The sequence below is a fragment of the Dipodomys spectabilis genome, unplaced genomic scaffold (assembly GCF_019054845.1).
Source record: "Dipodomys spectabilis isolate Male_0828 unplaced genomic scaffold, ASM1905484v1 ptg000067l, whole genome shotgun sequence".
In the NCBI taxonomy this organism is placed as follows: Eukaryota; Metazoa; Chordata; class Mammalia; order Rodentia; family Heteromyidae; genus Dipodomys; species Dipodomys spectabilis.
The window spans coordinates 3,443,674-3,511,465 of NW_024870744.1; the positions used below are offsets into that span (position 1 = coordinate 3,443,674).

The 67,792-nt window shown below is 50.7% G+C and overlaps 4 protein-coding genes across 10 annotated transcripts in view; 2 read left to right on the forward strand and 2 right to left on the reverse strand.

Moving 5' to 3' along the window:
• The first annotated feature begins 12,727 nt into the window (after window positions 1–12,727).
• Tor1b (torsin family 1 member B) lies at window positions 12,728–24,381 on the forward strand. Of its 2 annotated transcripts, XR_006147656.1 has the most exons (6): window positions 12,728–12,948; window positions 13,974–14,239; window positions 16,435–16,610; window positions 19,162–19,289; window positions 20,304–20,898; window positions 24,051–24,381. XR_006147656.1 is itself a non-coding variant. In XM_042681249.1 (5 exons), the coding sequence occupies exons 1-5, from the start codon at window positions 12,729–12,731 to the stop codon at window positions 20,543–20,545; spliced, it is 1,032 nt and encodes a 343-aa protein (XP_042537183.1). In that variant the 5' UTR covers window position 12,728; the 3' UTR covers window positions 20,546–21,791. The 2 variants fall into 2 exon arrangements, 1 of the variants encoding a protein (XP_042537183.1); XM_042681249.1 differs by lacking the exon at window positions 24,051–24,381 and having other exon boundaries at window positions 20,304–21,791.
• A 754-nt stretch (window positions 24,382–25,135) lies between these two features.
• On the reverse strand, window positions 25,136–32,325 carry Tor1a (torsin family 1 member A). The gene is made up of 5 exons (XM_042681225.1): window positions 32,109–32,325; window positions 31,340–31,605; window positions 28,721–28,896; window positions 28,487–28,614; window positions 25,136–25,725 (listed from the first exon to the last, which is right to left on the reverse strand). The coding sequence occupies exons 1-5, from the start codon at window positions 32,287–32,289 to the stop codon at window positions 25,475–25,477; spliced, it is 1,002 nt and encodes a 333-aa protein (XP_042537159.1). The 5' UTR covers window positions 32,290–32,325; the 3' UTR covers window positions 25,136–25,474.
• A 2,034-nt stretch (window positions 32,326–34,359) lies between these two features.
• On the reverse strand, window positions 34,360–43,086 carry CUNH9orf78 (chromosome unknown C9orf78 homolog). The gene is made up of 9 exons (XM_042681032.1): window positions 42,948–43,086; window positions 42,606–42,665; window positions 41,115–41,166; window positions 40,940–41,010; window positions 38,796–38,873; window positions 37,307–37,504; window positions 35,525–35,661; window positions 35,301–35,399; window positions 34,360–34,947 (listed from the first exon to the last, which is right to left on the reverse strand). The coding sequence occupies exons 1-9, from the start codon at window positions 43,028–43,030 to the stop codon at window positions 34,856–34,858; spliced, it is 870 nt and encodes a 289-aa protein (XP_042536966.1). The 5' UTR covers window positions 43,031–43,086; the 3' UTR covers window positions 34,360–34,855.
• A 157-nt stretch (window positions 43,087–43,243) lies between these two features.
• Usp20 (ubiquitin specific peptidase 20) overlaps window positions 43,244–67,792 on the forward strand; it is a 40,837-nt gene continuing 16,288 nt past the window's right edge. For 2 of the 6 annotated variants that reach the window (XM_042681026.1, XM_042681027.1), the window contains exons 1-7: window positions 43,249–43,303; window positions 60,756–60,889; window positions 62,780–62,833; window positions 65,445–65,507; window positions 65,800–65,946; window positions 67,112–67,208; window positions 67,597–67,666. In XM_042681026.1, coding sequence (XP_042536960.1) covers window positions 60,809–60,889; window positions 62,780–62,833; window positions 65,445–65,507; window positions 65,800–65,946; window positions 67,112–67,208; window positions 67,597–67,666 — 512 coding nt within the window. In that variant the 5' untranslated portion in view covers window positions 43,249–43,303; window positions 60,756–60,808. Of the gene's footprint in view, window positions 43,304–54,983; window positions 55,106–58,533; window positions 58,639–60,754; window positions 60,890–62,779; window positions 62,834–65,444; window positions 65,508–65,799; window positions 65,947–67,111; window positions 67,209–67,596; window positions 67,667–67,792 lie in introns of those variants that run through there. The other 4 variants (XM_042681028.1, XM_042681029.1, XM_042681030.1 and 1 more) reach the window with 4 other exon arrangements.

Here is a 67,792-nt window from a genome sequence, read left to right on the forward strand (position 1 = left end):
GGGGGCAGAGGAGGAGGGGGGAGGGATGGGAGAAACATCTGTCCCAGCACACAGCTGTCAAGACATTCGCAGGAAAGCTGCTGTCTTCTAAGTGTGGCCCCAGGCTAAGAGTCAGGGCAGCCTTCCTGTCCTGACTGGCTTCCAGCATGGATCCTCAGATCTCAGCCTCCTGAGTCCCTGGGATCCCAGGCCCGAGCCTCGGGGCAGGCTGTGTTTATTCCTGATGGGGTTGATCCACCTTCTGGGCCACCAAAGGGATCCATTCCCCAGGAAGGCCTGCGGGGCACAGGAGGCTTCGATTTCCTCAGACACCCTTTGATCAAGCCATGGCTTCTGGGACAGCTTGGCCTAGATGTCATGCCCCAGAGATTCCTTGCATTTCCAATGCCACAATCCAAAACATCCTTGATTGGTTCCAAAGAAGCACCACCCTCTTTTTCCCTCAGAGCATTTTATGACAAATGATCCGAGGACACCGGATGCCATGCTTGCTGCGGGGATACGTGTGGGCTTCCGTGCCGCTGGCTGCCAGAGCTCAGGCTCAGCCTGGCCTGGCACAGGGAGCTCACTACCTGACACCAGACAGCCTCAGAGAGGGCAGGAAGGCCATCCATGTGGCTCAGCCCATGAGCGGAACCTCCTCTGGGTGGTCTGTGGGTTCGCACACAGCCTGCTTCTCCTGGATCAGCCTTGTCCTGAATCCCAGGTTGTTCTCTTACCTGGTGTGTGGATGGAGAAGCAGGCCTGGGCTCCGGATGACCTTCCTGAAGGTCATAGATCCCAACTCAGATCTGATCTGTCTCAAGCCAGAGCAGGTATGCCTGGCCTCCGGGAAGAGCTGATGCTGGAATGCAAGCCTGCCTTTCTTTCTGGCACAACTCCTCCCATTCCAAATTCCTCCCTTGTGCTGAACAGATCTGCCTATCAGGATGGTGAACATACCACCTTCCTGTCCCCCAGGCTCTTCAGAATGGGGGGACCCCACCATGGCCACCCTCATTTTCTCTAGAAAGCCAAATTACAGCTAATCTGTTGCCATCTTCCCAACAGGTTCATCCAGCTTGTACAAAGTCTGTCTTAGAGGAAGGGCAGTGCTCTATGTACTGCTGATCCAGCCCAGGCCAGCGGGCACTCCCGTCCCTCCCCAGGGATCGCTCACAGCTGTGGGCCCAGGAAGAGAGGTAGCTCCAAGCAGCACTGACCATGTCTTCCAGTGCAAGATCCAGGAGCAAAGTCCCACATGGGCAGCAATGGCTCACACCTGTAATCCCAGCTATTCAGGAGATTGAGATCTGAGGATCGTGGTTCAAGGGCCCCCTAGGCAGGAAAGTCCATGAGACTCTTATCTTCAATAAATCACCAGAAAACCAGAAGTGGCGCTGTGGCTCAAGTGTAGAGGGCTCATCTTGAGATGAAGAGCTGAGGGACAGTACCCAGGCCCAGAGTTCAAGCCCAACCACATACACACACACACACACACAAGCCAGACTAAGCAAGAAAGTCCATGAAACTTTTAGCTCTAATTAACCACCAAAAAGTGGAAGTAGAGCTGTGACTCAAATCTAGAGCACTAGCCTTGAGCAAGAAAGCTCAGGGACAGCATCCAGGTCCTGAGTTCAAGTCCCAGGACCAGCACACACATATTTAAAAAATAAAAAAAAAAGATTGTCCTTCAAAATGACATGCTCACATCCTAACCCTAGCACAGGCGAATGAGGAATTCTTCACAAAGAGAACAAGATTCCCCAAAGAAAAGATCATACATATGAGATATGTATCATATTAATGAATCATATTATCGAATATGTGTCATTACGCACAGCTAAGTAGATTTACGATGAAGTCTAATTGGCTTGCATGTCCATGTGGGCGGAGATGAGCCATGCTCCTGGAAAGCAAATCTACAGGACTTGAAATCAGGACTGGTACTCTGCCACTGAGCCACGCCTCCAGCTCAGCTCCTTTATTGTGTTTGGGCCCTGGATGGATTGGTTAGGACCTGCAGCATGGATTGAAAAGCTGGTCTTATCTGGGAACATCCCTGCCCTTCCCATACATAAACACACTCAGAAGTGTTCAATCTGGGCATGCTGTGACCAGTCAATTGACGTACAAAACTAGCTATCAGCAATCTACCGCTTATCAACTTGGAAGCCAGAAGCAGCTCCTCTGTCATACTTCATCTGCACTTGAAGCCAGTGAGAGAGTCCTAATACAGCCTTCCATTATAGCCAAAGGTACAGCGACCCCTTTCCCAGAAGAGGAAATTGAGTCTTGAGCCGCATTGACTTTCCTAATTTTCCTCTGCTTAGCCAAGGGTGGTGGAGCACACCCGTAACCCCGCACTCGGCTGAAGCAGGAGGACCTCAAGTTCCAGGCCAGTCTGGACTTTATACCAAGACCCTACACCCTCCCCGGAGACAGCACCCCCCCAGAGTTTAAACCCTTTCATATGAAATCAAAATATCTTTTGTCACATGACATGGAAATAAAGCTCCATGCTATGGGGAATGGCCATCCTCTCCACCTGAGCCTCACACTTGGTCTAGAAGACCGGCATACCCCATTGTAGCCAGCTATGGTTGAGAAAAGGCCAGAGGAACTTTTCTGCCCTAACAGGTCTCAAACCATAATCCTCTTGGTCTCAGCCTCCCACATAGCTGGGATTACAGGGGAGAGCTGCTGTGCCCAGCTGTGAGCTTCTGAGTCTGAATGGACGCTAGGTGTGGTATGGAGAGGGTGGGTGGTAGTTTTGTCAGAAGCGTTGCATGCAGGGAAGGCAAGTCCAGCCAGGACAGAGCACTTGGCCTCCGTGATGGAAGGGGTAACCCGTGGCTGTCCCAGCTGATCATCTGGACCTTTCCTTGGGAACTTAGTCCCCAAATTGATTCGTGTATAGTACGTGTACGCAGAGACCAAGGTAGCCAGTTCACCCTGTCTCACCACGCAACACCTTCTGCAGAGACCCCCACCAGCAAGAAAGCCTCACTAACACTGGGGCTGGTGGCACACACCGGTCATCCCAGCTACTCAGGAGGCTGAGATCTGAGGATCATGGTTTGAAGCCAGCCTGGACAGGAAAGACCATGAGACTCATCTCCAATTAACCACCAAAAAGCTGGAAGTGCTCAAATGATAGAGCACCGGCCTTGAGGGGAAAAGCCTAGAGACAGTCCCCAGGCCCAGAGTTCAAACCCCAGAGCTAGCATTTCACCAGTGCAGTCTAAGGGGCAGGGGGTGAAGTCACCTGCATTCACTCAGGCGAACACACACCTGAGCCAATATATACACAAGGAAGTTAGCTCTTGTGTGACACTCCCTAAATCTAAGATGGAGATGGTCCCTAACTCTAAGGTCAAGATAGCAGGAGGAAGAAAAAGAAGAGGAGGAAGAGGAAAAGGTGAAAGAGGAAGAGGAGGAGGAGGAAGAAGAGAAGGAGGAAGAGGCAGCTTTCTGTAGGAATCACCCTGGGGAGGTGAGTGCTGTAACTGCTGATCCAACACCCACTTAGGCCCAGGGACCAGGAATGCCAGGTACAGAACCGGTCACCACCCTCCACGCCCCGCAGGCCGCCTGTGTGTGGACACATGTGTGATGGACACGTGTGTGTGCCGGGCAAGTCCAGAGGAGAAAGAAGGGCCTCCAGGTTAGCTGGAGGGCAGCCAAAGTGTGCCCCAGAATCCAGCCAGTCCAGAATGCACACCAAAACGCCAGTGGAGATCACCAGCCGTAAGCCAGGCACCGGTGGCTCACGCCTGTCATCCAAGCTACTCAGGAAGCTGAGATCTGAGGATCAGGGTTCAAAGCCAGCCCAGGCAGGAAAGTCTGTGAGACCCTTATCTCCAATAAACCACCAGAAAACTGGAAGTGGCACTGTGGCTCAAGCGGTAGAGAGTAGCCTTGAGCTGAAGAGCTGAGGGACAGCACTCAGGCCCAGAGTTCAAGCCCCACGACCGACAGAAAAGAAAGAAAGAAGGAAAGAAACAAAGAAACAAAGAAAGAAAGAAAGAAGGAAAGAAAGAAAGAAAGAAGGAAAGAAGGAAAGAAAGAAGATCAGCAGCCATGGAGGTGCAGGTGTGAGTGGAAGCTTGGAGAGGAGGCAGAGCTGGAGCCAGGGGCCAAGGATCGAGAAAAATGTCCCTCTGGGATCAGCTCTGGTCCTGACTGTTGCCTTGTCTTAGGTTTGGGGTGGGGGGGGCATGAGAGCTATGACAACCCCACTTTATTTCATTTGTTTATTATTTCGTGCCAGTACTGGAATGTGAACTGAGGGGCTCACACTTGCACTTCACTTTTTCTCTCATGGCTGGTGCTCTACCATTTGAGCCACCCTTCCACTTCTGGTTTTTGCTGATTCGTTGGAAATCCTCCAGATCTCAGCCTCCTGAGTAGCTGGGATGACAGACATGAGCCACCAGTGCTGAGGGTCTACCCTCCCTTTAGAGATGAAGAGATGGAGATTCACAGAATAAGCTGTAGAGGTGCGGTGAGCTACCATAGCTAGCTGGCCGGATTCACGTGACTTCTCACACAGCTCAGTGGGAGGGGCTGATGGCCAGCGTGGGGTGTGGGGCGTGGGATGTGGGGGCCCCTGGATGTTCTCCCATGCTGGGTCCAGCTAGAAGCTCCACCCCCACCCAGGGCCTGGAACTCTTAGTAAAAGGCAGCAGTGTGGCCAGGAACCAATGGCTCATGCCTGTAATCCTAGCTATTCAGGAGGCTGAGATCTGGGGATCATGGTTCAAAGCCAGCCTGGGAAGAAAAGTCCGGGAGACTCTGATTCTCTGATAAACTACTCAGAAAAAGCTGGAAATGGTGCTGTGGTTCAAATGGTCGAGTGTTATCCTTGAGCACAAAGAAGCCCAGGGACAGTGCTCAAGCCCTGAGTTCAAGTCCTAGGACTGGCAAAAAAAATAAATAAATAAAAAAGACAGGAGTGTGTTGCACTCTGTGGATGGAGCATGGGTACTCCCAAACGTGGGGAACAGAAATAGTTCCTTTCAATTCAAAAACATCAATTTCACTGGAAAGCTGGGACATAACAGAGAAACTAAACCAGGCACTGGTTACTCATGCTTATAATCCTAGCTACTCAGGAGGCTGAGAGCTGAGGATAGAGGTTTGAAGCCAGCTTGAGCAGAAAAATCCTTGAGACTCTTGTCTCCAACTAGCCACGAAAAAATAAAAACAAATAAAAAACCAGAAGTGGAGCTGTGGCTCAAGTGTAGAATGCCAGACTATAGCAAAAGAGCTCAGGGACAACACCCGGACCCTGAGTTCAAAACTTAGAACTGGCACACCAAAAAAGAAAAGAGTAACTAGCCTGAATTGAAAGGAGAGAGTATAGGAATCTTCTCCGGCAAAGCAGAAGTTGCATTAAGGAAAACCCTCCATTTCCTGGCCTCAACCTACCCTGGGGAGCAGCACAGCTCGGCCTGAATTGTGCTCTGCACATCTGAGCAGCACAGAAACAGCCAGAAACCCCGGGCCAGCCCTGGGGTGAGCCAGAGGATGGTGAACCCAGAAGAATGAACATACCAGCAGACAGGGACTCTGGGGTGCCCTGGGGCCTCTCTCCAGCCTAGGCCTGGAGTCCTCCAGCCAGCCTCTGCCATCCAGCTTCGCCTCTTACCCAGTCCCTGGGCACCTCTGCCTGTGCTCACGGGGTGATGGCACCCACCACTGCCAGCCTGGACTGAGAGGGCTTCGTCTCTCGCTGCTCGCTCCACTGTGGAGCAAGACTGGGCCTAGGCTGTGGTGAGCCTCCCCTGTGTTTATACAACCCGTCCTCATCCTAACCCTCAAACCACAAACCCCTCCGCGACAAGCAGCCCTCTGAAAGTCAGGTTCGGACACCGGTGCAGGGACCCATCCTCCGCTGGAGAAACGCAGCAGCTGGGCGCCAGTGGCTGATGCCTTCACCCTAGCTATGCAGGAGGCCAAGATCTAGAGGATCGTGGTGCAGTCCATGAGATTCTTATTTCCAATGAACCTGGAAAAAAGTGGAGGCGCTGAAACTGAGGTTTTTTTGTTTTTGTTTTATTTTATTTATTTTTTTTGTGAACACACTGTACAGAGGGGTGAAACTGAGGTTTTTAAAGCCCAGGCCCCAAGTCCAGGAGTCCATGTGAAGTCTGGCCACTCGCCCCCTATGCCACATAAAGAGCCAAGAAAGGCTAAAGGCCTTCGGAAGATGGCACTTCAGTACATCTTGGAGCCATCTTTGGGGGTACAGACACATAGGGCAAGTTGGGGGTTGGGGATGCGAAAGGTCTGCATAGTTCGTCCCCGGTCACAGGTGTGGCCTGGCAGACTTTGGCTCAGTGTTTGTCTCCGAGGCCTGGCAGGGAGTCTGTAGCTTCTGGCAGTATTGGTCTGAGGGATGCCTATCAGTGAACCTCATCTTTCCCGACGCCCAAAGTGACTTTATAGTGACTTTCGGAGAAAAGGGCTCAGATCCAAGGATGTAGAGGTGAAGTTGGGGGGGGTGGGCGGGGTAGGGGATGAGGTGCTGGAGGCCAGTGTTTAGTTAATTTACAGACCCAGCAAAAGCAGCTTTTCAGTGGCTTCTGACAAACGCAGGGCGTGGGGCTGCGTGTGGGCAGCTGCCAATGCCAGCCGCCATCCTCCACGCTAGTAGGCCCCAAGGACACGGCTGAGGAGGCACAGCGCCCCCCCGAGGCTGATGGGGGGAACTTCAGCACGTGGTTTTGTTTGGTTTTCCCTCCCAGATTGCTGATGCAAGAAGCTCAGAAGCCGTTCTTCATGTTCTCCACAGTGTGTGTGTGTGTGTGTGTGTGTGTGTGTGTGTTGTGTGTGTGTGACATGTGTGCAGAGCAGAATCCCACCACACTCACACCACGGAGCCAGTGCCACAGAGCAACAGTGACCCTAGCCAAAGACCCCACAACTGGACCAGATTCCTCCTTGACTCACTTTGGGCTTGAATGAAGCCCTTAGGTGGGTAGACACACACACACACACACACACACACACACACACACACACACACACACACACATGTGACATTCCATGATTTTGGTGAGCCATCTGGGCTGGTGAAAGTTTAATTATATCCTTCTCACTCATGTGATATCTCCTGTCCCTCCCTGCTTTTTGGTGCCTGTCCTAGGGCTTGAACTTGGCCTGTGCTCTGTCCCCGAACTTTTTTGCTCAAGGCTAGAGCTCTACCACTTGAGCCACAGCTCCACTTGTAGATTTTATTTATTTGTTTTGCCAGCTACTTGGAGATTAGAGTCTCATAGACTTTGCTGCCCAAGTTCGCTTCAAAGCCAAGTCCTCAGATCTCAGCCTCCTGGGCAGCTAGGATTACAGGCGTGAACCACGGGTGCCCTGCTCTTAGGTGATTTCTTGAACGGACAAGAAAATTGGTTCTCTATTAATGTCCATAAATGATATTTCTATTTCAACTAGAGGGTTGTTTTTATTTTGTGAACTCTAGTTTTATTCTTTTCCTCTGCTTCTCCGTTGCAGAAATTAGCCCTTCCTGAGGTCAAAATCCTGGGGGATCCATCCTGGAGGCTCTAGGAGCTGGGCCTCCTTCCCAGATGTCGCCTTGCTTTTCCAACCCTGTGGCCTGGCTCCATCTAGGGGTTATACCTGGGAAGTACACCACCTTCCTCTGGCAAGCACGCCTCACAAATGGATGCTTTGCTAGCTTTTCTCCCAAAGACAAAGACAGCAACACTTTTCAGGTTTCCGGAACCAAAATCTCCAGATGTCTTTAAGAGACTCTGTGAAGGGGCTGGGAAGGTGGCTCAGTGGTACAGTGCTTGCCTCCCATGCATGAGGCCCTGGGTTCAATTCCTCTGCACCACATAAAGAGAAAAAGCCTTAAGTGGTGCAGTGGCTCAAGTGATAGAGTGCTAGTCTTGAGCTGAAGAGCTAAGGGACAGCGCCCAGGCCCACAACCGATGAGAGAGAGAGAGAGAGAGAGAGAGAGAGACTCGCTGGAGTCCCAGCCAGTTGTTTAATTATCAACTACTTCATTAAAGACAGAGGAAATAAAACCTGCCACCTTTAACATTTACTTTGACATTTTGTTGTATTTGATTAGATTTCTACATGTTTAATGAAAAAAAGAATCAAAAGCTTCTGGCCACCATTTTAACCTTCCTTCCCAATGGTCTAAGCATCTCAGTTCTCCCTCATGGATGTAATTCCACTGTGTAGCACTGTGTCACTGTAGTACACGTTTTGTTTTGTTCTTCCTGTCCTTGTCTTCGTGAATGTTGGGATTTCAGGTGTGCACTGCCATACCCTGCACTCTGTGTGTGTGTGTGTGTGTGTGGTGTGTGTGTTACTTTTTGTTTGGCAGTACTGGGGTTTGAACTCAGAGCCTCATATCTGCTGGCACCCTTTCTACACTGGCTAGCTATTTATGCATTCATTCATTTGTTCTTTGTGTGCCAGCCCTGGGGCTTGAAATCAAGGCCTGGCACTGCCCCTGAGCTCTTTTATTTTTTTGGAGGGGGGGTCCGGCTATGGGGCCTGTACTCTGGGCCTGGGCTCTGTCCCTCAGCTCTTCAGCTCAAGGCTAGCGCTCTACCACTTGAGCCACAGTGCCACTTCCAGCTTTTTTCTTTTTTCTTATGTGGTGCTGAGGAATCGAGCCCAGGGCCTCAGGCATGCAAGGCAAGTGCTCTACCACTGAGCCACCTTCCCAGCCACCCCCCTCCCCCCCAGCTTTTTTATTCAAAGCTAGCACTCCACCACTCGAGCCATAACTGCACTTCTAATATTTTGGCAGCTAATTGGAGATAGAATTTCCATAGACATTTCTGCCCAGGCTGGCTTTGGACTGTGATCCTTGGGTCTCAGCTTTCTGGGTAGCTTGGATTACAGGTGTGAGCCATTGGTTCCTGATTGCACTGGGTATTTTTTTATATAGTTCTTGCCTCCTGCCAAAGAGAAGCAGAAGGAAGGAGCGTGAGGAGGAGGAGGAGGAGGAAAAGGAGGAAGAGGAGGAGGAGGAGGAGGAGGAGGAGGAGGAGGAGGAGGAGGAAGAGGTAGAGAGGGAAGAGAGAGAGAAAAGAAGAGAGAAGGAGGAAGAGGAAGAGAAGAAGGAAGAGAAAAGGAGAAGGAAGAAGAGAAGGAAGGTAGGGTCAGAGGTCTCGCTGAGGGTGTCTGGCAGATTCAAGCAGTTTTTCTTACTCAATTTCCTGGCTGAAACAGATGTCGTTAGGGGATAATGGAGAAGAAAGAGAGATGCCCTTTGGTCCTGCTGCTTCTTTCCTTCCCATCCCCCACCTCACTGGCACCCCGGGTACCTGAGAAAACCCTCACTCCCCACCCCACTCTGAAATGTCAGCCCAGCAGGGCTTAGGCGGCTCACACCTGTAATCCTAACTACTCAGGAAGCTGAGATCTGAGGATCGAGGTTCAAAGCCAGCCCAGGAAAGTCCATGACGCTCTTATCTTCAATAAACTACCAAAAAGCTGGAAGTCAAGCTGCAACTCAAGTGATAGAGCACTGATCTTGAGTTAAAGACGCTTAAGGACAGCAGTTTGAGACTCAGGGAAAGCAGTTCAAGCCCCAGGACCAGCACAAAGAAAAGGAAGGAAGGAAGGGAGGAAGAGAGGGAGAGAAGGAAGGAAAGAAGGAGGGTAATAAAAATGGGGTGAACGCTGGGCGCTGGTGGCTCACGCCTGTCATCCTAGCTACTTGGGAGGCTGAGATCTGAGGATCATGGTTCCAAGCCAGCCTGGGCAGGAAAGTCTGTAAGACTCTTATCTCCAATAAACCACCAGAAAATCAGAAGTGGTGCTGTGGCTCAAGTAGCCTGAGCTGAAGAGCTGAGGGACAGTGCCCAGAATCAGAGTTCAAGCCCTGCAGCTGACAAAAGGAAAGGAGGGGGGGATTTTTTTTTGGGGGGGGGTCCGGTCTTGCGGCCTGAACTCTGGGCCTGGGCACTGTCCCTCAGCTCTTCAGCTCAAGGCTAGTGCATTACCACTTGAATCATAGCACCACTTCTGGCTTTTTTTTTCCTGCTTGTGTGGTGCTGAGGAATCGAACCCAGGGCCTCATGCATGCAAGGCAAGCACTCTACCTCTGAGCCATCTTCCCAGCTGGGGGTGGGGGGGATGATTTTAAACTAAGTACATTAGATGTGTTTTTAAATACCAAATTTGCAATATCATAAAAAATTGTAGTAAAAAAGAAAGCACATGGAATATTCTGTAGCCATGAGGATTTTCTAGGGAGGAACTGTATTGCTGGTACATCAGGTGGCAACAGGAAGTAGGAAACCATGTACCCTCTGTACATGATAGCCACTAAGAGTTGTTGGGGATCCGAGATTAATGGGAACAGTTTGTACTTTTAAAAATTGGGGGTGGGTGGGCTGGGAATGTGGCTTAGTGGTACAGTGCTAGTCTGGAGCAAAAAGAAGCTCAGGGACAGTGTCCATGTCCTGAGTTCAAGCCCCAGGACTGGCACACACAAAACACGTAGGGGCTTTTTTTTTTTTTTTTTTCCAGCGCTCAGGATTGAATCCATGGCTTTACAAGTGCTCTATCACCTGGCCCACACTCCCAAACCCTTTTGTTTCTATTTTGTTTCTGAGATAGGATGCCACTAAATTTGCCCATTAGCCCTTCAACTAGAATTCCTCCTACTTCAACACTTCAAGGGTGGGGATTATAGGTGTGCACCACTGCACTCAGATAAAGGAAGTCCAGGTTTTTAAATATCTTCTGTATCTTCTGCTATGTCATTAGTGTGTGTGTGTGTGTGTGTGTGTGTGTGAGATCAGCCAAAGGCTGTGGATAGTAAGTAACCGCGAGGTATTTGAACTCAGGTTGGTGTCCTCCAGCTGGTAGCTGACCAGCTCTTCCAGGGCTCTTGTGGTAGTAGTAGGTAAGTCCTTGCAATGAATTAGTCCTGAGGGAAATGAGTTCCCAAGGGGACGCTGTCTCTGGTCCTGAAAACCCCAGCCAGCCTGGAAGCTGAAGGACAGACCCCTCCCCACAGCAGAGAGGTCTTTCCAGTCCCTTTCATCCCAGATGGGCTGGGCCACCCATGGCTCATGTCTGTGAATCTAGCTACTCAAGAGGCTGAGGTCTGAGGATGGTAGCTTGAAGCCAACCTGGGCAGGAAAAGTCTGTGAGGCTCTTATGTTAAGTGAATCACAAAAATAGTCAAAAGTGGAACTGTAGTTCAAGTGGTAGAGCACCAGCCTTGAAGGAAAAGCTGAAGGACAGTGCCCAGGCCTGATTTCCAGGAAAACAAAACGAAGTGCTTTCCTGCTTGGGCTGGCTTCCACCTTCAGTCCTCAGATCTCAGGCTTTTGGGTTGCCAGGATTACAGGTGTGTGCTTCTAGCAGCACCTGGCACGAAGTGGAAATTTAGCAAAAACAAGGAGCACCATCATGCTGTGGAGAAGGGAGAAGACAAGATTCAAAATATTGGCTTGGGAAGGTGGCTCAGTAGTAGAGTGCTTGCCTAGCATACATGAATTCCATTCCTCAGTACCACAGACACAGAAAACTATGGTGTGTGAGGCCCTGGGTCCCATCCTCAGCACAGCAGAGAAAAAAAGGAAAAGAGATGGAAAGAAAGAGAAGTGAGGCAGAGAAGGAGATGGGAAGGGTGGGAAGGAGATGGGAAGGGAGGGGAGAAGAGAAGAGAGGAAAAAAGGAGAGAAAAAGAAAAGAAGAAAGAAAAGGAAGAAAGGAAGGAAAAAGGAAGGAAGGAAGGAAGGAAGGGAGGAAGGAAGGAAGGAAAGAAGGAAGGAAGGAAGGAGGAAGGAAGGAAGGAGGAAGGAGGAAGGAAGGAGGAAGGAAGGAAGGAAGGAAGGAGGAAGGAAGGAAGGAAGGAAGGAAGGAGGAAGGAAGGAAGGAAGGAAGGAAGGAAGGAGGAAGGAAGGAAGCAGGAAGGAGGAAGGAAGGAAGGAAGGAGGAAGGAAGGAGGAAGGAAGGAAGGAGGAAGGAGGAAGGAAGGAAGGAAGGAGGAAGGAGGAAGGAAGGAAGGAGGAAGGAAGGAAGGAGGAAGGAAGGAAGGAGGAAGGAAGGAGGAAGGAAGGAAGGAAGGAGGAAGGAAGGAGGAAGGAAGGAAGGAAGGAAGGAGGAAGGAAGGAGGAAGGAAGGAAGGAAGGAAGGAGGAAGGAAGGAAGGAGGAAGGAGGAAGGAAGGAGGAAGGAAGGAAGGAAGGAAGGAAGGAGGAAGGAAGGAAGGAAGGAAGGAAGGAAGGAAGGAGGAAGGAAGGAAGGAAGGAAGGAAGGAAGGAAGGAGGAAGGAAGGAAGGAAGGAAGGAAGGAGGAAGGAAGGAAGGAAGGAGGAAGGAAGGAAGGAAGGAAGGAAGGAAGGAGGAAGGAAGGAAGCAGGAAGGAGGAAGAAAGGAAGGAAGGAGGAAGGAAGGAGGAAGGAAGGAACGAAGGAAGGAAGGAAAAAGGAAGGAAGGCAGGAGGGAAGGAGGAAGGAAGGAGGAAGGAGGAAGGAAGGAAGGAAGGAAGGAAGGAAGGAAGGAAGGAAGGAAGGAAGGAAGGAAGGAAGGAAGGAAGGAAGGAAGTCACGTATAGGGTTCCTTTGATTATGAAGAACTTGGATGACTTCGTGCCACTTACAAAGATGGCGGCGCGCAGACCTCTCCGCCCGTCACCAACATGGCCGCCCCAGGGATTGGGGGGGGGGGGTGTCCGATACCGGAAATGACGCCACGCGCCGGAAGCCCGGCTTTCCCGTGCACGGGTCCGGGTTCCTTGGCGCGAATGCGGGCCGGTCGGTGGATGCGGGGCTCCGGGCCGCTCGGAGGCCCCGCGGCCCTGTGGCCGCTGCTGGCCGTCCACGTGGCGACGGCGCTGGAGCCCGTGAGCATGGGCGTCGCCGCCGTCGGGGCCGCGTCGGCGCTCACCGGCCTCTTTTCCTACACCAAGCTGTACTGCCGCTTCGCCGAGTGCTGCGTGGAGGAGCGGCCGCTCGACGCCGCGGGTGCGTCCCGAGCCGCGACAGCGGCGCTGGAGGGCGGGCACGGGCGGCCGGGGCGGCCGGGACGGCGCCGGGGGACCCGGTGGCCGGGGCCGGCTCGGGGACTCCGGCCCTGGACGCCGGGCCTTCGGAAGCAGCCTCCGCTCGGTCCGCGGGCCGTGAGATCCCGAGCAGAAGACGCCACGGCAGCCCTCCCCGGGAGCCGGCAGGCCGCAGGCCCGTCCGGGGGCCCCACCGTTGGCCCTTGGTTTTCTTGCAAAAGCCAGCAGGGTTGGCAGGAGAGACAGCCTGCAGCGAAGCAAGAGAAAGTTCCTCCTGGAAGGCCTGAATCTCTTTCATGGCGTTCTTAAGTGCTCAGGAACCTCACATCCGCCCGCCAAACTGTGCTTCAGCCTCAATGTTGGCGCTGGGATTTGCCCGAGACCCTGCCGGACGCCCGCCACGCTGAGCCTCCCACTGTCTAACTGGGCACGCGCTGCTTTTCTGGTCCCCCCCCCCCCTCCACCCACCCAACCCCACACCCCATTTTTGTGCTCATCCTGGGGCTTGAACTCAGGGCCTGGCCAATGCCCTTTAGCTTTTTCACTCAAGGCTGGAGCTCTACCACTTGAGCCACGCTTCTCCTGCCGGCCTTTTGCTGGTAAGTTGGTGATACTAAGTCTCTCCGGTAATTGTCCTCGGAAAAACTTTGAACCACGATCCTTAAGTCTCAGCCTCCTGAGTAGCTAGGATTACAGGCCTGAGCTACTGGCCTCCAGCTTCTGTTGTCTTTTTTTTAACTTGGTCGGTCGTGGGGCTTGAACTGTGGGCTTGGGCACTGGCCCTTAGCTCTTCAGCTCAAGGCTAGCACTCTTCCAATTGAGCCACAAGCGCCACTTCCAGCTTTTTCTGCTTATGTGGTGCTGAGGAATGGAACCCTGGGCCTCATGCATGCAAGGCAAGCGCTCTACCATGAGCCACCTTCCCAGTCCCTTCTGTTGTCTTTTTAACATGTGTTTTTCTCTCTGTTCCTGGGGCTGGCCGTGCAGCCCTCAAGCGGGACTTGGAGGAGAAACTGTTTGGACAGCACCTGGCCACAGAAGTGATCCTCAAGGCCCTCACCGGCTTCCGGAACAACAAGCACACCAAGAAACCACTGACGCTGTCCCTGCATGGCTGGGCAGGGACAGGCAAGAATTTTGTCAGCCAAATTGTGGCTGAAAACCTTCATCCTAAAGGTCTGAAGAGTAAATTTGTCCACCTGTTTGTATCAACTTTGCACTTTCCTCATGAGGAGAAGATGAAAGTGTACCAGGCAAGAGAACTCCCGGAGGCTCCCTGTCTGCCTGGGGAACCACCTGCTGACCAGCTTCTGCTGCTTTGCATTGCAGTAATCCACCTGCATGGCCTCAGCTTCTCTTTCTGCATTAGGGGAGCCCGGGCTCTACTGAGTATTTATGAACAAGAGTCTCACTATGTGTCCAAGGCTGCCCTTGAGCTCCTGGGTCCTCCTGCCTCAGCCTCCTGAGGGCTGACAGCACAGTTGTGCACAGCCATACCCAGTTTAAGGCACTTTGAGATCCCAGTTGGTGGTTTATGGGGTTGCCCTATTTTTTTTTTTTTGCCAGTCCTGTGACTCATACTCTGGGCCTGGGTGCTGTCTCTGTACTCCTTTTGCTCAGGGTGAGTGCTCTACCACTTGAGCCATAGCACCATTTCCGGCTTTTCTGAGTAGTTTATTTGACATAAGAGTTTGGTGGATTTTCCTGCCAGGGCTGGCCTTGAACCACGGTCCTCAGATCTCAGCCTCCTGAATAGCTAGGATTACAGGCGAGAGCCACCAGCGCCCAGCTGTCCTGAGCTCTTTTGATCACTCTGTCACTTTGACCACAGCTCTACTTCTGGTTTTCTAATGGTTCATTGGAGATAAGAGTCTCAGACTTTCCTGCCCAGGCGATCCTCAGGTCTCAGCCTCATCCTGAGTAGCGAGGATTATAGGTGTGAGCCACCAGTGCGTGGCTCAGGTGGGGCGTCTTTAAATGCTTTATTTGGACGTGGCGGTATTTGCTGCTCTCTACCTGTGCTGCAGCCTCAGCTTTGCACTTGCCTTTTGCAGGAAGACTGGAGACATTTTTTTCCTGAATAGCTTTTAGTCCCTTTATTCCTCCTGTCCTTCAAGTCCTTGCTATTGCTTTCTTCAAAGAAAGCCTCAAAGAACTGGATCTCCACACACACTCCCTCTAACGTGCTCAGGCCACAGCTAATGGGCTCATTCCCCTTTCACTCGATGTCTTGTCATTCATGTTTTTCCTGTTAAGTGGAGGCTGAAATAAGAAATAGAAACTTACATGGACAGGGAAGTGAAAGTGGCTTTCAAAACTGTAAGATGAGGAGTGCTAAGAGGAAGAAGCCTTATAGGCGTGGGTGTGGGTAGCGTGTGAACATGTTGCTACTGGGGCTTGAACTCCAGGCCTAGGTGCTGTCCCTTAGCTTTTTCACTTAAGGCTGGCACTCTACCACTTGAGCCACAGATCCACTTCCAGCTTTTTGCTGATTAATTGGAGATAAGAGTCTCAAGGACATTTCCTGCCAGTTGGCTTAAACAGTGATCTCAGATCTCAGCCTCCTGGGTAGCTAGGATTACGGGATGAATCACTGGTGCCTGGCCGAAATAATCTTGTTTTCTAAGTTTTGTCATAAGTCTCTCGAGATAAGTACAGCAGACGGAGTGTTTCTGGCTTTTTGTGTTTTAGAGTTGAGGGCTTGTTTTTTGGGTGTCTTTGTTCGAGAGAGCACTGGGAGTTGGGCACTTGGTGGCTCAGCCTATAATCCTAGCTATTCAGGAGGCTGAGATGTGAGAATCATGGTTCAAAACTGAGACTCCCATCTCCCATGAACCAGCAAAAAGCCAGTCTAGCAGCGTGGCTCAAGTGACAGATTGCCCACTAGCCATGAGCAAGCCAGGGTGAGGCCCTGAGTTCAAGCCCCACTACTGGGGCTAGAGATGGATGTTAGTGGCTGAATGCTTGCTCTAGCCCCTCAGAGAAAAGGCAACTGCAGGAAGTACAGGAATGGATGCTTTTCATGAAATTTCTTTGCTCATTGCAGCAGCCAAGGCCTTGTCTGACACTGCACATCCTTTGTCCACAGTTGTCCAGGCTGTATTGTGTCTTCACTGTATCGTAGATTTAAAAAAAAAAAATGTTAATAGTGTTTGCAGACTTTTGCCTATGGTGGAGCTGAGGAATTTCGGTCCACACTGAAATGAAAATTAGGATGTGATTAATAAGAATGATAACTATTCGTGTATCCCTGCACCTTTCAGTAGAAGGACAGGATTCGTGTTGATTTGAATTAGGAAGGATTGCATTTCTGCCCTCCCTTCCCTCCCTTCTGGCAGTTTCCGCCTTTGATGAAGCTAAGATGGAGCGAGGGAGGGAGGGAGCGCCTGCTCTGTCTCCAGCGTGCATGTCCTGAGCCAGGGTGCCTCTTCTTTTATGGTTCATGCAGGACCAGCTACAGAAGTGGATTAGGGGAAACGTGAGCGCGTGCTCCAGCTCTGTGTTCATTTTTGACGAGATGGACAAATTGCATCCCGGGATCATTGACGCCATCAAGCCCTTTCTAGACTACTACGAGCAGATTGATGGGATCTCCTACCGCAGAGCCATCTTCATCTTCCTCAGGTGAGCTACCAGCCTTCCTTTCCCCTCATAACAACATGGGTTTTTCAGTGTGTGTGTGCGTGTGAGAGAGAATCCAAGGCCTGTGTACTGTCTTTCAGCCTTTGCTCAAAGCTACTGCTCTACCACTTTGAGCTATGCAGACACTTTTTTTTCTTCTGGTGGTTAATTGGAGTTAAGAGTCTCACAGACTTTCCTTTCCTCAGATTATCAGCCTCCTGAGTAGCTAGGATTACAGGTATGAGCCACCAGCTCATACACTGCATGCATGCTGTTTACCAGGCCTTCAGTTATTTGTTTACATCTTTTACTTGCTGGTTGTCAGGTGTGGACAGGGTGAATGAGATGAAGTCATCAATGGACAGCTGTAACTGTACAGTGCTTCTGAAGTTTGTAGAAAGCCAAAGCACCTTCTTAGCAAGTTCTAAGAGACGCACAGTTCAGCTCCTTGGGGCAGTCTTCTGGCTTATTTTGTTTTGGGGTCTGGGTAGCACTTAGTAATTATTCCTTGGTGAAGAATAAAGTTGAAAGGGGCTGGGAATGTGGCTTGGCATTAGAGTGCTTGCCTAGCATGCATGCCCTGGGTTTGATTCCTCAGTACCACATAAACAGAACAATCTGGGGGGCTGGGAAAGTGACTCAGTGGTAGAGTGCTTGTCTTACATGCATGAGGCCTTGAGTTCGATTTCTCAGCATCACATAATCAGAAAAGGCTGGAAGTGGCACTGTGGCTCAAGTGGTACAGTGCTAGCTTTGAGCACAGAAAGATTCAAGGACAGTGCCCAGGCCCTGAGTTCAAGCTCCAGGCCTGGCAAAAAAAAAAAAAAAAAAAGAATAAAGCTAGAGCTGGGAATATGGCTTAGTGGCAGAGTGCTTGCATAGCATGCATGAAACCCTTGGTTCGATTCCTCAATACCACATAAACAAAAAGCCAGAAATGGTGCTGTGGCTCAAGTGGTAGAGTATACTAGCTTTGAGCAAAAGAAGCTCAGGGACAGTCCCTAGGCCCCTGGACTGGAAAAAAAAAAAAAAAAGAATAAAGCTGGGCGCTGGTGGCTCAGGCCTGTAAACTTATGTACTCAGGAGACAGATTTGATGATTGAGGTTTGAAGCCAAGCAGGCAGAAAAGTCCATAAGACATATCTCCAATTAACCACCAGAAAACTGGAAGTGGAGCTGTGCCTCAAAGTGATAGGAGCACTTGGGCAAAAAAGCTGAGGGACAGTACCCACGCCCTGAGCAAGCCCCGTGCCCAATAACAACAGCAGCAACAAAACTAGCAGCTGGGAACCGTGGCATACAAATCCCCAAGATTCTTTTTTTTTTGGTCGGTTGTGGGTCTTAAACTCTGAGCTTGGGCGCTGTCCCTCAGCTCAAGGCGAGTGCTCTATGGCTTGAGCCACAGCACCACTTCCGGTTTTCTAGTGCTTTATTGGAGACAAAAGAGTCTCACGGACTTTCCTGTCCAGGCTGGCTTTGAACCTCGATCCTCAGATCTCAACCTCTTGATTAGCTAAGATTACAGGCGTGAGCCACCGGCACCTAGCCCCAAGATTCTTTTTTTTTTTTTTTTTGGGTCCGGTCATGGGGCCTGAACTCTGGGCCTGGGCACTGTCCCTCAGCTCTTCAGCTGAAGGCTAGTGCTCTACCACTTGAGCCACAGTGCCACTTCCGGCTTTTTTCTTATGTGGTGCTGAGGAATCGAACCCAGGGCCTCGAGCATGCAAGGCAAGTGCTCTACCACTGAGCTACCTTCCCAGCCCAGCCCCAAGATTCTTATATCCAGTTAACCAGCAAAAAGCCAGAAGTGAGGCTGTGGCTTAAGTGGCAGAGTGCCAAACTTAAGTGAAAAAGTTAAGCAAGGGTATAAGGTCTAGAGTTCAAGCCCTAGTAGAAGCACAAAAATAAAGCTGGGGTCAGGTTTGGAGGTGTGGCTTAGTGGTAGTGCATTTGTCCAGTGAACACAGGACTGGGGTTTGATTCCCAGCACAGGAGGAAAGGAAAAAAAGAAGTAAAGCAGCCGGGCACTGGTGGTTCATGCCTGTAATCCAAGCTATTCAGGAGGCTGAGATCTGAGGATCGAGGTTCAAAGCCAGCCTGGGCAGGAAAGTCTGGGAGACTCTTATCTCCAGTAAACCACTAGAAAACTGGAAGTGGTGCTGTGGCTCAAGCAGTAGAGCGTAGCCTTGAGCTGAAGAGTGCAGGGACAGCGCCCAAGCCCAGAGTTCAAGCCCCACAACTGACCAAAAAAAAGAACTAAAGCTTAGGGCTGGGGCATAGCTCAGTAGTATAGTATGTGTTTAGCATGTACAGAGCTCTGAGTTCAACTCTCAGTACAGGGGGCTGGGTGAAGCGTAGGGCTAGCACTTTTTCTGATGAGACACGGACATCTTTTTTTTTTTTTTTTTTTTTTTGCTTTTTGCTTTTTGCTTATGTGGTGCTGAGGAATTGAACCCAGGGCCTCATGCATGCAAGGCAAGCGCTGTACCACTGAGCCACCTTCCCAGCCCGAGACACGGACATCTTAAGTGTGATTTCAATCTTTGTTTCTCAGCAATTCGGGAGGGGACCTTATAACTAAGACAGCCCTGGACTTCTGGCGGGCAGGAAGAAAGCGGGAAGAGATCCAGTTGAAGGATCTGGAGCCTGTGCTGTCGGTTGGGGTCTTCAACAACAAGCACAGTGAGTTCCCTGGGGTGGGGGGGGGGGCATAGGAGACCTGTGCTCTGCCATGTGAGCCTGACACCCTCTTTTCTGCACCCATGTCTGTGGGGACAACATGATCCTGCACCAGCATCAGCTGGTCCAGGCAAGACTTCCTGTCAGGCTTGACAAAAAAGATTAATTTGAAAGCCGGGCACCGGTGGCTCACACCTGTAATCCTAGCTGATTCAGGAGACTGAGATCTAAGGATCATGGTTCAAAGCCAGCCCGGGCAGGAAAAGCCGTGAAACTCTTATCTCCAGTTAACCACTAGAAGCCGGGCGCTGGTGGCTCACATCTGTAACCCTAGCTACTCAGGAGGCTGAGGTCTGAGGATTGCAGTTCAAAGCCAGCCCAGGCAGGAAAGTCCCTAAGACTCTTATCTCCAAGTAACCACTCAAAGCCGGAAGTAGTGCTGTGGCTTAAGTGGTAGAGTGTTTTGAGCTGAAGAGCTCAGGGATAGAGCCCAGGCCCAGAGTTCAAGCCTCATGACCAACCAAAAAAACCCAAAAAAAACCAATTAACTACCAGAAAATCGGAAATGGCACTGTGGCTCAAGTGGTAGAGCACTAGCCTTGAGCTGACGAGCTGAGGGACAGCGCCCAGCCCCAAGCCCCATGACCAACCAAAAACAAAAAAAAAGAAAAAAAAAAAAAAAACTTGAGCCAGGCCCCAGTGGCTCATGCCTGTAATCTTAGCTACTCAAGAGGTGAGAGCTGAGGTTCCTGGTTCAAAGCCAACCTGGTTAGAAAAGTCCATAAGACTCTCCAAGGAACCAGCATAAAGCTGGAAATGTAGGCATGGCTCCAGTGTTAGAGTGCTGGTCTTCAGCACAAGAGCTGAGCAAGAGCATGAGGCTCTGAGATCAAGTCCCAGTACCTGTTCCATAGATAGACAGACAGACAGACAGATGACTGTCTTGAAGAATGTCTGGGGCTGCTGCGGGGTGGGTGTGGCCAGGTGGCAGTGATGCGGGCCTGTCTTGCTCTGCAGGTGGCCTGTGGCACAGCGTGCTGATAGACCGGAACCTCGTCGACTACTTTATCCCCTTCCTACCCCTGGAGTATAGACACGTGAAGATGTGCGTGCGGGCTGAGATGCGGGCCCGCGGCACAGCTGTAAATGAGGACATTGTCACCAAGGTGACAGATGAAATGACATTTTTCCCCAAAGATGAGAAGATCTACTCAGACAAAGGCTGCAAGACTGTGCAGTCACGGCTGGATCTCTATTGAGGGCCTCTGTGTGCGGGCAGAGGGGAGCCTGGGGCGTGGCACCCCTGCACCCGGAGTCCTGCCACCTAGAAGCACATTGGAGACCTTTGGGCATTTTGCACCTTCATTACCTGTCAACTTGCAGGACTGGAAGTTGCTAAGAGTCGGTTTTGAAGACACTGACCATCGATGGAGCTTGGCAGCAGCTCCGTTCTTTCCTGCCATTGCAGGCAAGTGCCTGGCAGCAGCCCTCAGCTCCCATGCCTCGGAAGCGCTGCTGGGGTCAGGAGGGTCAAGGCCCTGCCGCAGTGGACATGGCCCCTCTGCCGCCGGCTCTGCAGGGCACTCGCAGGCCTCAAGGGTCTGGACTTGAGGTGAGTGGCAGCAGTAGGTGCTGACGGTGTCTGCGGGGAGGAGGTGGTCCTGCACCCCAGTGTCCGCACCCCATTGTCGTGGGGAGGGCTTGCTCCTGCACACCTGTGTCTGCGGGGACGACATGACGGTGCACCCCTGTGTCTGCGGGGAGGACTTGGTCCTGCACACCCAGCTCTTGATGTGTGCTAACCCCTGGTCCTCCAGCTCAGGACACAGTTCTCTTGAGTCTGGCCCTGGTTCTGCCTGCTGCCCACATCCTGTCCCCTGCTTTGTATGGGCCCAAGCCTTCCTCGAAGCTTGTCTTCTGGGTACAGTGACCTCCTGATTCCCCCAGCCCCAGCATTGCTGGTGGCTCAGCACGAACACACACACACACACACACACACACACACACACACACACACACACACACACACACACACACACACACACACACACACACAGCACATGCTGTACAGTGCATACACTGCACGCACAGCATACGCTGTGACATTCTTGCCTGTTACACTAACGAGGTGCCATTGTCAAGCTCAGCTACTCCAGGCAGAATTGCTGGAGTGGGGAGGGCAGGTCTGCTCCCCACGGCTGATTCGTGCCAGACCAGCACACTGTGCTGACAGGCCGGGGTGTCCTGCCACAGAGATGCCTGGCTTTTACAAGCACAAGTGTGGTTTTTTTCATGTTCTTCTGCATTTTATGATAAAGTATGAGATGTTGTATTAAAACCTAGGAAAAGCTGGGTGCCAGTTACTCACACCTGTAATCCTAGCTACTCAGGAGGCTGAGATCTGCAGATCATGTTGGAAACCAGCCCCCTCAGGAAAGTTCACAAGACTATTGCCAATTAACCATCAAAAACCCCCAAAACTGGAAGTGGAGCTGTGGCTCAAATGGTAGACCAGTAGTCTTCTACATTTTTTTTTTTTTTGGGTCGGTCATGGGGCTTGAACTCTGGGCGTGGGCGCTGTCCCTGTGCTCTTCAGCTCAAGGAAAGCAGTCTACCACTTGAGCCACAGCGCCACTTCCTGAGCACTAGTCTTAAGAACAAAAGGTCAGGGACAGTACCCAGACCCTGAGTTCAAGCCCCAGGACTGGTGCACACATGTACACACACACACAACCCTAGCTACTCTCTCAGGTTCTCTATAGTACACGTTGTTACTGATGTGTGGTACAGTGTGGTCACAGTTATAGTGAGTTGAAGCCATGGCTGCTTGAGATGGCGCCCCCTGGAGCCCCACAAGGCTGCCCCAACTTGGGAAACAGGACTCGGATTCTGGCCAGCATGGACTGTTTGCCGTTGCTGAGGTGCTACCACAGACACATGGCTAGAACTGTGCGTTTTTCTGTGTACAAAACATGGTAGAATGACTACTTTGTTGACTAGGAAATGCCTTATAGAGTATCGTGCTATCTTTTAAAAGTGCCAAGATGAAGCCAGACACTAGTGGCTCATACCTGTCAGCCTCGCTACTCAGGAGGCTGAGATAGGTGGATTGCGGTTCAAAGCCAGGCAAGAAAGTCTGAGACCATTACCTATAATAAACCACTCAGAAAAAGCTGAAGTGGAGCAGTAGCTCAAGTAATAGAGTGCTAGCCTTGAGCAGAAGAACTCAGGAACAGCGCCCAGACCCTGAGTTCAAGCCCCACGACTAACAACAAAAAGTGCCATGAGAGACTTTCAAGTTTTAGAGGGTATATTCCACGTTGGAGCTGAGTTACCGTTACAGCCTGGGCATCAGTCAAGGGGAGATGTTTACACTGATGCAATGAACTCAACGCATGTGGAGCACTTTGGACTGAACTACTGATGTGGAGCTGGGAGAGATCTCAGTTGACCCTGCCCCGCCCCACCCCTCCCATCGTGGACAAGAGCTCAAACTGACCCACTGACTATAAAATAAAGCCTGTGTGTTACATTGTGAAATGTCACTTTTTTTTGGTCTGTTGTGGCACCTGAACTCGGCCTGGGCACTGGTCCCTCAGCTCTTCAGCTCAAGGCTAGCATTCTACTACTTGAGCCACAGCATCCCCTTCTGGCTTTTTCTGTGTATGTGGTGCTGAGGAATTGAACCCAGGGCCTCATGCATTCGAGGCAAGCGCCCTACCACTGAGCCACCTTCCCAGCCCCACCATCATTCACTTTCTCAGTGGCTTATTTGGCAGCAAAATTTGAGCTTACAAAATAAATCAAGGTGCTTTAGCAGCTTGGGTGTTTACCTTGGATATGTGGCAACACAAATCGGTGTTTATCTCAAAGACTGTTATCCCCAAACAGAAGGGATGAAGTGGTGTCAGGCAATGGCTGGTTTCATGAGTTAGAGATGAGCTTCTAACAAACACCACCTAAAACCATTACATGGTGGGACTGTGGCTCACAGCCTCTGGCCCAGCCCCAGCTTCAGTAAGGAAACCTGACTCTGTGGCTCTTCCCTTCCAACTGGCTAAGAAACACCTGTTTGTTGGCCTCAGGGAGTGGATAACAGACTTACTCCGGATGAGAACTGTCTGATTTCAGGGCAGACATCACAAGCTGGGGGCTGGGGGCTCAACACCTGTAATCTTAACTATTCAGGAGGCTGAAATCTGAAGATTGAAGTTCAAAGTCAGTCTGGGCAGCAAAATCCACGGAAGTTATCACCAATTAACCACCAAAATGCCAGAAGTGGGAGCTGTGGCTCAAGCACTAGCCTTGAGTGAAAAAGCTCAGGGGTAGCACCCAGGCCCTGAGTTCAAGTCCCAGTTCTGGCTCAAACACAAATCACAGCCTCTTAACACCACTCGCTTCCCGTCTCAGAGGAAGGTTCTTTAACTCCAGGCCCAGTGTTGAGGCTGGTGCAGCTTCCACACTGTCTCAAACCTTACAGGATTTAGGATTAAGTCTGGAGGCCTGGGGTTCCCTACTTGTGGCTCCCAGGTGTAAGGGCTGCTGTCATCTGGTTAGGCCTGGTCTGTCACTTCTGGGCCCACTGGGGGCTGAGCTGGGCCCCAGGCCTCCCTGAAAAGAAGTCCAATGTAGGCTGGGTCTCTGAGGCACACAGGTCCTGCCTTAGCAGGTTTTAGTTTTGGTGCCAGAGATTGAGCTCAGAACCTTGTGAATAGAATGCACTGGACCGGAGCTACCTCAACCCTTCCACCTGTCCTCTTCTAGGACCAGCCTGTGAGCATGTGAGCAGCCGCCACCTGAAGAAAGCACCAGCCATTAGTGGGGGCTGTGAGTGCTGCACAGAACAAGCCTGTGCTCCTGCCTGAGATCTCTGCTGGACTTGAACTCCAGGCTGGTGTCAGCTGCTCCCCAAGTCCTAGTGGTAGGGCCTGGAGGTCCTTTAGGTCTCATTTCATTCCAACAAGCACAGCATCTGCTAGTGTTCCCTTAGCCTAAGCTCATGAAACACAAAGTCCTTCCCTTTGGAAGGTGTAAACAGCTGCTAGGTGCGAGTGACTAATGCCTGTAATCCTAGGATTGCAGGAGGCTGAGCTCTGAGGATCGAGGTTTGAAGCCAGCCTGAGCAGGAAAGTCCATGAGACTCTTACCTCCAATAATCACCAAAAAGCCAGAAGTGGAGCTGTGGCTCAAGGAGTAGAGCCTTGAGTAAAACAGCTCAAGGTCAGTGCCTATGCCGAGTTCAATCCCCCACACGCCATCACACAAAATGATGCACTCAAAGGGCTGGGATGTGGCCTGGCGGAGCACTCGCTTGGTGTGTGCAGGGTGCTAGGCATGCACACCCATGCACATGCACAGTGTTCTCACAAATTCTGCATGAAGTGCTATTATAAAGCGGCAACGACTTGCATTCAGTCATCAGTGGCGCTGTTTTGGGCATCATGGGAAGGGGAGACTAAGCTTCCTTAGGTTTAGGGAGTTCAACTGAGCAACAGAACCTAGTGGTGACTGAGGAAGCTTTAAAGAATTGGACAAAACTCCCACAATTTCGACTCCAGTGGGGAGCCAAGTGTTGCTAGTGGGAAGTAGACGAGCCTGCCACAAAGCCAGGCCCCAAACGTGCTTTGAGACTTTCAATACTCACAAAATTACTAAAGTCTTTCTGTTCTCCACCATTATAGACCTGGGAGGCCTGGGGGGCTGGCCATGGTCATCCTGGGACAGCCCAGGTTCTGTGTCATACCGCGGGACAAACGCCAAGGCCCCTGTGCTCACATCCTATTATCACGTGCTACAATAACGGGACTTTAAATACGCCACAGCAACCACTCAAGACTCAAAGTTCCTCATAATGTTAAAAAGCATTTTAAATAAAGTTATCACATTTTCAGTAAAATGTATTCATCTTTCCTTGAAACAGAAACACTAGAAATTAAAACATAATTTTTAAAAAAATCATGGGCCTGGAATAGACAGGCTGGGATCTGGCGCTGGCTCCTCCCTGGTGGAAGGCTCTGGAAGCTGTGTGTCCCTGTCCATGGTCCTGCTGCTGTGCCCGGCTCGGGCTCCTGGGGGCGTGCGGCTGGCTGGCTGGCCGATTGATTATGTTCATTGATTTCTCTCCCAGGAAAGGAGCTGGCAGCTGGGGGCTGGCTCTCAGCGGCCGGGGCTAAGGCTGGGGCTGGCTCTCAGTCATCCAGGTAATAATCTAGCTTGGTGAACACGGTTTTGCAGCCCTTGTCGGAGAAGACTCGCTCCTCCTTGGGGAAAAACGTCATCTCCTCCGCCACTCGGTTAATAATGTCCTCGTCCACCTCGTAGCCCCGGGCCTGCATCTCCACCCTGATGCACATCTTCAGGTGTTTGTATTCCAGGGGCAGGAAGGGCACGAAATAATCAATGAGGTTTCGGGCAATTAGGCTGCTGTGCCAAAAGCCACCTAGAGGAAAGAAGAAAGGCTGATCCATGTCCATTTGTCCTAACTCCCGCTGTGGCTCACGCCTGTAATCCTAGCTACGAGACTGTGACCTGAGAATCGAGGTTCAAAGCTAGTCTGGAAAGACAAGTCCAAAAGACTTATCTCCAATTAACCACCAAAGAGCCAGAGCTGGAGGGTCAGTGCTCAGGCCTCAATATCACCCAAGATGATGGGGCTGGCCTGGCAGGCTGGGGAAGGGTCCTCAAGTCTGCCTTAGAGATGGGGAAGGGCAGATGGGTTAGAAAGATCCCAAGGCGAGGGGCCCAGGGCCTAGGCACCAGCAGGGCCTAGGAGGGCAGGCACAGCTGGCAGAGCGGCAAAGGAATGGGAAGGTGACCGGAGTTCCTCAGGTGGACTCTGGCCCGTCCCCTTTATCTCAGCAACTTAGGCACAGCAGCCGGACCTGCAACATGGTGGACACCACTGCTGGCCAGCACCCAGACCTAGACTCCACCCACGTAGTGTCTGGGGCAGAGCCCCAGGGTGGGGCAAGCAGGGTCATGGGACGCTGCCAGGCGCTTCTCCCCCAGGCCTGGCTCTGTTGTGCCCAGCCTCTAGGTCTTAAGAGCTGGGGCCAGCTCTGAATGGCCCATGATGTCACGCCCTGCTTGGCCATGCATTTCTGTGACTCAGCTCCCCAAGCTCTTCCTTCCCAATAGTGTCTTGCACACAATAGGTGCTCAGTAAATACAACTGGCCACCGCAGACAAGCGGGACAGCATGCTCTCCACAGCCTAGTCTGGGGTGTGCAGGGTTCCCAGGACACAGCGGCAGGCCAGCCAGCTGCAGGAGCTGGCCGTAGCATTCCCAGAGTTTCCCAGGCTCAGCACTGGGAAACCCCTGCAAACCAGGGAAGACAGCATTCCCATGGCACTGGGGACAGTGACCGCTGCAGAGGGGAACAGGGACCAGTGCTCACAAGGCCCGGCTGAGGAGGGGACCTCAGGACATGGCGTGAATGCCAAGAAGGCTGGAAGTGTCCTGGAGAGCCAGTGATCTCAGATGGCCTCATAGCTTTTCAAAACATCTAATTGTCGGGTGCCAGTGGCTCACACCTGTAATCCTAGCTGCTCAGGAGGCTGAGATCTGAGGATCAAGGTTCTAAGCCACTCAGGAGGCTGAGATCTGAGGATCAAGGTTCTAAGCCAGCCCAGGCAGGATAACCCATGAGATTCTTATCTCCAGTAAACCACCAAAAAAACCAGAAGTGGTGCTGTGGCTCAAGTGGTAGAGCACTGGCCTTGAGCTGAAATGCTGAAGGACAGCGCCCAGGCCCAGAGTTCAAGCCTCAAGACTGACAAAAAAAAAAAAAAGAAAGAAAAAGAACAAATAGAATTGAGGCTGGTTGATGACTCATACCTCTAATCCCATCTACTCAGGATTGAGATTCAAAGCGGGGTTGAGGAGAAAGGAAATGCTTATCTCCAATTAACTTGCAAAAAAAAAAAAAAAGTGGAAATGGAGAACACTAGCCTTGAGTAAAAATGCTCAAGGACAGCACCTAGGTCCTGAGTTCAAGCCCTAGTACTGGGCCACACGCCACACATATACATAGTAATAAAATAATTAAGTGCTTAGGGTCTGGAATCAAAGCTAGTTAATAGGCAAGCTGGGATACTGCTCTAGGCCACAGCGCCCTCCTCTGGAAAAATGGATCAATGACAGAGTGAATCCCTCAAGGGGATGGGGAAGAGCAGAAGCAGGCTGCACCGGGGCAGAGCGGGGTCCGGCCAAGGCCCAGCCATCCCTCTCAGCCACAGCACCCGAGCACTCTGGGGCAAAGCCAAGGAGGGGAGGCATCCCCTGGGTCACCTTCCATCCATAGAGGCCCTTATTCCACTACTTGCTTTCCCCACAAAAGAAAATCATGAGTGCAAGCAGTGTTCATAAAAGTCACCTGAAGGGCTGGGAAGGTGGCTCAGTGGTAGAGTGCTTGCCTAGCATGCACGAAGCCCTGTGTTCTATTCCTCAGTACCACATACACAGAAAAAGCCGGAAGGGGTGCTGCGGCTCAAGTGGTAGAGTGCTAGACTTAAGCCAAAGAAGCTCAGGGACAGTGCCCAGGTCCTGAGTTCAAGCCCCAGGACTGGAACAAAAAAAAAAGTTACCTGAAGAGCCGGTACTGATAGCTCATACCTGTAATCCTAGCTACTCAGGAGGCTGAGATCAGAGGATCACGGTTCAAAGCCAGATTGGGCAAAAGTCCATGAGAATCATCTCCAATTAACCACCGGAAAGGGGCACTGTGGCTCAAGTGGTAGAGCCTTGAACTGAAGAGCTCAGGACAGCGCCCAAGCCCAGAGTTCAAGCCCAATGACCGACAACAACAATAACAAAAAAGTTACCTGAAGTGTGCTAACATTCTCCTAAGGATGTCTCACCCAAGAAGACTGAAAGTCTGCCTTTTCTGTGTGCCAGTACTAGAACTTGGAACTCAGGGCCTGAGTGCTGTTCCTGAGCTTTTTTGCTCAAGACTAATGCCTTGAGTCATTTGGCCATAGCTCCATTTCTTGCTTTTTTGGTGCTTAATTGGAGATGAGTTCTAAGGGCTTTCCTGCCTGAGCTGGCTTTGAATCAGGATCCTCAAATCTCAGCCTCCTGAGCAGCTAGGATGACAGCTGTGACCAGCACCTGGAAGAGAATCTGCATTTCCAGCCAGCCTCCCGGGCCACACCTAGAGTGCAGGAGGAGGGAAGCAGCCAGGGACCAGGCCCTAACTTACTATTCTTGTTGTTGAAGACAGACACAGACAAGGCTGGCTCCATGTCTTTGAGCTTGATTTCTTCCCTCTGCCTCCCACTCCGCCAGAAGTCCAAGGCCACATCTGTGATCCTCTCTGCCCCAGCATTGCTGTAAAACAATGACAATGAGGAGGAAAGGGTGGAGGGTGGGGAGAGACGCCTTTCTCTTCGCCAGGGATCCCGGTCAGCTCGGGCCCAGCCATTCCTGGCCTCACCTGAGGAATATGAAGATGGCTTTCTGGTAGGAGACCTCGTCCACCACATCGTAATAGTCGAGGAAAGGCTTGATGGCGTCGATGAGGCCCGCGTGCATCTTGTCCATCTCATCAAAGATGAAGATGGACCGTGCGCACGCGCTCACGTTGCCTCGGATCCACTGCTGCAGCTGATCCTGAGGACATGGAGACCGAGTCAGGCCAGCATCTCGGCAAGTACGATCCAAACCACTTGTTCCTTGTCTTGATGGTGCATAGGGGGACGGGGGGTGGGGGGGGGACGGGGGGGGGGGGGGGACGGGGAGCCAATGGCTGGAGCATGCTGGGAAAGTACTCCATCCGAGACCCTGGAAACAGCTTCTCCTAAAAACAGTGGCTTCACTGCCACTAGCAGTGGCTCACACCTGTAATCCCAACTACTCTCAACATAGAGATCTGAGGACTGTGGTTCGAAACTAGCCTGGGCAGGAAAGCCTGTCTCCAATTAACCACTAAAAGGCTAACAGTGGAATTATGGCTCAAGTGGTAGAGTGCTAGGCTGGTGAAAATGCCAAGCAAGAGCACAAGGCCCTCAGTTCAAGCTCCAATAGTGGCACAGGCGTATGCACACACACACAAGAGAGAGGCAGCACACTCCAGTTTCTGGAATAAAAACGGAGTTTCTGAAATAAGTCTGCCTAACCAGAAACAGGCCGTAAGGATATACCGAGGTAGGCCCCTCCTTCTTGCTTTTATACCAGGGATCAAAACCAGGGCCTCTTGCATGCTAGGCCAGCCTTCTACCACTGAGCTACTGGCCAGCCCAGGTATTTAATTAACTACGCCATCAAACTCTTTGATGGAAAGCTGAGCATAACTCTATATGATCAAGGCTGGTCCCTCCCCTCTTGTGAGCTACGTTTCTAAGGGAGCTGCCGACTGCAGCTTGCTGCTGGGGTTTCCCCGGCCTCCATGCCCATGGTGAGTCTCTGACCTCAGCAAGCCCCGCTCTGTGGGAATGGGAGGGCCTGCGTGCAGAGACCTCAAATGGCTAGCTGGGGAGAGAATGGAGTCAGCAGAGATCCACTTAACAACATGAACCCCGCAATGCCGAGTCTCTCTCCTCTGTAGCCCGAACATGGAGTAACAGAAGGTGCTGGGCGTTCAATGCCGGTTGCTACCCAGAGCTGATTGCATAACACTATACTTCACCTCCGCCAAGACATTGAGGGAATGCTGTTGTGTTTCCCTTTTACACATTTCCCTTTTCTTTTTGCTGTTTTGTCTGTTGACACAGGGTTTATGATATATAGCCCTGGCTAGCCTCAGACTTGTGATTCTCCTGCCTCAGCTGTCTAGGTGCTAGAATTATAGACATGTACCACTACGCTCAGGCACAGAGGGGTTAAGTCATCTGACCAAAGTTACACAGTCATCAACTTGATGGAGCCTCAACCCTAAAATGACCAATGCATCTTGATCTGCGTCGCACTTTCCTGGCTTCATCACTTGACTGTATAGCATCCTAGAGTCCCTTGATAGTGGGCAGCTTTCATTTTCACTAAGTAGAAGGGAGAGGGGACGTGTGCTCGCACCACAAGTCAGGACTAAGCATCTTTTTTTTCCTTTGGTCAGTTGTGGGGTTTGAACGTAGGGCGCTTTCCCTGAGCTTTTTTGCTCAAGGCTGTTGCTCTACCACTTTAAGCCACAGTTCCACTTCCTGTTTTTGAGTGGTTGATTAGAGATGAGTCTTTTCTGCCTCCAGACTTTTCTGCCCAGGCAGAACCTCTGTCATCAAATCTCAGCCTCCTGAGTAGCTAGGATTGCAGGCGTGAGCCACAGTGGCTTTAACTGTTCATTTTGTTAGGAAAAACATGTTTCTCAGAGTAGGCAGGCTGTGTTCCCAAGGCTACACAGCTACTGGGAGGGAAAGTTGGGACACATATTGAGGTGTGTCTTCTGCTCTGGCTGAGGCTGCTAATCCCCGAGTTAAACTGAAAACAGAGCTGGCCGCACTTAAGTCAAAGCGAGCTTAGTGCTGGGTGCTGTGGCTAACCCTTGTAATCAAGAGGCTGAGATGTGGAGGACCACAGTTGGAAACCAGTCTAATGAACCGGCAAAAAGCCAGGCTGGAGGTGTAGCTCAAAGGGGAGAGTGCTAGCTGAGCAAACAAGCCAAATAATTGTGAGGTCCTGAGTACTGGCACAAAAGAAAAGCAAACTTAGAGGTCTCTCTAGAAATGTCTTTTTTTTCCCCTACTGAATAAGAGACCTGAAGTTGGATCTGATAGGATCCATCTTTAACAAAATTCTGTGACTCCACTTTCAGGAAAGGGAATATGGCTGGGTCATTTGAGAAACCATTAAAACCTCTGATGGTGAAATCTTCCTACATCCCCAACTTCCCCAGCCTCCTGGTACTGGGATCGAACCCAACACCGGCTAGGCAAGCACTCTACTACTGAGCTACACATCCCCAGCCCTTTTTATTTCCAGACAGGGCTTTAAGTCTGTAGCTCAGGCCCAGCCTCAAACTTTCCTCCTGCGAGCTGGGACTGCAGGTGTACATCACAGGGATCACCTCCCACCCAGACGCCATCCCACAACGGAGGCACGCCAGCCCCGCGTCACGGGCGCTTGCCTTGTACTGGGTGATGTTGGAGGCGTGGGGGAAGTGCAGCGTGGCCACAAACAGGTGGACATAGTCGCTGTTCAGCCCGCCCTCGTAGATGTTCTCCGCGATGATCTTGCTCACGAAGTTCTTGCCGGTGCCGGTCCACCCGTGTAGGGAGAGGGTGAGGGGTTTCTTGGGCTTCGGGTTGCTCAGGAAACCAGACACGGCGTTTAAGATGACTTTCTTTGCGAGATGCTGGCCGAAGAGCTTGCTGTCCAGATCCTTCTGCAGCGCTGGGGAAAGACAGAGCCAGTCAGGACAGCTGGAGAGAGCGATCCCCCCCGCGAGCCGGAGGGCAGGCGTGCGCGGCCGCCGCGCCCGCGCCCAGGCCCGGGGAGGTACGGCGGGCGGGAAGCCGACCTCCTCCTCCTCCTCCTCCTCCTCCCCGGGGCGGCCGGGCCGCTCCGTCCCGGCGCCCGCTCCGTCCCGGCGCCCGCTCCGTCCCGGCGCCCGCTCCGTCCCGGCGCCCGCTCCGTCCCGGCGCCCGCAGGCCCCACCACGGCGGGGCGGCCGGGGCGCCCGAGGCCGTCCCGGGCGCTCGGGTGGGGCTCCCCCGCCCCGTCCAGCCTCCGCTGCCGGGGGGACCCGGCTGACAACCGGTCCCGATCGCGGCGGCCCGGCTCCCAGGCCTCCGAGCAAAGTCCGGCCGGGCCGGGCCCGCGGGATCCCGGTGCAGCCGGGCGGCTCCGGCCCCCTCCCGGCCCCCTCCCGGCCCCCGGCGCCCCGCCCGCCCTACCCTCCCGGCTGAGGCCCCGCTTCTGCCCGCAGCACTCGGCGAAGAGGCAGTAGAGGCGCGGGTAGGAGATGTAGCCCGTGAGCACGCCGGCCAGGGCCAGGCCCAGGCTGATGGGCTCCACCGCCCGCACCCCGAGCGGCGCCAGCAGCAGCAGGGCCAGCACGGCCCGGCCCAGCTTCATGCCCGGACCCGCGGCGCCCTGCGCGGTCTGGCGCCGACCGTGGACCCGCACTACCGGCTGACGCGCGCTTCCGGTTCCTCCCGTGCGGCCGCCCTCTTTGTTGAGGGCGGACCTCATCTCGACGCCGGCGGCGGCCATCTTTGTTCAGGGCAGAGCTGGTGCGCCTGGGGCTCCTTCTCCACCCCTTGAAACCTGGCCTCTGGGAACCCGTGGATGGCCTATTTTTTTTTTGGCGCTTTGTTCTCTGTTTTGATTGGTTTGAAACGTCAGACTCTGGGCTAGGGGCGTGGCTCTAGCAGCGAAATGCCTGCCTAGCAAGCACAGGCCCTGGGTTCAAACCCAGGTCCTGGATGCACCGAAAAGGACAGGACACATACCAAAGGCAGAGCTTGTACTTTAGAACACTGTAAGGTTTAAAGAAAAATTGAGAAAATAACAGATTCTGGAGCATCACTCGTTTAATTTCCTCTAGTATGAAAGCGTTAGAATGTTATATTTGTTACAATTAGTGAAACAATGTTGCACCACCACGGGTCTACTCAGATATACTTTCAGCTAATCAGTGTCTTCTTCTGGTAAGGATGCATCTAGCAGACTTCGTCATGCTCGTCATGTCTCAGACTCTCTTGGTGCTGGCGGTTGAACTCTGGACCTCCCACTTGCTTGGCTGGTGTTCTACTACTTTGAACCACGCTCCCACTCCTGCTTTTTGAAGTCTAGAGAACTCAGGGCCTCATGTTTACTATTTGCTTGCACCACTGGTACTACTACTTACACCATGCCTCCATGCCAGCTTTTTGCTGGTTATTTTGGAGATGGAGTCTCTTTTATCTGCCCGGGCTGGCTTTCTACCACCATCCTCATATTTCAGCTTCCTGAGTAGCTAAGATTACAGGCAGGCATGAGCCACCAGCTCCTGGCTTCTCTCCATTGCTTGATGTCTCCTGTATATCATGAAGATCTGGTAGATGTTTGTTCAAATACGCTGGAATCATTTGGAAGGTCCTGCTTTTTCATGTTGCATTACAAACAACAGTAGTGACCATCGAGTGTAAGTCAAACTTGTTAGGCCACATGTTCTACCGCTTCAGCTTCCCCTCTAGCTCTTATCCCCTCTTCCAGGCCCCTGAGGTTCCAAGGAAAAAAATTCTTGCCTTCCCAAACCTTGCGTTCTCATTCTCCACTTTATCGACTCAGAGGGAAAGGAATTTGTCTAAGGACATCATTAGTGGGCAGAGAGCAGGGCTCAGATCTGATTTCTGACCAAGCTTACTTACCTGCTCAACCAGACAGAAGACACTGGCTGCTCTTTCCTCAACCCAACCCCAGAAATGCCACAGGGCAAACGGCAGCCCAGGTGGGAAGGCACTTGACAGCTAACAGGTCAGGGTGTCCCGGTCCTTAGATCTGTTGCAGTAATTTTGTTTTACCAAGGTTACCAAGGACTTGGTAACCCCAGAGACTTCAAAATATCACCAGGTGTGGGTATAAAGAACACAGCACAAGGAGCAAGGTTGGGTTTGGTTTGTGTTTACTAATTATATTCTCAAAGTAGTTAGAAACGCAGTTTTTCCTTTTGATTTATAATCAAAAGAACCAAGCTAAATACGTAAAAGTCAGTATGATCAATATTGCCTTCATTTCATCCTTGATAACTTACTGCCCACCCAGAAAGTCCCCCAACAATGAATGGTTCACTCTAGTGTTTGAAAGCAAAGCACAAGGATGCCTATGTAGTCATAAAAACATATGTAACTGGGTGCAGGTGGCTCATGTCTGTAATCCTAGCCACTGGAGAGGCTGAGATGTGGGGATCACAGTTCAAAGCCAGCCCAGGCAGGAAAGTCAGTGAGACTCTTATCTCCAATAAACCACCAGAAAACCGGAAGTGGCACTGTGACTCAAGTGGTAGAGTGCTAGCCTTGAGCTGAAAAGCTCAAGGACAGTGCCCAGGCCCAGAGTTCAAGCCCTACGACCGACAACACACAAAAACCATGAAGTCCACAACCATCTATCAACCACGAGCACCTGCTAGTTCTGCTCCAGAACAAACTGAAGAGGAAGTCAATGTATTTACAAAGAAAATTTAATAATGTAAAGAAGAGTTTGCCCCCAAATATGAAAACAACACATGGTTTCCTTTCAATAGGTAACACATTTAGTTCTTGAAAAATCCAGTGGGAAATGGAGTGGTCGGGCAGGTCTGTTATTCGGCACTAGCGAGGCAGAGGCAGAAGGCCTGCAAGTTCTAGGCCAGCCTGGGATACACAGGGAAACGAAAACAAACACAGAGTCCAGCAGGCAGGGAGCAGTGCTCTGAGTCTACCTGGGATTGTCCACAGCTATTGGGCAGCTGCTGTCCAGGAGATCTTGTTTTGGGGAATGTGCCATGGGTGCATACATATATACACTCCCTTATGCTTTGGGCGTGTGCACAGGACGCACATATGTACATCCCCCTTTATGTTTCGGGTGTGTGACAGGGTGCACACACACACACACACACACCCTTAATGCTTCGGGTGTGTGCACACAGGTGCAGTGCAATGCAACCTTCGCTTCAACGTCAGTACCTCCTGTTCATCTTCTTGAACTTCTCATAGTGGTAGTCATCCGTGGCCTTCTCGTTGGCAGGACGCTTCCGGTTCGGAGGGGACCCTGAGAAGGAGAGCAGAGAGGCCACTGCTGCCCTGGAATTGGCCAGGAGACCACATTCTCCCCAGAGCCCGGAAGGAAGCGCAGGAAGGTGTCAGGAAAGAACTCTGTATAAGCACCTTTCAACTGGCCTGTGCTGTTTCTACCATGCTCAAAAAGCAAGTGCAGAGGAAAGCTCTGTTACCACCCCATTTTATAGATGAGGAAATCGAGGTTTGGAAAGAAGACATGGGATCCTAGTCCACATCATCAGCTGGAACCCAGACGCCCAGCCCCCAAAACTAGGCTCCACCCCTGCCCAGCCCCAACCCGCCTCATAGCCCCCCAAGGCTGTCCGGCCCAACAGCTGCTCTTACGCTCAGGCTCTGGCTTCTCCGTGTCCCCCACGCGCAAGGGCCGTGCTTTGGGCTCTTCTTTGTTTCTTCGTATGGGAGCGTTGAGCTCCTCGTGATAAACTGGACAAAGAGAGCAGGCGGCACATCAGAGAGAGTGGAGCTCAGCCCCCCTCCCCCGGGCGCGGCATCAGAGAGAGTGGAGCTCAGCCCCTCCCCAGGTGCGGCGGCCTCCCCAGGGCGCTTACACCTGTTGTGCTGCACATAATTCACAGCCATGTTGGTGGGCACGAAGGACGTCTCACTGTCCTTCTTCTTGTCCTGCTGCTCTGCCAGCAGGCGGGCCTTGGCGTCCTCCGTGGAAATTATGTTTTTGATTTTAGCGCTGCCAGAAGGAACCACAACCCAGGTTAGCTCACTGCGGCTTCGCTATGCAGATGGGCTGACCAGGGAGCCTAGATACCTGCTTAAGGAAACACTGATCTGTCCTAGGATACAGCTCACTCCTAAACTTCTTTATGCCCTCTTCCCCCCACCCCACCCCCGCTTTTTTCCTCTTGAACCTATGATCGTCCAGCCACAGGCTCCTGAGAGCTGAGGTGACAGGTGTGTGCCACCATGCCAAGCCCCCTGGTCACTTTCTTTTTCTTTTTGGTCAGTTGTGGGGCTTGATCTTAGGGCCTGGACACTGCCCCTGAGGCTCTTTATGCTCAAGGCAAGCTCTCTACCACTTGAGGCATAGTGCCACTCCTATGGTCACATTCTTTTTTTTTTGTTGGTTGTGGGGCTTGAACTCTGGGCCTGGGCGCTGTCCCTCAGCTCTTCAGCACAAGGCTAGTGCTCTACAGCTTAAGCCACAGTGCCACTTCTGGTTTTCTAGTGGTTTATTAAAGAGTCCTGCCCAGGCTGGCTTTGAACCATGATCCTCAAATCTCAACCTCCTGAGTAGCTAGGATTACAGTCACATTCTTATGGCTAGCTCATAGCTATGGCAGGACAAGACTTGTTCTCTTTGCATTAAGAAGAAATCCAGCCTGCGAGTGTAACTCAGTAGATCACTTGACTAGAATGTGTGAGGCCCTGAGTTCAATTCACAGAAATCAGATTGCCCAAGGCTCCAGGCTAGTTATACCAAAAAGGAGGCAAGAACCCAGAAGTGTCTGGATTTCTCTGGACACAGCGATGGCTCAAGCCCTTAAAGCAGGGGTAGCTAAGGTTAAAGGAGGCCATGGGGTGTGTGTGTGGGGGGAATTGGAGCAGGGCTTCTTTCAGGCTCTGCCAGGATAACAGTGAGGGAGGGGCCTCGTCAGCTGTGCTCAGCTCAGGGCGCTTCTGCTCCTGCTCTTAGTGTTTAGGTCCCTGAGGGGTCAACTACTAGACCAAGCCTCCTGAAAAGCCCTGGCAACAACCTGCTAGAAGGAATCCAATTCACGTCAGTAGGTTTTTCAAGAATACAGGTAAGAGACAGTCTTCATCATGTGTGTGTGTGTGTGTGTGTGTGTAACTGGGGATGGGAAACAGGGCCTTTCAAGGTGCTGTACCACTGAGCCATAACCCAGCCCAGCCCAGTTCCCCATAACCTTCCCCACCCCTCCCCTCGGTTATGGGGCTTGCTCAGGGTTTGGTAACTGTCCCTAAGCTTTTTTGAGCATTCTACCACAGCACCACTTCCTGTTTCTGGTGGCTCATTAGCAATAAGAGCCTTGAGGACTTTCCTGCCTAGGCTGGCTTTTAACTTCCATCCCCTGATCTCAGCCTCCTGAGTAGGATTAGAGGCTTGCTGTGTTTGATTTGTTTTGGTGCTGGTGCTATACCTTTCGAATGACACCTCTACTTTTCTGGTGGTTAACTGGAGATAGCAGTCTCTTACATTTGTCTGCCTAGGCTGGCTTCAAACCATAATCCTCAGATCTCAGCCTCCTGGGACTGAGAAGTTAGGATGACAGGTGTCAGTCACCCCTGCCCGGCCCCATAGTTAAAAACTGAGAAGCAGGGAGGGCAGAGGGGCCAGGTAGCGCAGTGGCGCGTACTCGATGCCCAGGTCCACCTCAGGGATGCCACTGAGCATCTGGTTGGACAGCATCTCCTCCGTCTTCTTGGCTGAGGAGACTCGGATGTTCTCTGGAAGCTCATAGAGGCAGTCCTCGGCATTCTTCGGCTTTACTTTCTGTTCCTCATGCTCCACGATCCCTTTCCTCTTCTTCAGCTCTGTCTCGATGTACTTCATCCTGACAAGAGAAAGCCCAGGCTCAGCGAGGGCAGGAAGCCCCTGCAGGCACCTTGGAGTCAGCTCCCAGCACCGGCCCACTGGCCTGTGATGGCTCACGAGGGAATTTTCATTAGTCCATGGAGAATGAGAAAATAAAAGTAATGGGTTTATTTTGTTGTGGCTTTGGTTTTTGAGACAGGTAGTCTATGCTAGTATTAAACTCAGATCCTCGTGCCTAAGCTTCCTGAGTGCTGGGATTTGCCCAACTTAATTTTTTTTTATTTGGTCATGGGGCTTGAGTTCTGGGCCTGGGCACTATCCCTGAGCTCTTCGGCTCAAGGTGAGCGCTCTACCACTTGAGCCACAGCGCCACTTCCAGTTTTCTGTTGGTTAATTAGAGGTAAGAGTCTCACAGCCTTTCTTGCTGGCTTTGAACCATAATCCTCTCAGTTCTCAGTCTCCTGAGTAGCTAGGATTACAGGTGTGAGCCATGGGTGCCCAGCTTTAAGTTTTTGTCAAATTACTAATTTTCAACTTAAAAGTACCCAACACAGAAGGTTATGCCCTACTAATCTACTGGCATCGTGAAATGTAAGGTTCTTTTTTTTTTGGGTCCGGTCGTGGGGCCTGAACTCTGGGCCTGGGCGCTGTCCCTCAGCTCTTCAGCTCAAGGCTAGCGCTCTACCACTTGAGCCACAGCGCCACTTCCGGCTTTTTTTCTTTTTGCTTATGTGGTGCTGAGGAATCGAACCCAGGGCCTCAGGCATGCGAGGCAAGCGCTCTACCACTGAGCCACCTTCCCAGCCCCAATGTAAGATTCTTTGAAGTAAAAAAGATGGTCGTTCCGTCTCTTGAAGTCTCTCCAGGGCGTCGCTACGCAGCCCTGGCTGGCCTCAAATTCCTAGTTCTCTTGTCTCAGCCCCTGAGTGCAGGGGTTACAGGGGTGCACAGTCACACCGGTTTTCTAAAAGGTCTTATTGGAAGATCGGAGGGGTTAAGTCCATGTGTATCCCTGGGGAAATGTCATTCATCTTGATCAAGATCAAAGGGCTGGGCTGTGGCTCAAGGTGGGGCAATTTGCCTACCAGGTACAAGGCCTTGAGTTCAATCTTCTCTCAAAAAAAAGAAATTCAAACCCCCAAACCACCATTTTCAAGGACTTTTAAGAGGTTTTCAAATTTCTCAGGTCTGAGAGGCAGTGAGGGGGTGGAGGTCAGCTTGTACATCTCCCAGAAGACCCCAGGAGAGTCATGTGACAAGAGATCCTCCTATGTGGACTGGAGCCCAGCCTCTCAGACTGGCTGACTTACATGTCTGCGTCCTCGTCCCTCCGGTTGGTCTCAGCAGAAAACGACGTCCCCAAGTGTAGGTCCTCCTCTTCGCTGACCCTGTAAGGAGAAGGCAGTGAAGCAAGGCTGCCAGGCTGCAGCTTCAAGGAAGCCAGATACAAAGGATCTCACATCCCGTTCATGACTGTGAGTAGAAAAACTCTAGGAATAAATGTATCTAAACTGTTGGCCTCTGGCAATGCCTCTGCTGAATGAGGGGTTATATTTCTTTGGTAAACTCTGAAGTATTTGGCTGAATTAGTATTAATATTATTGTTGTTGGTCGTGGGGCTTGACCTCTGGGGCTGGGCGCTGTCCTTGCACTCTTCAGCTCAAGGCAAGTGCTTGAGCCACAGAGGCACTTCCAGTTTTCTAGTGGTTTATTGGAGACTTTCCTGCCCAGGCTGTCTTTGAACCATGAACCTCAGATCTCAGCCCCCTGAGTAGTTAGGATTACAGGCGTGAGCCACCTGCGCCCGCTGAATTATTTTTGTTATTGATTTTATATGAAACTTCCCCATTGGCCTTTAAGAGTAGGCAGAGTACAAAAGGCATCTCTCACTCAGCCGAGTGAGCTATCAGTCCTTGCTTCCTTTCTTTTTTCTTTTCTTTTTTTTAATAGGTTTTATTTTGTTTTTGTGCCCATACTGGGGCTTGAACTCAGTGCCTGGTTACTGTCCCTTACCTTTTTTGTTCAAGACTGACACTCTACCATTTTAGCTACAGCTCTGATTCTATCTTTTCTGCTGGTTAATTGGAGGTAAAGAGTCTCTCAGATCTGTCTATTTGGGCTGGCTTGGAAACTCAATCCTCAGATCTCAGCCTCCTGAATAGCTAGATTACAGATGTGACCCACCAGTGTCTTGATTAAACAGTCTGTTTTTGAGAATGAAAGTTGAAGTCTTTAAGTTGAGTACTCATAGTTCATGCTTGTAATCCTAGCTACTATGGAGGCTGAGATCTGAGGATCACAGTTCAAAGCCAGCCCAGGCAAGAAAATCCATGAGCCTCTTATGTCCAATTAACCACCAAAAAGCTGCAAGTGGAGCTATGGTACAAGTGCTAGAGTGCTAGCGTTGAGCAAAAAACAAAACAAAAGGGGCTGGGAAGGTGGCTCAGTGGCAGAGCGCTTGCCTTGCATGCCTGAGGCCCTGGGTTCGATTCCTCAGCACCACATAAAGAAAAAAGCCAGAAGTGGCGCTGTGGCTCAAGTGGTAGAGCGTTAGCCTTGAGCTGCAGAGCTGAGGGACAGCGCCCAGGCCCAGAGTTCAGGCCCCACGACCGGAACCCAAAAAAAAAAACAAAAACAAAAGAAAAATGCACACAAACTCAGGGACTGCAACCGCGCTCTGAGTTCAAGGCCTATTACTGGCACAAATAAACTAAAATAAAATAAAACATTGAAGCCTTAGAATAATCCACAAGCTTCATGGAAGCATTAGTACCATTCCAAAATACTAAGCCATTTGGAAATCAAAGTCTTTGGAAGAAAATAGGAATGTATACATATCCCTATTACTCCTGTACCAATTTTCTTTAATAAAGTCAAAAGTGTTTTCTTTTTTTCTTTTTGGGTCCGGTCGTGGGACCTGAACTCTGGGCCTGGGCGCTGTCCCTTAGCTCTTCAGCTCAAGGCTAGCGCTCTACCACTTGAGCCACAGCGCCACTTCCGGCTTTTTTCTTTTTGCTTATGTGGTGCTGAGGAATCGAACCCAGGGCCTCATGCATGCAAGGCAAGCGCTCTACCACTGAGACACCTTCCCAGCCCTCAAAAGTGTTTTCTATCTAGTTATAATACTTGTTTTTTGTTTTTGTTTTGGCCAGTCCTGGGGCTTAGACTCAGGGCCTGGGCACTGTCTCTGTGCTCAAGGCTAGCACAATGCCACTTGAGCCACAGCTCCAATTCTGGCTTTTTCTGTGTATGTGGTACTAAGGAATTGAACCCAGGCTTCATGCATGCTAGGCAAGCACTCTACCACTGAGCCACCTTCCCAGTCCCTACCTGTTGTTTTAACAACACACTGCAAAGCACAACCATGACTTGTGGACATTGCATCAGAGGTAGACTTGCCTGCCCAGCTCTGAGGGTTCTGGGGAGCCTGTATCTATGCCTACCAGGTACTTACTTATCTTTGCCCCTTTCCTTCAGTTTCTTCATGTCCACCATGCCACCTGTCTTCATCTGGAAGGGATCGTCCTGCAGAAAGCAGACACGCAGATTAGGCAGTAGAATTACTATTATTTCTAAAGAAAGCACAATTGCCCACACAATAGTAGGTACCAGGAGGGTCCCATACTCACCACCAGAGTAGTCTCTTCTTGTACCTTCTCTCCCACCAGCAGGGCAGCAGCACTGAGCAAAACAAAAAGAAATGACAAAATTTAAAGTTGAAAAAGAACACAGGAAGTTTGAAGGTTGCAATTTTAATTCAAGGGCTAGATTTGAGATAGGCAGAAAAGCCAGCTGCAAAAGCCACAAGAATAAAATAAGCTGGGTGCTGGTAACTATGCCTATAATCCTAACTACTCAGGAGGCTAAAGTCTGAGGATGAAGGTTCCAAGCCATTTTGGGAAGACAAATCTGAGAGACTCATAGTGACTTGAAAAAAAAAAAGCAGAGAATAAAACTGCTTATAAAATTGCTCAGCTGGCCGGGCGCTGGTGGCTCCCGCCTGTAATCCTAGCTACTCAGGAGGCTGAAATCTGAGCATCGCGGTTCAAAGCCAGCCCAGGCAGGAGACTGTGAGACTCCTATCTCCAATAAACCACCAGAAAACCGGAAGTGGCGCTGTAGCTCAAGTGGTAGAGCGCTCACCTTGACCTGAAGAGCTGAGGGACAGTGCCCAGGCCCAGAGTTCAAGCCCCACGACCGACAAAAAAAAAAAAAAAAAATTGCTCAGCTGGAGCCAGGCACTCGTGGCTCACGCCTAAAATCCTAGCTACTCAGGAGGCTGAGATCTGAGGATCGAGGTTCAAAGCCAGCTTGGGCAGGAAAGTCCATGAGACTCTTATCTCCAATAAATCACTAGAAAAAAAAACTGAAGTGCTGCTGTGGCTCAAGCGGTAGACCACTGGCCTTGAGCTGAAGAGCAAAGAGACAGCGCCCAAGCCCAGAGTTCAAGCCTCACAACTTACAAAAAAAAAAAAACACCAAACCAATTCTCAGCTGGGAGCCAGTGGCTCACGCCTGTAATCCTAGCTACTCAGAAAGCTGAGATCTGAGAATCGTGGTTTAAAGCCAGCCCGGGCAGGAAAATGTGTGAGACTCATCTCCAATTAACCACTAGAAAACCTGAAGTGGTTCTGTGGCTCAAGTAGTAGAGCGCTAGCTTTGAGCTGAAGAGTTCAGGGAAAGTGCCCAGGCCGAGTTCAAGCCCTAAAACCGACAAAAACCCAATCAAAAACAATGTTCATAATCTCTGAAAAAGAGAAGAGATGTTGGAAAGAACATTAAATGTTAGCATTTTTTGCCTCTGGATGAAAAAGAAACATGGGTGCTATTTTTCTTTTCGATTGTACTCTTCTGAATTTTCCAACTCATACCAGTCGACCTGTACTTTACAATGAATCCCATACAATAAAAACTCGGGTGATGTTTCTGTATGTCCGGAGCACCCTCCAAGATCACCAGGCTCAAAGTATGTCGTGGTTAAAAGTTTGCCAAGAACCCTCTTAGGGCGATAGTGTATCAAGAGGAAGGGATGTGTCTAAAGAGAGATTCATGGCCGAGGCCCAAGTTGGGGAGTAGTTCTGTCCTCGCCCCCATCCTTATTCTCCGGCTGCGGTACCCACCTCACCCCATTGGGCCTCTTCCTCAAGTTCTGCACTTCTCGGGTCTCCTCCAGCTTCAACCTGAAAAGCGGGGCGAGGGCAATGCACGCAGGTTGAGAGCTCCTCCGCAGAGCCCAGAATCAACGTCCAGTGTCGCAGGTGCCCCCTTGCACAGCTGCCAGCACCGCGGTCCGCGGCGCCGGGCATTTCCGGCAGTCAGATCCGTGCGCGTCCCGGGACACCGGGCCCCAGTGAGGCCGGGGGCGGAGGCATCGTCCCGGGAGCCTCAAAGCGACAACCCCAGCTCACGGGTACGGCATCCCCGGCCAGTCGCGGCCCACGACAGCCCCTCCCCAAACGCACCGAACCTCCTCTGAATCCTGTTCATCTTCTTCCGACTCCGAGTCGGCCCGCCGGCGGCGGAAGATCTTCCCGGTGACCGGCATCGTGAGAACGGCCCCGCGGTCCAGCCGCCGAGCCCCTGTGCTGTGGCCCGCGCCTCTTCCGGCGCACAGCAGTGCTGTCAGAGCGCCGGCCCCGCCCCACCCCGCCCGGCCCCGCCCCGGCAGGCCCCGCCCCCGCCCTGGCGTCGGCCTCTTCCGATTGGACGAGCGAGAGGGACGGGGAGGGGCGCGGCTGAGCCGAGCCCCGCGACCCTCCGCGACGCGGCGGAGGGCGCGCTTGACTGACAGGCGGCGCCGGCGCGGTTGCGATGGCAGGTGAGTTCCGGGCCGCCGCCGGCTGTTTCAGGGGACCCAGGCCTCTCCTAGCGGGGACGGCTCCGTCCCGCCGCAGGCTGCTGAGGCCTGACTCGGCCAGGTGCGCCGAAGGCCTCGGCCAGGTGAGCGGAGTCCGGGCCGCCCTGGCCGCCCTGCTCCGCTCGGGTGGCGTCCGGGGGCGGAGGCCTTCGGGGCTCAGCGCCCCGCTTCCAGACCCTGGGCGGCTCACGCACGGGGCCGGCGGCCCTCACCGCTGCCGGGCCCGACACGCGCCGGAGGCGTGAGCGTAGCCTCTGGGGCCCTGACGGGCATTTTCTTTAATGAGGGGACAAAAGACGATCGCTTCTCAGCCGGGGTGAATCTCAGCCCGCGCGGCCCCGGCCCGGCCCGGCGGCCTCCGCCACTTCTGCCCGGGACCGAGGGCGCCTGGCTGGGATTGAGAGCCGTGGCTCCCATCGGGCTGCCGGCCGGCCGCCTCCCAGCCCCTCCTCGGGCCTTGTTTCCTTCCCTTTTGCTAAGAACGACATGTCACTCGGTCCTGGGCACCTTCCACCCCTAAAATGTTGCCAGGATGCGATGTACTTGGAAATCGGCTATCAGCAAACCCCTAGGAAACTGAATAAGTGCATCAACAGTGGCCCTGGGGACTTTTAGCAATCCCTGAAGCAATAGTTTCCTTTTCTCTATGGGGGGCAGAGGGGGACTCTGTCCAAAAACAAAAAGTATTGCTTTATTCTAAGCTTTATTCTCCGTGAATTCTCCCAGCAATCCTATGATGTAGATTCGATTGATTCTCATTTTTGCAGATGAGGCTTACTGAGGCTCGCAAAAGCAGTGTGTTCCCCAGGTTATCCAGCTGTGAGGTGGAGCAGGGGTCGGTGACAGGTCTGTCGCAAGTCACTGGTACACTGGCTTCAGGCAGCCAGTGCTGCTGTTCTTACAGCTTGCCGGTGGGGGAGGGGCAGATGGAGAATTTTCTGGAAGACTATTCTAAAGCTGGGCAGCGTTTCTGGAGTGACTTGCTTTTTTGTGTCTGTTCTTTTTCCTTTATCTTTTTTTTTTTTTTTCTGGTAGTTAATTGAAGATAAAGAGTCACGCCGATTTTGGAGGGGGGGGAACCTGGGCTGGCTTTGATCTTGAGACCTCAGCCTCCTGAGAAGCTAGGAATTACAGGCATGAGCTCACCTCTTTCTTGGACAGATATAGATACAGATAGTGGGACTTTCTGCAACTGTCTTTTGTCCTTGGTCAGAAAGCCAGATACAGAAGTGGAAGTGTGATTCAAGTGGTAGAGCATCAACCTTGAGCAAAACTGCCAACTGAAAGCAGTAGCCCTGAGTTCATGCTCCGCTACTGACTCCCCCCCCCCCCCCAAAAAAAAATCAAGATATGCAAAGTGTCAAAGTCTTGTCCTCTGCAGATTGTTTCAGCCAAACATGACGTTTGCTGGACTCCATGTGCCCCTGCACAGAGGAGAGGCTCCGTGAGAATTTTTGCACAGTCCCAAGGACTTGTGTCCACAGCTATCAGTCTCTCCAAAGTGGCTTTGAATTTGCCAGAGTAGCAACACTCCCTTTGGTGTACCACACTTGGTGGTACTATGCCGTGTTTAAGAAAAAGGTCAGAGGGCCGAGAGTATTCTAGACTACCCTCATGTGAGATCTCCAGAAAGACATACATGGTATAAATATACTACCCTCCTTTCCGCCCCTCCCCACAAAGCCAGAGTGCCCTATGACGCCCACATCCTGTGCTATGACAGATCAAGTGGAGTCTTGTTCAGCAAAGGTGATATTGAAAAAGTGCCAGCTGGGACTTGGCAATAGCTGGCTGGGCCAAGGACTAGTTCCTACTCCCATCTTGCTGGACCGATTCTCCAAAGGAACCTCTAAGAAATTTAGGTTGTGCTCAGTTCAAAGATGCATCTTACATTTTAATGTTGTTTGAGAGTTTGGTTGGTGCTGGGTTGGCTTGTTAGCTCCTTTGAGAACTAAATGCAGCAGTGGCATGTTGCAGGGCTCTAGAAGCTATTATCAAAATCTGGATAAAGCCAGGTGCTGGTGGTTCACACCTGTAATCCCAGCTACTCAGGAGGCTGAGATCTGAGGATTCCAATTCAAAGCCAGCCCAGGCAGGAAAGTCCATGAGACTCTTATCTCCAATTAACCACCAGAAAACCAGAAGTAGAGTGGTGGCTTAAAGTGACAGAGTGCTAGCCTTGAGAAAAAAGTTGCTCAGGGACCGTGCCCAGGCTCAGAGTTCAAGCCCCAGGACTGGGAAAAAAAAAAAAAAGAGCTCAGGGACAACCCTTAGGCCCCTGAGTTCAAGCACCATGACTGACAAAAAGAAAAAAAAAATCTGCATGGATTTGGAATCCAGCAGAAGTGATGCAGTTCTCTGCTCACTCACAGCAAGCACTCAATAAATGCTCTTTGGGCTAATGTCTTCTTTGAGAGATGTTTTCTGGCATTTACTATGTAAGTTAGGCCCTGTGTTAAAGATTCCTATTCTAATGTAAGTGTTCCCTATTCTAGTGCTTATATTATAATAACTTAAAGTTTGAAGGTGACAAGTGCTTTGGAAAAAAAAGTAGACTGCAGGGAGTTGGTTGGGGAAGGAGTGGCAAGTTGCAAGTTTAAGTTAGTATATTCTAGTTTGTGATCTACTTGGTGCTGTCACAGACAGTGCAGTGTATCAACTTAAAGGCCCTGGGCCCAAGTCCCTGTTCTGCCAGCTTGCCAGGTGCATCTGGCTGGCAGCCTTTCCTGCCGTGGAGTCCCTGCTCTGCCATCTAGTAGCTCTGTGAGCTTTGGCATGAACCTCTGACCTTCAGCTGTTTGGAGATTTTAGGCGATTTACAGATTTACACTGGAACTTTGGGTATGTATGTGTGCATGTGTGCTCATGCGTGGTGGAGGGTAGGGGTCCTGGGCCTAGGTGCTGTCCCTGAGGTGTTTTTTTTTTTTTTTTTTTTTTTTTTATTGTAAAGCTACTATACAGAGGGTCACAGTTACATGAGTGAGGTTATGAGTACACTTCCTCTTGAACATTGTTACCCCCTCCATTGTTTTCCCCCTACCATCCCCTCCCTCCCTCCCTTCCCCGAGGTTCTTTTTTTTTTTTTTTTTTTTGATTGTGATTAAATGATTACATAATTTCAAAGTCACAAGTTCATTCTAACTTCCCTGGAGCAAATTGTCTACCACAGTCTGTAATATATAACAGTGTTCACATGTTATATACCATATTTGTGATCAGCAGCATGAGGATATTTAGTAGTGGTTCAACCAGATGAGCGGGAGTTCTTTGTTTCTTAAGTCCTGTTAGTTTTGTCGTATCACTAACCTTTTGGATTTAGCATCCACTTATGAGGGAGACCATGTACCGTTTGTCTCTTCGTTCTTGGCTTACCTCGCTCAACATGATTCCTTCTAGCTCCATCCATTTCCCTGCAAATGCCATTATTTTGTCATTTCTAATGGCTGCATAATATTCCATTGTGTATAGATACCACAATTTTTGGATCCATTCATCTGTGGTGGGGCACCTAGGTTGTTTCCATATCCTAGCTATTGCGAACAGTGCTGCAATAAACATGGAGGTGCACGTGTCCTTGTATATTGGTTCCTGTTGTTCAGGGTAGATGCCTAGAAGTGGTATGACTGGGTCGTAAGGGAGGTCAATCTTTAGCTTTCTAAGGACCCTCCAGACTGCTTTCCAAAGTGGTTGTATAAGTGTACATTCCCACCAGCAGTGTAATAGGGTTCCTCTTTCTCCACATCCCCTCCAGCATTTGTCGTTGGCTGATTTGTGGATGTGGGACATTCTGACTGGGGTAAGGTGGTATCTCAGGGTTGTCTTTATTTGCATTTCCTTCACCACCAGGGATGATGAACATTTCCTCATGTGTTTCTTTGCCATTTTTATTTCTTCATTTGAGAAGTCCCTCTTTAGTTCCCTTGCCCATTTAGTAATTGGTTTGTTAGGTTTGGGAGGGATTAGTTTCTTGAGTTCCCTGTATATACAGGATGTTAACCCCTTGTCTGATATATTGCTGGTAAATATTTTTTCCCAATTAGTTGGTTGTCTTTCTAGCTTAGTTGCGATAGATTTAGCTGTGCAGAAGCTTTTTATTTTAAGGTAGTCCCATTTGTCGAGTCTCTCTCCAACTTGTTGTGACCCTGGGACTCTGTTCAGGAAGTTCCTTCCTGTGCCTATTAGTTCAAGTGTCTCTCCTACTCTGTCCTGCAGTAGTTTCAGAGATTCAGGTTTAATGTTAAGGTCTTTAATCCATTTTGAGTTGATGTTGGTGCATGGTGATAGGCTGGGGTCCACTTTTAGTTTTCTGCATGTGGCTGCCCAGTTTTCCCAGCACCAGCGGTTGAAGAGGCTGTGTTTCTTCCATTGTATGTCTTTGGCTCCTTTGTCGAATATCAGCTGGCTGTAGGCCTGTGGATTTATATCTGGATCTTCTATTCTGTTCCATTGGTCTTCGGGTCTGTTTTTGTGCCAGTACCATGCTGTCTTTGTGATTATAGCTCTGTAGTAGAGTTTGAAGTTCGGCATGGATAGCCCTCCCATATTGTCTTTATCCCCTAGAATTGTTTTGGCTATTCTAGGTCTTTTGTTGTTCCATATAAATTTTTGGACTGTTTTCTGTATTTCAGTGATGTACGTCATTGGGATTTTAATAGGAATTGCATTGAATTTGTATATTAATTTTGGAAGTATCACCATCTTTACTATATTAAGTCGGCCTATCCAGGAGCATGGGAGGTCTTTCCATTTCCTAGTGTCTTCTGCAATTTCTTTCTTTAACTTTTTATAGTTCTCATTAAATAGTTCTTTTACATCTTTGGTTAGGTTAATTCCTAAATATTTTATTTTTTGGGAGGTTATTGTGAATGGGGTTGCTCCCTTTATTTCCCTCTCTTCCTGTGCGTTATCAGTGTATAGGAAGGCAACTGATTTTTGTGGGTTTATTTTGTATCCTGCTATTTTGCCGAAGTGACTTATGATTTCTAAAAGTTTGGGGATGGAGTTTTTGGGATCGTGGAGGTATAGTATCATGTCGTCTGCAAAAAGGGATAGTTTCACTTCTTCTTTCCCTATGCGGATCCCTTTAATGTCTTTTTCTTGCCTTATTGCCCTGGCTAAGGGTTCTAGGACTATGTTGAAGAGGAGTGGAGACAGTGGACATCCTTGCCTTGTTCCTGTTTTTAGGAGGATTGGTTGTAGCTTTTCCCCATTAAGTATAATATTGGCTATTGGTCTGTCATAAATGGCTTTTATTGTTTTTAGAAATGTTCCTTCTATTCCTATTTTCTCCAGAGCTTTTAGCATGAATGAATGTTGAATTTTATCAAAGGCCTTTTCTGCATCTGTGGCGATAATCATGTGATTCTTGACCTTGGCTCTGTTGATATGCTGGATTACATTTATTGACTTACGTATGTTAAACCATCCCTGTGTCTCTGGGATGAAGCCTACCTGATCATAGTGTATTATTTTTTTTATGTGTTTCTGGATTCTGTTAGCTAGAATCTTGTTAAGGATCTTTGCATCTGTGTTCATCAAGGAGATTGGCCTGTAATTCTCCTTTTTGGTTGGGTCTTTGCCTGGTTTGGGGATGAGTGTGATATTGGCTTCGTAGAATGAGTTTGGGATAGCTCCCTCCTTCTCTGTTTCTCTGAAGAGCTTGAGGAGTATGGGTATTAGTTCTTCTTTAAAGGTCTTATAGAATTCTGCTGTGAATCCATCTGGTCCTGGGCTTTTTTTTGTTGGAAGACTTTTGATAGCTTCCTGTATCTCATTATAGGATATTGGCTTATTTAATTGGTTAACTTCTTCTTTGCTCAGTTTGGGTAACTTGTATTTCTCTAAAAATGCATCCATTTCCGCCAGATTTTCTTCCTTTAGAGAGTATAGCTTTTGAAAGTAGTCTGTTAGAATTGTTTGGATATCTTGGGTACGTGTTGTGATGTTTCCCGTGGCATCCCTAATCCTATTAATATGGGTTTCCTCTCTTCTTTTTTTAATTAATCTTGCCAACGGGCCATCAATTTTGTTTATTTTTTCAAAGAACCAGCTTTTTGTTTGGTTTATTTTGGTTATGGTTTTCTGATTTTCTAATTGGTTAATCTCTGCTCTCAATTTGGTTATCTGGCTTCGTCTAGTAGCTTTAGGTCCCATTTTTTCTTGTTTTTCTAGCTGTTTTAGTTGCAACATGAGATTATTTACTTGGTCTGTCTCCATTCTCTTGATGTGGGCACTGAGGGCAATAAATTTGCCCCTCAGGACTGCTTTTGCTGTGTCCCACAAGTTTCTTTGTGAGGTGTTTTCATTTTCATTGAGTTCTAGGAAATGCTTTATTTCTTCTCTGATCTCTTCTGTTACCCAGGCCTTGTTAAGGAGTGTGCTGTTCAATTTCCATGTATTAGAGAAATTTCTGCGGTATGCTTTGTTATTGAGAGCTAGCTTGATTCCACTGTGGTCAGATAGGATACAGGGGATTATGTCGATCCCTTTGTATTTGCTTAAGTTCCTTGAATGAACTATGATATGGTCTATTTTGGAGAAAGTTCCATGAGCTGCTGAGAAGAATGTGTACTGTGTTGTTTTAGGGTGAAATACTCGGTAGATGTCAGTTAATTCCGCTTGAAGTATGGCCTCACTTAATTCGGTAGCTTCTTTGCCAATCCTCTGGTTGGTAGACCTGTCCTTTGGTGAGAGTGGCGTGTTAAAGTCTCCTAGTATTATCGTATTGGGATCTATTTTATTCTGTAAGTTTGAGAGCATTTGTTTAACATATCTGGGTGCACCGATATTTGGGGCATATAAGTTGATGATGGTTATATCCTCCTCTTGGATTGTTCCCTTTATTAATATGTAATGTCCGTCCTTGTCTTTCTGTACTGATTTTAATGAAAAGTTTATTTTGTCAGATATCAGGATAGCTACACCTGCTTTCTTATTGGGGGAATTTGATTGGTAGATCCTTTTCCACCCCTTCACTCTGAGTTTGTTTGTATGTTTGGCTGAGAGGTGGGTCTCCTGAAGGCAACAGATGGATGGGTCTTGTTTTCTGATCCAGTCCTCAGTTCGTTTTCTTTTAATTGGCGAATTCAGCCCATTTATATTAAGAGAAAGTATAGAGAGATGCATTGTTGTCCCTGCCATTCCGTTTTCCTAAGTTTTTCTTCTTTCCTTTCCTCCTGTGCTTGCTCAGTTAGACTTTGAGTAATGCCTGTTTGGGGCAGGTCCCAGTTCCTGGTTGCTTTCTTCAGGTTGTGTCCCCCCTCTTAGAATTCTTTGTAATGCTGGCTTAATGTTTATGTATTCATTTAGTTTTTCTTTGCTATTAAAAGTTTTCAGTTCTCCATCGAATGTGAATGCTAGCTTTGCCGGGTATATCAGTCTGGGTTGGCAGTTATTGGCTCTCAGGGCTCGTATGGTGCTTTCCCAGGCTTTTCTTGCATTCATTGTTTGTGTGGAGAGATCTGCAGTGATTCTAATTTTTTTCCCGTTGTAGTATAGCTCCTTCTTCATTTTTGCTGCATGCAGGATTGTTTCCTTATTATTCAGATCCATCATTGTTACTATTATGTGCCTAGAAGTGTTTCTCCTGGGATCTTGCTTGTTGGGTGTTCGATAAGCTTTTGTGATGTAGTTAAGATGGTCGTTTTTGAGGTGGGGAAAATTTTCATTGACTATCTTGTTAAATAGGTGTTGCATTCCCTTGCTCTGGAATTCCTCACCTTCGTCCACTCCGATTATGCGAAGGTTAAATTTTTTAGCATTATCTGCTTGCTCTTGAATTTCCCTTTGGTTTAATTTGAGTGATTTTTCCATATCTGTCACTTTTTGGTCCAGTTGGTGTATTCTGTCTTCTGTATCTGACACTCTACCTTCCATTTCATTCACTCTGTTGACCGTGGCTTCTATTGTGGTTTGCATGATGGAAATGGATCCCTTTATGGATTCAATGTTGGTTCTCAGAGTACTGATCTCACCTCTCAATGAGGTGATATCAGTATGCATTACCTCTAATTTGGCGTTTATCTCACTTCTTACTGAGGTTTGTGCAGCTTCTATTTTTGCATCCAATTTTTGTTTGATATCCTGTATATCTTTTGATAGTTCATCCTTGTGCTCTTTCAATTTCTGATCCATTTCTCGCTTTATTTCTTGAGTCATTGCCTCCAGCAACCCTTGGATGTAGTTTTTGTCTTCCATTCCTGCTTTGCTCCCACTGGGGCTCTCCCCTGCGTGGCTGCTGGCTTTTGAGGTGAGCTTGCTGTCCTGGGTAGTGGTAAACCTTGTGATTTTTCTCTGTGATTTTCGCATGGGGGTTCAGGAGACTGCTCTTCAATCTTGTTTTGGTGTGTCTGTCTTTGCTTGGTTGCTGATTCTCTATTGGTAGAGAGAGTCTGTGTCTGATCTGGATTCTGTTGGGAGCCTATTTCCAGCTGCTATTCACTTAGGATTCTCAGCTCTCTGCTGTAGCAATTCCCGCCTTTGGAAGGGTTGAGCAGCCTAGACTGCTTGTGTTTGCTCCTGCGGGTGCTCTTGGGAAGATCAGATGCTCTGGATGCACTCTCCCAAATACTGGAGTCTGCTATGGGCTCCTGATGTGTTTTTGTTTGTTTTGGGCTGGTTGTGGGCTTGAACTCTAGGTTTGGGTGCTGTCCCTCAGCTCTTCAGCTCAGGGCTGGCACCCTACCATTTGAGCCACAGCCCCACTTCTGACCCTTTTTGCTTTGTTCAGGCGCCGGTCCCCTGGCCTGGTTCCGGCCCCAGCCTGGAGCGCGCTCGTTAGGCCTGTGCTAATGTGTATACCACCTTGGTTATGCAGCCTGGAGGACACAGTTCAAATTTCTTCTACTGTTGGTAGTCTTGACCCAGGGGCACTGTTCCTGGCTTGAGCATTTAAGCTCCCTTCCCGGGGCGCTCTTGCTCTGGCCTTGCCAGCAGAGTGTGCTCCACCGGCTGGTGGGGCTCTCGAACAGTTCCCAGTTTTAGTGGGTCCTGTGGTCCGGGTGTTGGGGTAGGGAGTCTAGGTCAGGGTCTGGGGATTCCCTCCAGCTCTGGTCTCCCTTGATGGATTCCCTGTCCCCTGATGGGTACTCACCCTGTAGGTCGTCAGTTGTTGTTGCAGTCCGTCAGTTGTTGTTGCAGTCCGAGTTCAGTTGGGGTGGTTGCGGGCTGGGTTGGGCGGCCCCCCGCCGGGTCGTTGCGGTCGCGACAGGTCCCTTTGTGGCGCTGCTGGTGCCGGGCGGCTTTGGCGGGATGGAGCCTCTCCGCTCCGGTGGAGAGTGATGGGTGGGGTGGGATCCTCCTGGAGACTCCCGGCTGGTAGGTTTCTCTGTTCCTGGCGATCCGCTGTTCTGCAATCCGGTACCTGGTGATCTGCAAGCAGCCCCCTGTGTCTCTGTGGCTCCGGCAGCCCCCGCCGGGCCGGCTGGCCAGCGGCTTGGCGCACTGCCGCGCGGCCAGTAAAGGTTGGGGGAGGGGTCTTCGCTCTTCTCTGTTCTGAAATTCTTCTTTTCCTCTCTTTCTTTTTTTGTTATTTTCCACCTCTGGTTTTTCTCTGAGTGTTCGTCTTTTTGTTGTTGTCGGTCTCTTGGGGAGATTAAAGGTTGGAACTCGAACTCTCTTTTTGGTTGGAGAGAGCTGTGGCGTTTCCCTACTGCCCCGTCGCCATCTTGAGAACTCTCCCCCCTGAGGTGTTTTTGCTCCAGTCTAGTGCTCTGCCATTTGAACCACAGCTCCACTTCTGGCTTTTTGCTGGTTAATTGGAGAGAGGAGTCTCCTGGACTTTCCTGCCCAGGCTAGTTTTGAACTGCTGCTCTCAGACCTCAGCCTCCTAAGAAGCTAGGATTTTCTCTACTTTTCAAGTTAGCAAGTCAGCAGCCTGGAAGAACACCTGGAGAAATATGAGAGTTGACAACCAATATTTGAAGACAGAAGAGTGACAGTTCTCTTTGGCTGCAGCCATGAGCCAGAGATCAATACGCAGAAAGTTCAGGAAAGCCTGTCTTCATTTATTATGTAGACAGAAACAGCCAGTGCTCTCCTTTGGGGAAGGGTGATTTCATTGTCAGTGACTGTGTGAAAAGTGGGTTTGGGCCACAGACCACTGGAATTTTGTGGAATGGAGCCCCATCTTAAGAAGATGAGGAGCCTGGGGACCTAGCTCAGTGGTAGAGTGCTTGTTAACGTGGGGGTGGGGAGGGAGGATTCCTAAATTTCTTTACATTCTAAGACTACAAGGACAGGCAGCGTGTAGATCACGCAGCCTGACTCAAAGAGGGTCTGATTTCAACTCCTAGATGGCAAGGCATCTAGATGCCTGGTCCTTGGTTTCCACTGTGTATACTACAAGTTTAAGCTTAGTCATTCCTAAGACTTGTAGGTTTCAATTTACTTCATTTATTTAGTTTTCATCAGGGTCTTGCTCTATGGCCGAGGGTGGTTGTGAATTCTGAGCTCTAGTGAACCTTCCTCCCTAGCCTTCCCAGAGCTGTGACTACAGGCATGTGCTGGAGTTGGAATAGGGGACCCTGTGTCCCCCAGGATAGCCTTCTGCCTAGCCTGTTTCCTAGGGTTCTTGGCCACTGGCCTTTATCAGCTACTTGGACAAGGCCTGGGCACTATCCCTTAGTTTAGTTTAGTTTCTTTTGTTGTTGTTGTTGATCATGGAGCTTGAACTCGGCCTGGGTGCTGTCCCTGAGCTCTTCAGCTCAAGGCAAGCATTCTGCCACTTGAGCTATAGTACCACTTCTGGTTTTCTGGTGGTTAATTGGAGATAAAAGTCTCATGGAGGCCAGGTGCTGGTGGCTCCCGCCTGTAATCCTAGCTACTCAGGAGGCTGAGATCTGGGGATCGCGGTTCAAAGCCAGCCTTGGCAGGAAAGTCCATAAGACTCTTATCTCCAATAAACCACAAGAAAACCGGAAGTGGCACTGTGGCTCAAGTGGTAGAGCGCTCGCCTTGAGCTGAAGAGCACAGGGACAGTGCCCAAGCCCACGACTGACCAAAAAAAAAACAACAAAAAACTCTAATGGACTTTGCTGCCCTGGCTGACTTTGAGCCGTGATCCTCAGATCTCAGCCTCCTGAGTAGCTAGGATTACAGGCTAGGATTACAGGCGTGAGCCACTGGCACCCTGTTCCCTTAGTTTTTTTCCTCAGTGCTGGCGCTCTACTACTTAAGCCATAACTCCTCCACTTCTAGCTCTTTGTTGGTTACTGGAGGTAAGAGTCTCAAGAACTTTGCTACCCAGGATGGCCCTGTTTCTTTCTCAAGCATTGATCATTTCTTTATGTTGTGAATATTCAAGACCTCGTCCTCTGGCTGTTTTGAAATATGCAATTACATCCTGTCCCCTGTGCTTATGAGAAGCCATTCCTCCTGCCCCGCAGCACCACTGTCTGCACCCGTTAATCCTTCCCCCGCGCCCCCTCCCCCAGGCTCTGGTGAGCACTGTTCTTTCTGCTCACAAGAAATCACAGCTACATGAGAATACGAGTACTTGTCTTTCTGTGCCTGACTCATCTCACTTAACCTCTTGTCCTCCCGTTCCATCATGGTGCTTACGCTGAATTATCTCCACACTTCCTTGATCTGTTCATCTGCGGCTGGATCCCTGGCCGGCTCCCCATCTGTCTGTGGGGAACAGAGCTGCTGTCAACATGGGAACCTGATGTCTCGCACATGCTCCCTCCTCTCTGTGGATGTGACCCAAGAGTGACACAGTGCTGGCTCAAGTTCTTCATATATTTTAGATACACGGTGCCAAGTGTAAGTATTGTAGGTGCCCTCCCAGTCCGTGCCTTGCCTTTTTGTTTCATTGCAGCATCTTTGGAAAATGTTTTAAGTTTTACAAAGTCCCATTAATCAGGATTTCCTTCTGTGATAAATGCCTTGGCCTATTTTGTGCCTTTGCCTATTCCAAAGTTGCAAAGATTTGTTTCCTGTATTTTTTTTCCTAGAAGTTTTAGAGTTCTTTTACAGTCTTTGATCCATTTCTAATAAACTTTTCTTTGTTTTGATTAAATTTTTTTTCTAGTTCTGGGGATTGAACTCAGGGCCCTGTACTTGCTGTCCCTTAGATTTTTTGCTCGAAGCTAGTACTCTACCACTTGAAACACAGTACCATTCTGGCTTTTTTGAGTAGTTTATTGGAGATAAGAGTCTCATAGGCTTTCCTGCCTGGACTGGCTTCAAACCACAATCCTCAGATCTCAGCTCCTGAGAACTAGGATTACAGGCATGAGCCAGCAGTACCCACTTTTTTTTTTTTTTTTTTGCAGGGGGAGGGGGATTCCGTGGTGGGGCCTGAACTCTGGGCCTGGGCACTGTCCCTCAGCTCTTCAGCTCAAGGCTAGTGCTCTACCACTTGAGCCATAGCCCCACTTCCAGCTTTTTCTGCTTATGTGGTACTGAGGAATCAAACCCAGGTACTCACGCATTCAAGGCAAGCACTCTACCACTGAGCCACCTTCCCAGCTCCCCCCCCCCCCTTTTTTTTAACTTTTGAGGCAGGGTCTGGCTATATAGCCCAAGTTGACCTCAAACTCAAGATCCTCCTTTCTTGGGTTCCTGAGTAGGGATTATAACCATATGTTACCATTATTTAGATTATTTACATTTAATTTATGGACAGAAAAATTCACTGTTCATCCTTCTTTTGTGGGGGATGGGAACCTGGTCCTGGGGCTTGAACTTGAACCTGAGTTTCCTCCCTGAGCTTTTGTGCTCAAGGCTAGTGCTCTGCCACAGCCACAGCTCTACTTCTGGCTTTGGAGATAAGTTTTACACTTTCCTACTCAGGCTGGCTTTGAATTGCAGTCCTCAGATCTCAGCCTCCTAAGTAGCTAGAATTACAGGTGTGAGCCATCAGTGCCTGGCTTTGTTCATCCTTTTTGATGGCTATGTAATACAGCAGCGTGTTGTACATTATTGTTCACGGTTTGTAGTTGTTCACAGATTACATTCCGTTTCTCATTTGGACAGTGCCACAGTGGCACTGATCAGTTATAATGCCACAGATCATTTACTTAGAGACAAGGTAACTTTCCTGACCCTTTGTTCTTCTTGCCTTATTTGAACTGCCTTCAGTAGGCCCAGTAGTGTGATGACTTACAGATGGCAGCCAAGGTCGCAGGTTGTCTGGTATGACACCTTAAGAATTTTTTTTTTTGGGGTCCGGTCATGGGGCCTGAACTCAGGGCCTGGGCGCTGTCCCTCAGCTCTTCAGCTCAAGGCTAGCACTCTACCACTTGAGCCACAGCGCCACTTCCGGCTTTTTTTCTTTTTGCTTATGTGGTGCTGGGGAATCAAACCCAGGGCCTCAGGCATGCAAGGCAAGCGCTCTACCACTGAGCCACCTTCCCAGCCCCTATAAGAATTTTTTTTTTTAAGAGATTGGGAAGAAAAAGAAGAAAAACCCCACTATATAACAAAGATTGTTGTAGCCCAAGACATTTACTATCTAGTCTCTTGTAAAATTTTACCAACCCCTTATTTATTTTTTACTTTTTTGTCGGTTGTGGGGCCTGAACTCTGGGCCTGGGCGCTGTCCCTCAGCTCTTCAGCTCAAGGCTAGTGCTCTACCACTTGAGCCACAGCATCACTTCTGGCTTTTTCTATTTATGTGGCACTGAGGAATTGAACCCAGGGCCTCATGCATGTGAGGCAAGCACTCTACCACTGAGCCACCTTCCCAGCCCTTAGCAACTCCTTATTTAGGACAAGAATCTATGCTGGGCAGGCCAGCCAGGTGATCGACTTGGCCAAAAACCTTAATCACTGTGGCCCTTGCCCTGCTTTTTCGGACATGAAATGGGGTAGTGAGAGCACATTGAGGGTTGTTAGCTACCAGGTGTTCCTCTCTGAAGATGCAAGAACTTGACTGTGATCTCTCCTGTGAATTGGGAGTGGGTCTGTCATAGCTTGCTGCCCAAGGTCAAGTGCCTGCCTTCTCTAGCCTCCAGGTGGAGAGGTGGGATGTGAGCCTAAAGACACTAGAAGAAACCACACCCTGGGCACCTGTGGCTCACACCTGTAATCCTAGCTATTCTGGAAGCTGAGATCTGAGGAGCAAGATTCAAAGCCAGCCTGCGCAGAAACAGTCCATAAGACTCTCTTTCTTGCTGTCTCTGTGCTCTTCAGCTCAAGGCTAGCGCTCTACCACTTGAACCACAGCGCCACTTCCAGTTTTCTGAGCGGTTTATTGGAGATAAGAGTCTCACTGATTTTCCTGCCTGGCTGGCTTTGAGTCGCAATCCTCAGCCTCTTGAGTAGGTGTGAGCCCGGGGAGACTCTTATTTCTAATTGCCCAATAAAAAGCCAGAAGTGGAGCTATGGCTCAAATGATAAGAGCACCAGCCTTGAACAAAAAGCTGAGGGACAGTGCCCTGGCCAAATTTAAGCCCTAGTACCAGATAGATAGATAGACAGACAGACAGATAGATAGATTGGTTCTATAAAAAGGAAAACATGCCCTGCTTATAATAGGGTTGGTAAAACCAGCCCAAGGTACTTGGCCTTGGCAGAAGTCTTAGAAAACCAGCTTGCCAGGCTTAGTGAGGTTTGGAATTTAGAACCTTGACTCCTGTCATTGTCATGGACTATTTTAAGTGTGACCTTCTAACTGCCCCTCCCTCTTGAACTATCCACAGCTGAGGGACTGTGGTGTGCCAGGGAAGGGGGGCAGGGGACACGTGGATGAACCTGATTGTGCTACAGCCTAGGGTTGTGCTGACTTGGGGCTCAGGGATTCGGGGTAGCACTGTGTCCTGGAGAGGCTTGCAGGATGATCAGAGGGGTCCCCAGGCCCGTGTGGAAGGGGCCTGGCCTTCCTGTCTATAGAGTGTGAGCAACTGGCTGTGGCAGCCTGAGGAGGCAGGAAATGAGCAGGCCTGGGGCCCTCTCTGGAAGAAGGCCTTTGAGAGTCCCCTCTCTGGGGGACCACAAAGGTAATGGCTGCCACAGCACCCACCTCCGTACCCGCCTAGGTGCTGGCCCTCTGTGTCAGCTCTGCCAAGCCTCCCCTAGCTGTGGGGGGATGTGGTGTGTTCCTAAGCAGTGTTTAGCCTGTGGTCATCCCACATATCTAAAAATGCACTTTTACTTCTAGGAGGAGTTCTGGGGTATTTTTAGAGCATGTTCAAATTCCAGAAGTATAAGATTGCGCTGGTTCCCCCTCCCCTTTTCCCCTCCCCCAGGTTTCTTACCAGAGGCTCTGATAGCAGCAGACCACCCTCGCAGCCTGCCCCACTGAGGTCAGCAGAGAATGTGAGCTGGCCCCTCCCCAGCCACTCTCTCACCAGGTAAGTTCCACCTCCTTCCCTCGGGAGCAGCTTCCTGTTGGAGGATGCTGGGCTCTCCTGTGTAGCTAACGTAGTAGAATTACAGTGATGAGCTATTTTTCTGCCAAGGCTTTATCTCTTAGAAATACACGTGTGGGTGAAGTGTGGCTTCATGTGTCCCTGGCATTTGCTGCATGCAGGGAGAAGGGAAGTGGGAGGTGGGAGATAACTGCTGAGGTGAGATACATAGTAGGGTGTGGCAGAGCTCTGCCTACTTTTGCCCACTTCCATTTTCTCCATAAACCATGGAGTAAGCAAGGGGGTGTGGCCCGGAGCAGCCTGCCAGCCTGGTCTCAGCTTTTAGCTTTAAGATGTCCATCTGTGAGACCCAGGCAAGAAGGAGCGATTTGTTTGTGAGATGGGGGAGCTCACAGCTACTCAAGGAATGCTGGGAGGGCCTTTAATAGAGCTGTGCAGGGCAGCTCGGAGCCCGGTAGCTGGCATCTCATCCACCCGTGCAGCAACTCCCGTTGCAGCTGGGTGTCTGGGCCAGGCGACCCCTGGATGGCCCCTGGAGGTGGGGAGGGGACTGCAGGAGGCACCTAGGGTCTGTCTCAGGATTAGATGAAGCCACTTCTGGCTCCACTGACATCTTTAATGTATTTAAACCCCTCTTGGCAGTAGTCTGGAGCTAGAATCAGCTTTTGGATTCTGAACTGAAATATCATCAGGTAGCTGAAGCATTTGTTTCTTAGTGGGTTTTTGTTTTGTTTTGGTGCCGATCTCTGGGGGTTTGAAATCTGGGCCTGAGTTCTGTCCTTGAGCTTTTAGGCACAAGGCTAGTTCAACCACTTGAGCCACAGCTCCACTTTTGGAGATAAGAGTCACACTGGGGGCTGGGAAGGTGGCTCAGTGGTAGACTGCTTGCCTCGCATGCATAAGGCCCTGGGTTCGATTCCTCAGCACCACATAAACATGAAGTTCTGGAAGTGGCGCTGTGGCTCAAGCGGTAGAGCGCTAGCCTTGAGCTGAAGCGCTGAGGGACAGCGCCCAGGCCCAGAGTTCAAGACCATGACCTGCTAAAAAGAGTCTCATAGACTCTCTTGCCTAAGCTGGCTTTCAATTGGGATCTCAGTCTCCAGAGCAGCTAGGATTACAGGTGTCAGCTACCAGCAACTGGGTGTTTGTTGTTATTGTTGTTTATTTTGAAATCACTTTCTTAGAAAGTTACAAAACAAGAAAAACAGCTGCAAAGCACCCTGGGTGCCCTTCCTAGCAGTCAGTCTTCGTGGATGTGTCCTTCGTGGTTATAGCTGCAGGATAGTGCTGGCTGAGGTCTTGCGCTCCCTGGGCTGTGGTGGCTGTGAGCTAGGCGCCATGCTGCTCTGTGTATTGTCTTACTAGAGACCCATGGAACCACTGCCATTCTCAGCTGGAGACTTGCCAGCCCCCTCCCCCCCCCCCTCCCATGAAGCCTTTATTCTCTGTAAGCTAAATCTCCCCCAACCCTTTTCTGGTTTAAGGAGAAGGCCTGGGGAGGGGCGATTGCTGCTATGTCACATGACTTCCTCTGCTCCACACAGGTACTTTCCTAAACCATCCGGGTTGGTTTTATTCCAGGCTGGCAGCCCTTGCAAAGCTGGGTTTTTCCCTCTCTTGAAATCTATCATCCAGATACGCTGCTGCCAATGGTTTTGGCAAATGCCCTTCCAGCCATTTCCTGGGTTGGTGTTCCTGACACTCTGTTTTCCCTGGCCTCTCTCCGGCTCTTGAGAAGACAGCTTGCCTGCTCAGAGAAAGCAGGAGTTGACCTACCCCTGGCCTTTTGGAAGCCCAGCCTGTCCTCAGCCCCCTTGGTAGACTGGTCTCCTTGACCTGGCCTCCATTCCGTGGGTGCCGCTCCCGAGTGCAGCCGGGCCTGTGCTTCTGCCCGCCAGCAATATCAGGCACCAAACCCAGTACTGCCCGGGGGTGTGCTCTGTTGGGCTCTGGGCCAGACTTTGATGTACTCTCTCCCTTGAATTCTCAGAGCAATGGGAGGAGACTCAGAGTAGCCTCCCTAAATCACAGCTGGAATATGCCAGCCAGAATCCTACCGGCATGACTTAACCTCTGATTTGCCCTGCTCCCCTCTCAGGGGCCGCAGTGACCCAGCACCGCTGTGCATTCTCACAGGTGAGCCCGCGCCAGCATGGGGGACGCCAGGGGCCTCTGCCCGCACCTGGACTCCATAGGGGAGGTGACCAAGGAAGACCTGCTGCTGAAATCCCAGGTAAAGGGCAGACCTTAGGGGCGGGGCTGCTGTGTCCATGTTCCTGGGGTGTGGATGTTTCTGAAGCAGTCTCCACCCGTCTCTGCTGAGCCCTCCAGTCAGTGGTACTGCCGGATGTCTTTGGGGCTTCTCTCCAGGGCTGGGTCTCGCCATCATTCATTATAGTGAGAGCCTTGTGTGCTGTCCAGCCCAGCTGTACCGCTTCCCACAGCAGGACTAGGAGTCCGGGGACAGTTTTGTTTTTCTTTGTTTTGCTGGGGATAGAACCAGGCCTTGTCATGCAAGTAGACGCGATACCCCTGAGCCACCCCTAGGCCTACACGGATGTTCTCCCGGGAGGCCTGAAGTGGGAGGTGGGGTGAGGATATGCTGACCCTGTGCTGTCACAAGCTGGTTGTGACTCAGTGATAGAGCATGTTCAGGTCCCTGGGTTCTATTCCCCAGTACCATAAAAATACAATCAGCACCAGTCATCAGTGGCTCAAACCTGTCATCCTAGCTACTTAGGAGGCTGAGATCTAGGATCACAGTTCAAAGCCAGCCTGGGCAGGAAAGTCCATGAGACTCTTATCTCCAGTTGACTGCCAAAAAGCCAAAATGGCGCTGTATCTCAAAGTGGTAGAATGCTGGCCTTAAGTACAAAAGCTCAGGGACAGCGCCCAGGCCCTGAGTTCAAGCCCCCAAGACTGGCACAAAAAAGAAAAATTAGGTAATTAAAAATTTAAAAGGTAGCACTGTCACATGGTTCAAAAAGGAAATGGCCTGGGCACTGGTGGCTCACACCTGTAATCCTGGCTATTCCAGAGGCTGAGGTCTAAGGATGATGGTTTCAAGACATCTGAGGCAGGAAAGTCCATGAGACTCTTGTCTCCAATTAACCACCAGAAAACTAAAAGTGAAGCTGTGGCTCAAAGTGGTAGAGCACTAGTCTTGAGCAGTAAAGCTCAGAGACAGGACTCTGGTCCTGAGTTCAAGTCCCCACGACTGACCAAAAGAGAAAAAAGAAATGGTATGAGCTCATCACCTACATATGCAGTCAAAGGCCCTGAGTTCAAAACTCTGGTACCTAAAAAAAAAAAGAATATGAATGCCGGGTGCTGGGCTCACGCCTTTAATCCTAGCTACTCAGGAGGCTGAGATCTGAGGATCATGGTTCAAAGCCAGCTAAGGCAGAAAGTCTGAGAGACTCTTATCTCCAATTAACCACCAGAAATGGAAGTGGCGCTGTGGCTCAAGTGGTAGAACACTAGCCTTGTGCTGAAGAGCTCAGGGACACTGCCCAGGCCCACAGTTCAAGCTCCATGACTGGGGAGCGGGGAGGGTGGGAAGGGGGAGGTTGAGAAGGCGAATGTCAATACACTGAAAAATAAAAAAGTAAAAACAGCTCCTGTTTGCTGGGGTTGAGGCTCACGTGCAAGGTCAGGAGTGTGTAAACCCCAGACACGGGCTGCCCCAGGGGAGGGCCCTTCCCTGTGATGAGTGGTTTGTTGACCTCTGTGCAGGCCCGACCTCTCTGAGCCCCACTTTACCCTCTACTACTTGAGCCACACCTCTACTTCAGCTTTTTGCTGGCTAATTAGAGATGAGAGTCTCTCAGATTTGTTCTGCCTGGGCTCAGTTTGAACTGTGATCCTCTTATCTCAGTCTCTTTTGAGCAACCAGGATTATAGGCGTGAGCCTCTGGTGCCCAGCTCATTTGAAATGTTTTTATAAACAAAGGATAAACTCCCTCACACTCTAGGGCCTATGATCCCTGTTTAGATAGACAGGATAGTGGAGACCTGTCTGAGGTGAGGCTTTGAAGGTGGGGCCTTCAAGGTGAAGGAGGGCTGCTGGGCCAAGCCAGCAGTCCTCGCTCACACCCCTCTCTCGCCACCTCCGTTCCTGCAGGGCACCTGCCAGTCGTGTGGTGTTGCTGGACCCAACCTGTGGGCCTGTCTGCAGGTAATGGATCTTCACGGGCCCCCAGGGTGTGGGCTGTAACTGGAGTCTGCCTTGGCACTGCGGGAAGCTGGGTGCCAGGGGCCCGGGCACAGGCTGGCGGCTCTGGCAGCCATGGAAGGTGACAGAGAAAGCAGGCTGCGGAGGGCGCCAGGAGAACTGAGCTCATCTCCATAAAAGACTTGGGTTTCTGAGTCCGTGTGGGTGTCTTGGCTTTTAGTGGTAGTGTCTCCCCAGCTTCCCTCTCCCTGCGTGTAAAGCAGGGGGCTCACACTGAGGGCTAGCCCCACGCATGAGGACAAGACAGATGGCAGTGCCAGGCTTAGCATAATGTGGGGATCCTAGTCAGTATATAGGAAATTGGGTAGTGTGGTTATTGTTGCTGGTTAAAAAGAGTAAAAGCAACCTGGGTGCCAGGAGCTAAGCCTGTCATGCTAGCTACTTGGGAATGCTGAGAACCAAAGGCCTATTGATCGAGGCCAGCCAGGGCAGAAAAGTCTATGAGATTCTGTTTCTGTGGAAGAAAGCTGGACTCAGTAGTGTCAGGAAATGAGACCCTATCTTGATATAACCAGTGAAGGACCCCTCTGGAGATGTTATGTGGTATTCTGCTTGGCTAGCAAGTGCAAGGCCCTGAGTTCAAACCCCTTGCCCTGCTCTTACTGCCAGTGCAAGCAGAAGCTGGGCAAGGTGGTGCAGCAACTTGGGAGACCAAGGCAGGAGAATGGTAAGTTCCAGATCAGGTGGGCTGCATGTCGAGACCCTGTCTCAACACAAACCAAGAAAAGAGTGAAAATGGATGAGTCAAAACCTGCCAGCCAGGCCCAGTGGCTCAAGCTTGTATCCCCAGTTACTGGGAGGTTGAGACTTGGGGATTGTGGCTCAACACCAGCCTGGGCAAACAGTTCATGAGACTCCATTTCAATGTCTGGGCATGGTGGTATATGCTTTCCATTGTAGCTATGTGAGGAAGCACAAATAGGAAGATCACTGCTCTGGCCTGCCTGGGCATAAAGCTAGATCCCTTCTCAAAATAACTGACACAGCCGGGCACTGGTGGCTCACGTCTGTCATCCTAGCTACTCAGGAGGCTGAGATCTGAGGATTGCAGTTCAAAGCCAGCCCAGGCAGGAAAGTCTGTGAGACTCTTATCCTCAATAAACCACCAGAAAACGGGAAGTGGCGCTGTGGCTCAAGTGGTAGAGCACTAGCCTTGAGCTGAAGAGCTGAGGGACAGTGCTCAGGCCCAGAGTTCAAGATCTACAACTGACCTTTTTTTTTTTTTTGCTTTTATTTTTATAATTTAATTTTATTTGTGAACATGCTGTACAGAGGGGTTACAATTACATGGACAGGATAACCAGCAGATTTTCTTGCTTTCTTCAATTAACCAACCCAAAACTGGAAGTGGGGCTGTGCCTTTAAAGTGGTAGAGTGCTAGCCTTGAGTGAAAAAGCTCAGGGACAGTGCCCTGGCCCTGAGTTCAAGCCCTATGACAAAAAAGGACACAAAAGTGCTAAAGGTGTGGCTCAAGTGGTAGAGTGCCTTGCTAGCAAGCGTAAGACTTTGAGTTCAGTTCCCTGTACTGCGTAGGGGTGGAAAAAGAAAGGAAACATGGCGGTTTTTTTTTTTTTACGGTGGAATTACAGGTGATTTTGTGTTTTTTTTTCCCTATACTCTCTTATATTTTCCACATTTTCTGTTTGTATCTATTATGTTTTCTAATCAGTAAATTTTAAATTTCCCCTCTAAAGGGGAAATCCACCAGTAGAAATCACTACCTCGCTCTAGCCTTTGTAGGCAACCCAGGGCCCCCAGCCGCCTGGGAGAGGCTGAGCTCCCTCCTGGGAGCCCAGGCCCTCTGAGAACACAGTGGGAACCTGGTGTGGGAAATGGCTTCACGGAAAGTCATTTTCAGAGCACCTGGTGCTCCCAGGGAGAGGCATCGGTGGGGGCTGCTGCTGGCTAGGGAGGTGGAGAGCCTCTGGAGCCGGGCGCACCTCGGGACTTTGTGTTGTCATCGGGCTCCTGCAGCCTCCAGGAGGAACCCCCTGCCCATCCCGGACCCCCTATTAGAAAGTCTCTGTGAGGCCTAGGACCTCAGTGACTGGCCACCCATTGGGAAGTGGGGTGCAGCTGGGGGTTCAAGTCTAGGCCTTTCGGGCTTCTTGTCGGAGAGCAGCGGCCTCGGGAGCTGTTTATGGCATCCGTCTCCACTGCATGTGACCTTTGGGTGTTCAGACTTGTGTTCCCCTAGGTGACAGCCACTTGTGGGTCGCCCTGGGTAGAGATGGCTTAGAGCACTCACTGCATTCATGTTGTATTCTTTGAGTGTGTGTGTGTGTGTGCATGTGCACATGCGTGTGCGAGCTGGTTCTAGGGTTTGAACACAGGGCCCTCGTTTCACTAGGCTTTTTCATTTGAGGCCAGCACTATCACTTGAGCCACACTTCCACTTGCAGCTTTTTGCCGGTTGACTGGATTTGTCTCTCCAGGTTGGCTTCTAACCAGCGAGGTTAGAAGGAGGTGCTAGGATAACAGAGGTGAACCACCAGCACCTGGCCACGCTGAATTCTGGGTTTGTCCCAGCCTGCCTCACCTCCTCTCTCCCCAGGTCACCTGCCCCTATGTCGGCTGCGGAGAGTCCTTTGCTGACCACAGCACCCTCCATGCTCAGGTAGGTGTGGTAGCTGCACATGGGCCATGTGGCCAGGCAGGGACCTCTCAGCTCCCCCCTCCTGTCCAGACTCAGTAGCTGGGGTGGGAAGTGGGGATGGTCACCTCAAAGTTGCAAGTGCAGGTGAGTGGCCTAGGCACAAGCCTTGCCTGGTAGGTTTTGGTCCTGGGGCTTCCTGCCTCTGGCCTGGCTGGCTCTTCCTGAGGCGGGAGGGCAGAAGCAGCCCCCTGTGGGCTTGGGGTCTGTGCTAGGCCCGAGTGTTCTTGACCTTACTTTGTGTCTCATCCTCCAGGCTAAAAAGCACCACCTGACTGTGAACCTGACCACTTTCAGGGTGTGGTGCTATGCCTGCGAGCGGGAGGTGTTCCTGGAGCAGCGGCTGGCGACCCATGCTCCCCATGCTCCTGCTCCCGGCTCCTCACCCAAGCTCTCCGAGCAGGTACAGAGCCGCAGGGGGGCTTGGGTTGCTTGTGGCACTGTTCAGCGTGGAGGCAGTGCCTCCCAGGCTCCGGAGGAGTGTGGCTGAGACGTCCCAGAGTGTGCTCCTGGGCTAGGAGTTCTCGGTGACTAAGGTGCTCGTGTCAGGGCCAGCGTAGGGCTGTGAGGTGACCGTGGGTGGTCATGTGAAGTACAGGGGTTGGGGTGGAGCAGGGACCTTCCAGGCCTTATGGGGAGGCAGAAACAAGCCACAGATGGCCCCCCTGGCAGCCCCAGATCTGGAGCGACCCGGAGGACTCCTGGGACACCCTGGAACCACCCTTGAGCAGCAGGTGCTAGGAAGGCCTTCAGGCAGCCGGCTTAGTGTCAGCCTGGCTTCCACACTGACCTTAGCCCTAGCTGTCGGAGCAGCCTGCGGGAGCAGAAGCCCCAGAGGCCTGTGCATTTGTGCTTATGTATACGTGAGTGTGTTCATATATGTGTATTTGTGCACATTGCTGTATCTCCATGTTAGGCAGTGTAATGGTGGCTGGATGGGTGTTTATTGAATACAGTTGCGAACATAATTGATGTATATAATTTGTGTGTGTGTGTGTGTGTTGGTCGTGGGTCTTGAACTCTGGGCCTAGGTGCTGTCCCTGAGCTCTTCAGCTCAAGGCTAGCGCTCTACCACTTGAGCCACAGCGCCACTTCTGGCTTTTTCTGTTTATGTGGTACTGAGGAATCGAACCCAGGGCCTCATGCATGCCAGGCAAGCACTCTATCACTGAGCCACCTTCCCAGCCCTATATATAATTTTTTTTTGGTGATGTATACAATATCCATTTTTTGTTTGTGTGTGTTGATAGTTAAAAGTTGCAAATCTATATAGTTTCCAGGTTCTCTCAGGAAAAGAGAGCTGCATGGTTTCTCTGTGATTTCTCTTTTCCCCCAAATATATTAAAACAATAATATTCATTAATATAAAGAAAAGAATACAAGTCAGAGAGCTCGCGGGACCCGGCAGCCGACCCCATCTGTTCCCGTAGCATCTTCTGCTTCACTGGGGTCACCAGGGTCTCTGAGGGCTGAGGAGCGGGGCATCCTTCCCCAGGGAGCATGGGGGCCTCAGCCCCACCCGTCCCCTCCTGTCCCTCCTCTTTGCTCACTCTGGGTCTTTCATGCAGGACTCCCCGCCGCTGTCCCACCCTCTGAGAGCCGTCCCTATTGCTGTGGCAGATGAAGGAGAGTCGGAGTCCGAGGATGATGACCTGAAGCCACGAGGTAATGGCCCCGGGACAGGGCATTCCTGAGTCAGCCTAGAGCTAGCACCCCAAGTTATAGGCCTTTGCTCTGCCCTGCCGTGGGCAGCACATAGAGCTGTGGCTCTCCTCGGGCCCGCTGGTGAAGCTGAGGTCCTAGGGACCTGGCCGTCCTGTGCCTGCTGCCAGCTGCCCGCCTGGGAGATGGCCCGCTGTAGGCCGTGTCCTCTGCTGCATGGCTTGGGCAGTTGGCAAGGCAGAGCAGAGACCCTGAGCAGCTCATGACTTGACACACTCAGACCCAGGCACTGTGCCCTTGACACACGTCAGAGCCACACCCTGGGCCGTGGTGAAAGCCGGCGCTCAGCAAGGGGGGCGAGGGGACGCTCACCTCCCGCATGTCCTTCCAGGCCTCACAGGCATGAAGAACCTCGGCAACTCCTGCTACATGAACGCAGCCCTGCAGGCCCTGTCCAACTGGTAGGTTGTGCCCGCCTTGGAAGGGTGGGCTCTGTGGATGGGCATGCACCCCAGAGGATGACCAGAGAGGTTGAGGAAGCATCTGAAGGCCCGTGTTAGCCCTGGGAATGACGCAGTGGCTGAGCA

Excerpts from the sequence above, each read along its gene's own strand:
- Tor1b (XM_042681249.1), top strand. The coding sequence starts at position 12,729 with ATGCGGGCCGGTCGGTGGATGCGGGGCTCCGGGCCGCTCGGAGGCCCC. Across the intron at positions 12,949-13,973 it reads GCGGCCGCTCGACGCCGCGG|CCCTCAAGCGGGACTTGGAG; the intron begins GTGCGTCCCGAG and ends CTGGCCGTGCAG. Across the intron at positions 14,240-16,434 it reads AGAAGATGAAAGTGTACCAG|GACCAGCTACAGAAGTGGAT; the intron begins GCAAGAGAACTC and ends TGGTTCATGCAG.
- Tor1a (XM_042681225.1), bottom strand. The coding sequence starts at position 32,289 with ATGAAGCTGGGCCGGGCCGTGCTGGCCCTGCTGCTGCTGGCGCCGCTC. Across the intron at positions 31,606-32,108 it reads GCGGGGCCTCAGCCGGGAGG|CGCTGCAGAAGGATCTGGAC; the intron begins GTAGGGCGGGCG and ends GTCTTTCCCCAG. Across the intron at positions 25,726-28,486 it reads TGTCTTCAACAACAAGAATA|GTGGCTTTTGGCACAGCAGC; the intron begins GTAAGTTAGGGC and ends TCTTTCCTCTAG.
- CUNH9orf78 (XM_042681032.1), bottom strand. The coding sequence starts at position 43,030 with ATGCCGGTCACCGGGAAGATCTTCCGCCGCCGGCGGGCCGACTCGGAG. Across the intron at positions 37,505-38,795 it reads AGGGACGAGGACGCAGACAT|GATGAAGTACATCGAGACAG; the intron begins GTAAGTCAGCCA and ends TTCTCTTGTCAG. Across the intron at positions 34,948-35,300 it reads GGAGAAGCCAGAGCCTGAGC|GGTCCCCTCCGAACCGGAAG; the intron begins GTAAGAGCAGCT and ends TCTCCTTCTCAG.